The sequence below is a fragment of the Equus przewalskii genome, chromosome 6 (assembly GCF_037783145.1).
Source record: "Equus przewalskii isolate Varuska chromosome 6, EquPr2, whole genome shotgun sequence".
Classification (NCBI taxonomy): domain Eukaryota; kingdom Metazoa; phylum Chordata; class Mammalia; order Perissodactyla; family Equidae; genus Equus; species Equus przewalskii.
Genome location: NC_091836.1, coordinates 56,704,336 through 56,767,327, shown reverse-complemented (window position 1 = coordinate 56,767,327; position 62,992 = coordinate 56,704,336). Strand labels below are relative to the sequence as shown.

General features: G+C 40.2%; 3 protein-coding genes across 3 annotated transcripts; 2 read left to right on the top strand and 1 right to left on the bottom strand.

Annotated features, from left to right (window-relative positions):
• Positions 1-910: 910 nt before the first annotated feature.
• Positions 911-6,824, top strand: LOC103543905 (tripartite motif-containing protein 43-like). Its single transcript, XM_008510753.2, has 6 exons — positions 911-1,352; positions 2,014-2,109; positions 3,429-3,659; positions 4,381-4,403; positions 4,940-5,037; positions 6,179-6,824. Exons 1-6 carry the CDS (start codon positions 942-944, stop codon positions 6,670-6,672), a joined length of 1,353 nt encoding a protein of 450 aa, XP_008508975.2. The 5' UTR covers positions 911-941; the 3' UTR covers positions 6,673-6,824.
• A 21,288-nt stretch (positions 6,825-28,112) lies between these two features.
• On the top strand, positions 28,113-29,354 carry UBTFL1 (upstream binding transcription factor like 1). Its single transcript, XM_008515331.2, has one exon. The coding sequence runs from the start codon at positions 28,119-28,121 to the stop codon at positions 29,352-29,354; it is 1,236 nt and encodes a 411-aa protein (XP_008513553.2). The 5' UTR covers positions 28,113-28,118.
• A 21,831-nt stretch (positions 29,355-51,185) lies between these two features.
• LOC103558586 (tripartite motif-containing protein 43-like) lies at positions 51,186-62,789 on the bottom strand. The gene is made up of 7 exons (XM_070623926.1): positions 62,648-62,789; positions 59,151-59,556; positions 58,352-58,447; positions 54,648-54,878; positions 54,143-54,165; positions 53,190-53,287; positions 51,186-51,865 (listed from the first exon to the last, which is right to left on the bottom strand). Exons 1-7 carry the CDS (start codon positions 62,674-62,676, stop codon positions 51,372-51,374), a joined length of 1,377 nt encoding a protein of 458 aa, XP_070480027.1. The 5' UTR covers positions 62,677-62,789; the 3' UTR covers positions 51,186-51,371.
• Between the last annotated feature and the right edge of the window lie 203 nt (positions 62,790-62,992).

Below are 62,992 nucleotides of genomic sequence, written 5' to 3'. Positions count from 1 at the left end.
GAAACCTGAGTTTTCTGACATAAATGTTAAAGAAGCTAGGGGATGATTGAGCAGGCAGAAAAGTGACACTGGTGACCATGCAACAATATGGGAAACTTGAGGGACGTCTGTGTTTGAGTGGTATAGACATGAGGACCCCAATTTAAGCCAAGTAAATTTTTGAAAGCACGATTTGTTTCTTGTTGCTAATTATACGATTACATCCAAATTATATCTTACCACAATGTGAAGGGGCTGCCTAACAGTTTGAAAGACTTGGAGGACGTAGGCATTCTCCTCAATGCTGGGTTCCTATGACTAGAGTGGTATAGAATATAAAGACGGGAGGGCAAATTGAACAGTTGGGTAGATTCGTGTCAGTAGATCCTGGCCGGAATCAGATCCAGTTTGACCATGTTTAGTATCCTCTTCCTTAACTCTTAACACATTCAGAAAGTGTTTTGAAATAAGAAAAAGGGTTTTGGGATGTGGATTCTGAGTGAGATGAAAAAGGACATCTGAGGAGAAAGGCCTGACAATTACGTGAAAGAGCGAAAATGCAAGCTTAGTCTAACATCCTGTGCTCACTTGAGGGCTGGCGATGACCGATGTGATTGGGTTTTAGCACATTCAGGACCCACCACCTGGAGCTATAAATTAGGTCAAACTCTTGAAGCTCAAGCTACTTGGAGGAAACTAAGACCTCAGGAAAAACTGAGGTTCTTTTTTATGCCGGATAAAAATGGGGTGGAAGGAAGATAGTTAGGCAGCCTGGAAAGTTTCTACAGACCTGGAAAGCTCTCTTTGTGCGTCAGTTTTCCATTTGTGTCATGTGCAAAAACGAGCCTGCTCTGCTCCCGACACAGTGTATTACTGAGTCACAGCCTGAGTCTAAGTTTGCTCAGGGCTTTGTGTCTCAGGGACACAGGAATGAACTACTCTGAATTTATTCCCTCAGAAAAATGGACATGGACATCCCACAAGCCTTCCAGAAAGAACTCACCTGCCTCATCTGCCTGAATTGCCTTATGGACCCCGTCACCATAGACTGTGGGCACAGCTTCTGTTGGTCCTGTCTCCGTGTTTACTGGGAGAAAGCCGAAACCCCTGCCTGTTGTCCTGTGTGCAGGCAGCCATCCCAACAGACAGACTACAAAACCAATATTCTTCTGAAGAGTCTGGTGTCCGTTGCCAGAAAAGCCAGTCTCAGGCAATGCCTGAGCTCTGAGGAACACATGTGCGGGACCCACAAGGAGACAAAGAAGATCTTCTGTGAAGACAACAGGAGCCTGCTGTGTCTGCTCTGCTCTGAATCTCAGGAGCACGAGGCTCACAGTCACTGTTCAGTGGAGGAGGCTGCTGAGGAATATCGGGTAAGTGATGCTTCTGAGGGCACTGTGAAAACCAGGGGCGAGTAGGGCTAAGGGTTTCTTAGGGCGTGAGAGTCATAAGGGTGATGAAATCCTCTCTTTCCTGAGCGCCAGGTACCGATCCAGGTACCAAAGATGAAGCTGTGAAGGAAATACACCAGTACCTGCCTTCATGGAGCTCGCATCCAATGGGAGGGGGATTAAGTTAGCAGTCTGTATCATTTTGATGATGGCACTATCATGCTCAAGCCTCTGTAAAGCCCTCATTTTGAGTCACTGGCTATAACAACTATAAGTGCAAAAAGGCTTTTCTCTAGGATACATGTTTACCAACACTGGGAGTAAAGTCGTAGGATGAAGCACATTGCCATTAGCAGGGGACAAGCATCAGAAGATCCACATTCTGAGGCAGGACACCACACCATCTGAAGAGTATCCACGCTAAGTAAAACCCTGGGGAGTTTGCCAAGGCTAATGAATGACTACCTCCACAGTCTGAGATCTCCTGAAATGGATCATTCATGAGAGACAAAAGGGGAATTTGATGGTTCTTCCACTCTCCCTAAAGGCTTTATCCAACATCCCTTGAGTCTCTCCATCATTCAGGGTCTGAAAGCTAAGTCTACTTGCTTGTCTGGTGCTAAAATTCATGGTTCTGTTACAGGAGAAGCTCTGCAAGCAAATGAGATCCTTATGGGAAAAGAGCCAAGAAAACCAAAGAAATCTCGATAAAGATGGCAGATTGTCTTTCCATTGGATGGTAAGTATGCGACTGTATTTCCCTCTGAATCAGGTTGTGACAGACATGCTAGAAACTTCTCCATTAACAATTTGAGCTGGAATCATCATATGTCATGAAATTCGGAGACTGGGTCGAACAACAGGAAAAATAATCCATCCTCATTTTCAACCTAAGGTGGCATGCCTCTTAGGATTTTTAGACTCGAAGATAATCAGTAACTACAATCCAAGAGCCCTCAGAAGAATGTGTGACCGGGGCTAGGATGGAGGCACGTAGAGCGATTTGGGCAATTCAGTAAACATCACTCAGAATCTCAGGCCAAATTTCTCAGGTTTAAAAGCAATTGGAGTTCTGAAGGACAAGTAGGGGTTAACAATCCATGAGTGTTGCAGGCAGAGATTTCTGCATATCATATATCCTAGAAGTTACAGAGCATATCATTGAGAACTGAAGGGATTCCCATCCCGTTGTTCCAATGAGCCCCGGGAGACAAAGAGGAACGGTGAATGCCAATTCAAGAAGTGTGCCTGTGATGATGAAACTGATTGTGCAGGAGCTAGAGAATGATGTTGGCTCAGGTAGGGGAAAATGTAGCAAGTTTTTTTAAGAAAGTGAGGAAATGGAGCACAGAAAAAGACTGAGATGGCAAGTGAGAGTGTGGTTCCAAAAAATGCAAGAAGCGACCAAGCAATGGAATGAGGATTAACGTCCTTCACAACAACACAGAAGCCTGTAGCCTCTGATAGAGGACAGAAGCTCATGCCTAGAGAATAGGAGGGCAGGGAAAATGGCGGTGAGGATGGCCATCAGATGGAGGGCAGGTGGGGAGAAGTTTAGGAAGCTCTTTGCCGATGGCTTTTAATCCCAAAAGTAAAATGCAACATTGCTGCCAGGAGAGAGGGGAGGTCACATGGTGGAGTAGGGAGGTTTGAGACCAGAGACAAATTTACTAAAGAGTGGTCAGAGTATTGCACATAATGATTTACTAACCACTCATAGGTTGCAATTGCTTTGCGTGGAGTCTTTCAGATTTGAGAAGATTCGAATGAAAGAAATTATCAATGGAAAGCTTTGCTGACGTTGTTCCAGGAGCTCATGCAGTGGTGGAAGTGCTTTGAGGGGGGATGGGCTTGACTCTTGGCGCAGTTAAAAGGAATGGAAAATCAGTGAAAGAAAGAGGAATGAATGTGTGGTTTCTGAGAAGTGGGTGGACCTGACCTTAGGATGGATGTAGCTGGTTGGTAGAGCCCATGAATGAGAGCAAAGTAGATGCTGTTTAAGTGGAGGAGGAGAAGGTTGGCCTGAGCCTTTGATCTAGGAAATCCATCTCTCTGCAGTGTTATGTGTATAAACATGAAGACATCATCAGGGCTGTCTATCAGCCACTGCATCCTTCTCTACGGAAGGAAGAGAAGCAGCACTTAGAGAGTCTGAAAAAGCAAGGAAAATCCGTGTTTAAGCAACTCCAGAAAATTCGAGCGGAAATGGTGGAAAAGAGGATACAGCTAAGACTGATGTATGAGGAGCTGTTGGAAACGTGCCATAAATCAGATGTGGAGCTGCTCCTGGTAAGCACAGAGGATGGGTCTGCGGGTATTTTATATTATCTCAAGCCCACGCTTTTGACTTCTCTTATTTATTTGGTACTAAAGGTATACTTTTTCCTCTCCTGCATCTATGGTGGGGGTGGGGGGGGCGTCTCTCCCAACTCAAAATAACTTAAAATGATTGCAACTCATCTCCTAACCATGAACAAGCAAGCCTTCTGGAATTGTGATTGTGGAGATTTCCCCAGGGGAAATTCCCTCCTCACACCCTCCTTTTGTAGCTTCCTTTGCTAGAATCAGGAAATGAACAACTTATTCATGGACACTCAACACTGGGCAATGTGGAGAAATTTGGGGAAAGTTGTGTATATTTCTGCCTTCTGTTGGGATGTCCTAGGTTTGAAGTGGCCTTTGTTTGGTGCATGTTTCCCTCTGGAGACAAGGCCTGGGAAAGACCACTTTTCAGACAGTGGAGGGTGGCAGCAATGCACGGTCACTTCCCTTGTCCTTCTCTCTCTATATCCCTCCTCAGGGTTCTGAATACATCAAAAATTTGGATTTGGTCAATATGGGGTATGGAGATCGTCTTTAGGGAGGAAAAGGAAGATGAATCAACAAGGCGGTTTGTGCGGGTGGTGGTGCTGAGTACTTTTCTTGTGTACTGTCCCAAACCCAAAGGCTGCTTGGCAGAATGGCCTATTCCTGAAGAGTCTAAGCTTCTCTCTCTCTTTTTTCTTGACAGGAATTGGGAAACAAACTGCCAAGGTAAGTTTGGTCTTCCATGCTAAGTGGGGCGCGGTGAGGGCTCTGAAAAAGCTCAGGCTCCTTTGAATAAGATGAGGCATAATGGGGTAGGTTCTGCTCCACTGTTAGTGTGTGCATATGTTTGTGCACATTTTGCTGCATAGCATTTCCTGTTATTCCTCTGGATTAGAAGCGAGGCTTTCTTCCGCCTGTGACTGGAAGGGGCAAGTGCTGTCATCAAGCTCAGTGCAGAGGATTCTAGAAAACCAGTTATTTATGCTTTCAGGGTTCAAAAGAATCGACATACAGAAATGCAAGGATAGTTTTTCCCAGGTGTTAGGGGAGAGGAGCAAGTACCTGTGAGAAATGGGGGTGGAAGCATGGAAAGAAGAAAACTGAGAAAGATTCTGTGAGAATGGTGCAATCCTGTCCCAGGGTTGTGGAGGAAAGTGTTTTGAGGAAGAATGTTCAGAGGAATGATGCTGACTTTTATTGAACACAGTGTGTGTCAGAAGTCTCGGGCACCAGAGAGATTGATTGCGTTTTCTTCCTTACAGGATCGAGTTGGTGCAGCTGCACATGCCTCAGCGTCCTCAGCCAAAACTCAGTGCCCGACCCGTCACTGGACTGATGGACAGGCTCAACCGCTTCCGGGGTGAGTGGGGCCACCCTGCAGGCTCTGTCAATACTGGTTTTCCTTAGGCAATCCTTCCTTCTTTCTCAACCTTTTGTCTTGTCAGAGAGCACAGCCATGCAGACAGGCACGGACGTTCGTAGTTAGCCGTAGAGTCGCTATAACAGGGAAAGAATAAATGAAAGCTGACGTAAGCATCAATGTGCTTCAGGACTTGTGAATTACTTAGAGATTGGTTAAATTACTTCCATGAGGAGCAAAAGGACGTGCTCCAAAAGAGGGCTCCAGGAGTCCTAGAAATATTCTCACTCACAATGTCACTTGTTTCCTGAGTCTTAGAAAATCGCTGTGAGTTCAAGATATTCCCATTTCAAAGTAAGCGCAGTGAATTTAATTTAAAACAAGACTTTAGCTTAAAGGTCCTTGGGAACTGCACGTGTAATGTGTGTTTCAATTGATAGATTCAGAAAAAAATACATAAGCACAAAGAAAAACTAAATCCAGAAACCAGGACTTTATGAACCATAGCCAACAAGCAAATTGGTGGCTGACGAGTCCATCTATAGAACTCCATGATAAACCTGAACCCAGAAGGTTGATTTAGGAGAAAGAAGGCTAGGCCTCAGGTGGAACGAGGTATCAAAGGCAGAATAGTCTTAGAAGGAAGCCCCTTCTAAGAGGGCACCTTGAGGTTTTCTTCCTCACTGTCAGTTTACTTCCTTAAGTGGAATCGCGGAATCTCCTGGTACAGCGAAAGCCATCACCATTTATTCAGTGGTCTAGCTTGTAACTATTTTTTCCCAGAGGGAGGGCGGTGGAGGTAAGTTATGTTGCTCTGGACTTGGAGGCGGTGCACAGGTGTCCAGTTTGTCAGGTGTAATGAAAAGGAGCCAGCCGGAAGGAGACATGACCTCCTTCTGCTCTACAATCTCTCAATTTGATGAAAGTTTTTCCATTGGAAGTAGGTATTTGTTCCTTCAGTAGATAGGCTGGCTTCATTTGAATCCCATATTTTCCAGTTAGAACTGCCCTTCTAACCATGGCATGCTTTTTTGTTTTTTCTTCCCAGTGAGACTCTAGATAAGACCCTCTTCTCCCACACACAGCTTAATTTTATCATTGATTTTGACTGGAATATTCTCTTCTCTCTCTCTCTCGACAGTGGAAATTTCCTTCCATAATGAAGTAACCAATCACAACATCAGGCTGTTTGATGATGTGAGAAGTGTGCGGTACATCCGTGACAGTCGATATGTGTCTTTGAATCCTGGAACATCTAACTATTTTGCTAGCTGGGGAACCCAGGACTTCACCTCCGGCAAGCACTACTGGGAGGTGATTGTGGACAGATCTTGGGACTGGGCTGTAGGTGTCTGTAGGGATTCCTGGATAAGGAAGACCGGCACACTGGTTGAATCTAAGGACACATTCCTTCTGGTATGTGTGAAGGAGGATGATCGTTACAGTCTCTGGACCACCGCCCCCATAAGTCCTCAGTTCATAGCGAAACCTGTGGGCCGCGTTGGTGTGTTCCTTGATTTGGACAGTAGGAGCATGAGCTTTGTGGATGTTGCCAGGCGCTCCATCATTTGGAGGTACCCAGATGGCGTGTTCACTTTCCCTGTGAGGCCTTTCTTTTACACTGGCCACACATGATGAGGGCTGAGTCAGCAACCTGACTGTGTGCCTGTGTGCCCAGGAAATCCGTATGATGCTTGATTGTCTTTTCTGCTCTTTCTACTTGATTGTAACCTCCTTCTGTTATTCAATATGAAGATAGTGTGAAATACAAAATGTTGTTGGCTCCATTTTCTTGACATTAAAATCTTGTCTTGTGGTTCATCTCTCTAGAATATATGCTGTGGTGGCTCACCTGTTTTGTGAGCTTGATGGAGTTGCCAAAATGTCTGGGTGTGTGCTTGCCACTTCACGGTCGAGTGTGGGAACACAGGGTTTGCACATCATTGACAGACCTGGTTATCCAGAGTGACCGTGTCAGTCTGCAAGCTTCTTCTCCTTCCTCTTGATCTAGGCTCTCCTACACTTCAATTCACCCTTGGGGGGATAAAAAAAAAAAAAAAAACAACCAGATTTGACTGGGAAATCTCCACTGACCCTCAGGATCATGATAGGGCCTTGTTTTAGTGAAACCCCAGATTACTTCAGCTGTCAATGAAGTAGCATGCAAAAGCATCTACTGAGAATAAGGCAGATGCATTGGGGTAGTTTCTGACAGCAGTTCCTTCTTATTTTAACAGTATAACTGACAAGAGATGGAGAAAGGAAGCACCTCTTGTCTTCACTGCTGTAATTTTCAGCAGGTAAAGCCCTGGCTAGGACATCAGGGGCACTTAGCGCATCTTTGAATGAATAAATTGTTAAAAGGATGAGATATCATCTTATTTGGAAGGAATTTTGCTCTAAAAGTTAGAGGCATTAATTCAAAAGTTTAAATTTTCTGGATTTGCAGGTTCATATCAAAAACTGAGGAATAATTACACAAGCTGACTTAAAACCTCCTGGATTGTTCACTGTCTTCAGAAAAGTATATCTGTGTTAGGAGGCAGGAAGAATAGAGCCTCTAGTAGCATAGAGATGACGTGTGTGTGTGTGTGTATGTGTCTGTGTGCTTGTGTGCATTACAATCATGGTAGTCATACATTATCATTTCAATTAACTTGTTTCCATTTAATGTAAGATGATGGCTGAGGTCATGGAGGATGAGATGGGATGGGTCAGGATGGATTGGGAGGAGAGAACAAAATGGAGACATATACTCTCTACTGTCTTATTCCCATTTCGCCATCATGCTATATTGCATTCGTCTTTGTTTTCACTGTGCTTATCCCACACTGAATTGCATATTCGCCATTGTATTTCTACCACCAAATACACTTCTGGAATACATTGCTAGAAATTTATCCAAGGTGGGTCAGTAACGCAATGCGGTTTCGTGGACTAGAAAAGAGACATTGAGGTCCACCATACTTGGGAAGGAGCGCTGGCTGTGTGGCCTGGAACAGGTCACCTAAATTCACTTTGCCAGTCTCTTCATTTATCAATACTAGAAAGAAGAGCTTACATTTATTGAGCACTTACCATGTGGTTTGCATATAAATGTGTTCTTTCTCCATTATCTATAAAAACCTTAACAATCCCATATTTCTGAGGAAGAAACTGATCCATGAGAAACTTCAGTGATTTGAGCTAAGGTGGTCCATCTCCAGTGTCTGCACTCTTCACTTTGCGATGTCTTGCTTCTCAAAAATGCGTCTCCAAGATGAAATCATGTAGGATATGGGCCAGCCTTCCAATGACCCTGTTGGTGAGGGTCAGATTACCTAATGCAAAGTGACAGTTTACTCTAAGACCTAACACAGGGTAAATCCTAAATCTGGGACTGCCAATATTGGAATAAATTTTATGATTGCAGAAATTGTTACATTTCCTTTGATTCTCTAGGCATTTCCCTCACCCCATCCTATCACTGGCTCATCTACAACTTGCCTGCTGTCAGCAACCACCCCGATGCATCTGCCTTATTCTCAGTAGATGGCTTTGCATCCATCTTCATCGACAACATGGAGTTCAAGTCGTTCCCTACATTTCTGCTCGCATGCATGGATTCCAAACCATCTCAGCAACACCATCACCCCCTTTCAATTGTTTACACAAGAAAGCCACTAAAGTTAGTTTCCTGCATTGTGCTTGACAATGAATTATTATGCCCTAGATACATACAGTCCTTGATATTCCCTTTCTCACAAGATCTTAGGAGATAGGCATGAAACAGATAGTGACAGTGTATTAAGGTTTTGTTGCATTGGTGAATTCGCTACTGTGATTGGCAGCATAACTGACTGTCTGCTTATTACTCACCTCTTCATAGCTTTACGTATGGTCCTTATTATTCAAGATTAGAGCGTGGTGAATTAATAGTTTCCAGGAGGTTAAGGTCTAAAATTTTGTGTATGGGGAAATAGGGTGTCGCGCCAAGGACACTTGAAGTTACATTATCACTCCTTAAAAGAACCTGTGATGAATTCAATATGATCTGGGCGTGCGAAGCTATGCTGTAATTCTCAGACACATTGAAGTCAGATCATCACGGAGGTAGAGCCAAGGGAGAGCCCAATAAGTTCGATGTGCTGCTGTCCGATGATTCCACCCTTCTCCCTTGAAGATGAGTGGGGGTTGTGTGGAGAATTTTAAAGCACTGATTCTCAAACTTGCCTGAACATTGGGATCATCTGAAGAGTTGTGGGACATGGTGATGCCTGAGTCCCAGCAAAGGGAATTTCTCATGAACTGTTCTGGGGTAGAGCCTAAAACAGGATCTTCTGACTGCTCCCCAGGTGACTGTGATGTGCAGTCAAGTTTAAGAACCACTACTCTAAATCAGTAGTTTTCAAACTCGACCCTACTGAAACCACCCGGGGAACTTTAATAAACGCTGCCACCCGGGCAACACCCCAGAGATTTATAGTCTGGCCTGGTAATTCTAATGTGCAGTCGAGTTTGAGAACCACTGTCCAAATTTAAACCTGAAGGCTTCCTCCTCTCCTATATGTATAGTTCACCATTCCACCCTGTTTTTAAAATTAGAACACTCAGAACTTGATATAGATCTTACACGTTATTGGTGAGATTTAAACAGAAGTCAATACATGCCTATATACGACATAGGCTGGCACAATATTCTCTTTCATCCGGGGAACATACGCATTGTTCGATTTTGAGTTGAAGAAATGTGGCGGCATACTGCCTCTGTTTCTGACTTGGCAGTGACTGCAGTGTCTCTACTAAAGGACTCCAACTTTCCTGCACTGGAATCCCAACTCATTAAAAGCAATAAATGTCAAGTCTCTCAGAGAGAGGGCTAGGCAGCACTGGTGCAGAAATCTTCATCCTCGCCCCTGAGAAGAAGATTTATGCTGGGTCTGAAAGAAAGATAGAGCTCACTGTAAACTTACTAAATATCCATGACTTTTACTGAACCTTAATTTCAAAAACTTTTTTTGTTAAAAGGTGCTGAATAAAAAGAAGATCTCAATCAAAACTATCAGGCCACTGCTTCTAGATTTCACCCCATTCCTGCTGTGTCCCCTTACTGAATTTTTAACTCTGTTGCATTGTTCATACCTCCATTGTCTACTGGAGGCCAAGTTTGTGCCAAAGACACTCTCTGTTTCTCACCATTACTCTCATCATAGTGCACACTTATTCCTACTAGACTGAAAATCCCAAGAGGCCAGAACAGTATTCGTCTTGTTTACTACCGTATTCCCACCATCTGACACAGTGCTTAGAACACAGTGCATAATAAGTACACCATGAATGAATGGATAAACAAATAAATGAAGTGAATATCAACAAATATGATTCAAGCATTAACGGAGTTTCCAAAATGTAGCTAACATAATGGGACAGAAAATTCTCTTGGGTAATGTCAACAAAAGGCAAGACGTCAATTGATTTCCACAGTCACGTGCTAAGGAAATTTTTTGTTGTTGTTTTGAGGTTTGAACGATTTGAGGTTTGAAATAATTGTATTCTATACGGTTGATTGGAGATTTCCACAGGGTGCCAAATGTGTACCAGTGGAAGAGAAGGATCCCTAATGATAACGAAACAGAAGGAGAGACTTAGAATGATGGAGACGGTCAAGATCTAAATAGACTTCTATTAAAGCACTTCCTAAGGCATTAGGTGATATCAACCTCCGGCAGTGCCCAAGACAAAAGAGACTCACCTTTGAAAGAGTAATACAGATGGTAGAGAATTCGTATTTCTATAAAGAGAAAGAAAAAAGAGAAAGGAAGGAAGGAAGGAAGAAAAGTACCTTGGAGTAGAGTCATGGGATAATTGATGACTGAAATATGAAAAAAGAAATGTATAATATGTAATGTGCTCAATCCCATGAAACTGAGGCCTCATTTCTCACAGATACTCGGGCAAATGAAAAGCTCTCAAGGGACCAGTAGGGCACAGGCTAATCTGCTCTGGCAAAGCCCGCAAAAGCTAAAAGAGTCGGAGGAGGTGTTTCTCGCACATGTCTGTCCAAATATAGGAGATGTTCAAGAGGAAAATGGACACGAACAACTGGCTTTTATCTATGTGTGCAAAAAAGTGCCGATTCTTCCCATGTCCTACTCAGCAGGACAGCTGAAAAACTGTCCTGAGTAAGGGCACCTGACTATAAGAAAATGACTTGGTGTGTTTCACAGCAATTCTGTTTCCATCCTTTTGGTTCAAGCTTAGCCATATGGCCTGCCAAGCTTCGGGACCTGTCTGGAAATGCTGGATATACATTAAAAGCTTTTGTTGTTCATTTTGCTTTTGTGTAAAAGAAAAAAATTACATGGCAGGCGACGTATAAGAAATACTCAAGAGGTTATGTTCAATGAAAGTAAGGTGGTCTTCAACAAGTGGGCTGTGATGTTCTGGTTTAGAATCGGGAATGAGTACTGAAGGATGAGTAAACTCTGCTTTTCACCATTACTGAAGGATGAGTAAACTCTGCTTTTCACCATTGCTAAGATGCTGAGTGTTTACCTACTGAGCGTCTGGCTACTAAGGGTGGTTGACAAGGAGTATCCACTTGTCTTTTAGTCTTTTCAATGGATGACTAAGTCACAACTGAGTCTTCAACTTTTGAAAATACTAACCAGAAATGTGTCCTTATTCTTTCCGTCTATAATACCTAGATCCCATACAAAACTTTTCTCTCCTCTTTCTCTGTATTTCATGTAGCACTTTAGTAGCTGACAGACACTATTTTTTATCAGCTTCTTTTGACTAGCTGCGTCTCTCCAAGAGACGTCAGACTGTGTAATTTCACAATCTTAAGGGCAGCCCTTCAGCCCATAGCCGCTTTTCATTTGCACCTAAGATTCCTGAGGTTTCTCTGTTGACACTAAGATTTCACTACCAACAGGCATTACAATTTAAATTTTTCAAAGAAAATTTTATAGCTAACCTTCTTCTTCTTTAGCTTGGATTTATTTAACTATACTGGCAGGATGAGCTACTCTGCACACTGAGGATTTGCCGGATTTAGGAAGATGGGGAAAATGTACATCTATTTGATACATTTTCTCAGCCATCACACGAAGAATTTCTTATTCCAAAGATGTTTCTGGAGATGTTTACTACATTTACTTTCTACAGCCTTCTGTTTTGATGATCTTTATTAGAATTAATATCATCTGGGACACGCTTACAATTGAGAAATGAAATCAAGGTGAGGACCACTGGGAACCTTGCCAGTTACACCCCAAATCTGGGACTTCTCATCCCCAGAAGAAGCTACTTATTCATTTAGCTGGTCACATCTCTTTTTTGGCAGAAACTTCTTCATGAAATATTTTTCATAGAACAAGAATTCGTATGAGAATAAAAGTGAAAATTGATATGAGGAAGCTAGTGCACATGTAGTTACAATCAAGGAGATGAAATTGTAAAAGAGAGAGTATACAAAATGAGGAGTACACGGTCAATAATAGAATCCTGGGAGAGGGGCCACCCGGTGGCCAGTAGTTCAGTCTGCATGCTCCAGCCTGGGATTCGCAGGTTAGTATCCCTGGTGCCAGCTTACACACTTCTTATCAAGCCCCTCTGTGGCCGGCACCCCACATATAAAGTAGAGGAAGATGGGCACAAATGTTAAGCTCGGGATAATCTTCTTCGGCAAAAAGAGGAGGATTGGTGGCAGATGTTAGCTCAGGGCTAATCTTCCTCAAAAAAAAAAAAAAAAAGGAGAATCCTGGGAAAGCTATAATTTAAAGGACACATTCAGGAAACTGAGACCATAAAGGAAACCAGGATGAGTTAACAAGCGTAGTAGAAAAAGGAAAATTGTGTGTGACAAAATAAAGCAAATAAGTGATAACCACAGCATACACTGAGCGCTTCTCACATGACCTCAATTTCACAGCGTTGTCAGGTTTGTCTTTACAACTAACTATAGGTAAGGGCACTAAGACCTAGTGAGGCTCACCGCCCAAAGTCCGGTCCTGTCATCTTTCCTTTGATCCAAGCTAGTGACTAAGGACTCAGGACTATGTTCAATGGTCTTCCTGTTATCAGGTCATGGAAACTGCACTGCTTTTAAATCAGAAAATGTGATCTTTATTCCCAGCTCAGCTCCTGATAGATGTGTGTGATTTGGGTCAAATTTGCTCATATCTTCTTTAATTTCTCTATTAAATGCTTGAATAGAGTATTTTTTAACATTTTGTCTTAGATTTCTATGATTTCATAAGATTTAACTTCCAGTGACCTAATACATATTGACCTTTGAGACTTTTAAACCTCTCCAAATGTGCTTGGCTCTCAATTCTACAAGCATGCCCTCCTTACAAAGGGGGAGGCTAAATCCGTCATTTTCTTACTTGAGAAAATCAGAAATATCTTTGTGAAGATCTTGTGAAAGATCCATATTTGAAAAGAGAGGTTAGGAAAGGAAAGATCTTTGTCAAAAGTTAGGCAGAAAATCTAGAGAGAGCTGGAAGATGAGGGGCATGTCATCAGATGTTTCCTTCAATCCAATCTGAGGGAAAACATCATCTATTCCCTCTGTGTTTCTTTATCCTCCACCACATCGAATTCTTCCTTTGTGAGCCCCTCCCCTCACCCAGAGGCCATTTCCAAAGAGATCTGTGGAACACCCACAACTAACACGCATTGGCGCAATCCTATTAAGAAGAAAAATCACATTTATAGAGAGGAAGTAGCCTGCAAGCATCAAAAGAGGATGATCAAGAAAAAGCCATGTGGTTTCTGGAGCCTTGTGCTCGGAAGATGGACACAGTTTCTAGACAGCAAGCGCGCTCCACAGAGGCCTCCTACATGCCTGGTAGAGACACCGCCTCAGTAAAAGTTTACACTGATCTCATATTGTTTCTCGGTAACTTTGTAGCAGAATCATTCTTCTAACACCAGGTAAGAACGGATGGTAGAGGCTATTATTTCTCCCTATCATCCTACCCTAAACACCTACCTGTAATTTCATCTATAGCAAAAAGTGTAGCTTTTCCTAGGAAATGGACAGCTGGGCTATAACTAATTTGTTTGTGTTTTTCTTTCATGATATCACTTATTCGCTGGTGTGCTTATATTTTCATAAGCGAGTTTTCTACTGACTGTCTTATGTGTTACTGCCTTCTGTGTTCTAGATTTTAAGAACCGGTTAGCACATCTAAACTTCTTTAGGGATCTTAACAACGTCTCATGGTTATTTATTTATTTTCTCCTGTAACTGGTGCAGTGGTTTCAACTGGGGGTGATTTTTCCTTCCAGGGCACATTTGTGGATGTATGGAAACATTTTTGGTTGACAAAAGTGTATTTTACTACTGGCATTTAGTGGGTGGAGACCAAAGATTCTGCTAAACATCCTAAAAGACAAAAGACAGCCCCACACAAGAAAGAATTGTCCAGTCCCTAATGTCCACAGTTCTGATGTTCAAAACCCCTGACTAGAGAATCTGAACACAACTCGAGAGAAGAGACAATCGGTAAGTCACTCATGAATGGAAAGCCAAGGAGGAGAATAAAATGCTGTTGGTCTAAGGTTTCTATAGGGCTCCCTGAAGGCACTGCAGATGATTCATCTAAATTCATACCTACTAGAGAGCTACCGGTATTTTTACTTGGGATTACTGTCACTATGATTTGAGACTTTCTGCCTTTCAGTCTGTAAATATATTTTCAATACTTTGAATAATACACCTAAATGCATTCTTGGAATATTTCTTTTTTGTGTCTATGTGTGAGGAAGATTGGCCCTGAGCTAACATCTGTGCCAATCTTCCTCTATTTTGTGGGGTGCCGCCACTGCATGGCTTGAGGAACGGTGCTAGGTCCATGCCTGGGATCCGGGCCTATGAACTGTGGGCCAGCAAAGAGTAGCTCGTGAACTTAACCACTGCACCACCAGGCTGGCCCCAAATTCTTGGAATGTTTCATCACTCCTTTATTAACAGCTTGTGTTAGGCTCTGAGGAGCAACCACGATCAAGACAGACATTCCTACCCTCATGAAGGCGATAGTCAGAGACCAAGGCAATGAGCAAATAGCAGCTGGAATTTTCGTTACCGTTTGGGTTAGTGCTATGAAGGAACAAAAAGGGAGAGGACTAAGGGAATATATGGTTAAGTGTAAGTTTAGGTGAGTATAAGGAAGCGACATTTGAAGACAGACTGGAAAGGGAATTAGGGCGTGGTGGCTGGATATCCCGAGGTAGGAAGGAGTGTGGTGAATTCAAGTGACTGAAAAAAGCCAGTGAATCTGGAGGGAGCAAGAACCAAAGTGTAGTGAGGTGAGCATGGGCCGGAACGTTCAGGGTTTTGTAGGTCTCCAAAAGTATTTTCATCTTGAATACATTTTCCTACCTCTTTCCTATTTTTTCCAATGATTTGTGGGTACATGGTATTTTTTTTCTTTAAGATAACCATCCCCTACAGATATCCTCACATGAACAGTTTTCTTTTTTTCCAGTCCTACAATTTTGTTTCCTTTTCTCTTCACCCTCACCATTTTTTTTGACTTGTGCCCGCGAGGATCTTCCGAACAACACTGCAGAGAAGCAGCGATAGTGATCGTCCTTGTTCCTATTCCTGGTTTTCAAGAGAAAGCTTCTAAGTATTCCCCGTTTTCAATGGCATTCGTCACGTTTCTCTTAGAGTTATACTTTCTCAGATTTAAACATTGCCCTTTTATTCATAACTTTCTAAGTGTTTTTATTGTGACAAAAGGTTGCATCATTTGAAACTTTCTTTAGGTCCTAGAAAATGATCAACATATGTTTGCGAATAATGTGTTCTGTACCTATGGGATTTGGTCCGTTAATAAGCTGAATCGTATTGACTGAGTAGTTCAATTCCCTGATGTCTTTGCTAAAATTTTGGTGTGCTTGACTTATCCGTAATTGAGATGTATGTTCATTGCTTGATATAATTTTGGCTATGTCAATTTGCTCCAATTTTTCTATCCATTCTTTCTTTTAATCCTGAAGCTATCATTTGTCTACATGTTTATATCTGGTATATATTATTGAAACGAACGTTTCTTTACTGTATATTGTCCCTCCAAAGCACACTAGATTTTTCCGCTTCATATCTGGCTCCCTGAGAGGAAACCAGAAATGTTAGTGTTCTTTCCCTTAGCATTTTCTATTGTAACTTCCCCTGTAACAATGCAGTAGGCTCTCTTCTAAATAACAGTTTACCAAGTATTCTCTTTTTTTTCGATATGAGAATATATATTTCTTAACTGATAAATTTAATCTATTTAAGTGAATTCTAATTAACAGAAGTCTTTTGAGATTGGCTTCTTTCACTTACTGGTAAGCATTGAAGCTCCCTCCGTACCTGTGGGCAGGTATTTTTGTGGACAAAAGTTTTCAGTTCATTCCAATAAATATCAAGAAGCATAACTGCTGCATTGCATGTTAAGAGTGTGCTTAGTTTTGTAACCAAAGCATCCAGGGAGAAACTGCCAAACTCACTTCCAAAGTGGCTGCACCATTTCACATTCCCACCAGCAATCAATGAGACTTTCTGGGTTGCTTACATCCTTGCCAGCATTTGGTCTGGTCAGTGTCTGGCGTTTTCACCATTCTGAGAGGTGTGTAGTATTTCATCACTGTTTCAATTTGCAATTCCCTGATGACCTATGATGTTGAACATCTTTTCATATGCTAATTTCCATCTGGGTATCTTCTTTGGTGAGGTGTCTGTTTAGGTCTTTTGCCCTTTTTCAATAAGGCTATCCGTTTTCTTATTGTTATGTTTTTATATTGTGGATAATGTTGTTTTATCAGCTATGTCCCTTGCAAATATTTTCCCCCAGTTTGGCTTGTCTTCTCGTTCCCTTGACAGTGCCTTTTGCAAAGCCAGTTTTCAATGTTAATGCAATCCAATCTATCAATTCTCGCTTTCATGGATCACGCCATTGATGTTGTATCTAAAGAGGGATTGCCATAGCTAAGCCATCTGGATTTTTCTCCAGTGTTGTCTTCTAAGAGTTTTATCATTTTCCATTAAGGTTGGTGATCCATTTGGAGTTAATTTTTCTGAAGGGTACAAGATCTGTGTTTCAATTCTTTGTTTTCCCTTTTTGCATGTGAATATCTAATTTTCAGCTTTATTCGTTGAAACGACGATCTTTTCTCTATTGCATTGGCTTTATTCTGTTGTCAAAAATCAGTTGTCTATATATGTATACATAGGTGTGTGGGTCTACTTTTTGGCTCTCTACTCTCTAAGTACTTTAGGTAATCTATCTGCCTATCTTTTCAGCAATATCACATTATCTTGATTACTGTAGATGTATAGAAAGTCCTGAAGGCAGGTAGTGTCAGTTCTCTCAATTTGTTTCTCTCTTGCAATATGGTGTTGGCTACTCTGGGTCTTTTAGCTCTCTCCATAAACTTTAGAATCAGTTTGCCAATACCCACAAAGGAACTTGCTGGGATTTTGAATGGAATTGCGTTGAATCTATACATCAAGTTGGAAAGAAGTGTCGTCTTGGCCATACTGAGTGTTTCTACCCATGAACATGGAAAATCTCTCCACTTGCTTAGTTCTTCTTTGACTTCTCTCCTCAGAAATTTGTAGCTTTCCTCTTATTGATGGTTTTTCCATTTTGTTCGATTTCTTTGGTGTGATAATGTAAATCATATTGTGTTTTTAATTCCAAGTACCACTAGTTCATTGCTGGTATACAAAAAGCAAATGGCTTGTGTATATTAACCTTACATCTTGCAATCTTTGCTATAACTACTTATAAATTCCAGGAGGTTTTTGGTCGATTCTTTTAGATTTTCTGCCTAGAATGTCTTGTAATCTGTGGACAAAGGCAGTTTTATTTCTTCCCTTCCAATCTGTATACCTTTTATTTCCTTTCTTATATTATTGCCTTAGCTTGAACAACAAATACAATGTTGAAAAAAAGTCGTGAGAGGGACCACCTTACCATCTTCCTGATCATAGCAGAAAGGTTCTAGTTGCTCATTAGTAAGTATAATATCAGCTGTAGATTTTTGTAGATGTTTTTTATCAAGTTGAGGAAGTTCCCTTCAGTTTCTAGTTTGCACAGAGTTTTTATCGTAAGTGGGTGTTGGATTTTGTCAAAACTTTTGCTGCACCCATTGATATCATGGAGTGGTTTTTTTTCTCTGTTAGCCTGTTGATGTGATGTATAATAGTAATTGCTTGAATACTAATCCAGCCTTGCATATCTGGGTCATGACGTATAATTCCTTTTATGCATTGTTGGATTCAATTTTCTACAATTTTGTGGAGGTATTTTGCATGTATGTTCATGAGAGACATTGGTGTGTATTTTTCTTTTCTTGTGATATCTTTGTTGAGTTTTGGTGTTTGCATAATGCTGGCTTCATACAATGAGTTAGGAAGTATTTCCCCTGCGTCTACCTTCTGGAAGAGCTTGTGGGGAATAATTTCTTCCTTAAATAATTGGTAGAATTTACCAGTGAACCCATCTGGGCCTGGTGATTTCTATTTTGGAAGGTTATTAACTATTGATTCAGTTTCTTTAACAGACACACACCTATTCAAATGATCTATTCCTTCTTGTTTGCATTTTGATCAATGTGTCTTTGAAGGAATTGGTACTTCTCACCGAGGTCATCAAATATGTTCACAGATTCCTTTATTATCCTCTTAATGTCCATGGGATCTGTAGGGATGTCTCTCATTTCTGCTTTAGTAATTTGTGTCATCTCTCTTTTTCTCTTAGTTAACCTAGCTACAGGCTTATTTATTTTCTTGACTGTTCTCTACTTTTAAGAAAGGCAAAGTATGAGGAAACATGTTGTCGACGAAAATAATTCATAACCAATCTATAAATGAAAATTTGGGTGAGTTTATTCTGAGCTGAAATCTGAGGACCATGGCCCAGGGCCTTTCTTCCCGAAGGAAGAAAGGGCACCAAAGAAGTGGGGTGCACAGAGTGGTTATATACCCCCAGAGAGGATGTTTCACATAGGATTGAAATGTCCTTTTTACAATAGTGGCGAGACTGCTGTGTCAGCACAGGGATTGATGGAAATAGCAGGTAGGTCTTCTGTCTCAATGAACACAGCAGGGTGGCAGTCTGTTGTCTCCAGCTGAGCGGCCACAGGTGAGCTGGGTGGTCAAAGGTGAGTGCAGCAATCAGTTCCTAGCCTAAGGAAAGATGCTTATCCCTAAGGAAATGCCAGTGTGGGGGGAAGCTGCACCTTTATCTCAAGGGCCTTTGTTCTGGCCATAGGAAATGTCTAAGCAGATATACAATGTGTGCTCAATAGCCACAGGCAGGCCCTTTTGGAAAAAACAAAGTCAGGCCGAATTAGGTTTATACCAAACGGTTTCCTCATATACTCCAATATATCCTATTGCTTGCCATTTTTATTTGTCAATGTAAAACAGATTTCAACTAAAGCATTTTTATAATGTCAGTGACTGGAAACCATATAAAAATCAAAAATCTACCTTAAAAGGAATTCCAATGAGTTTATGTAGATCCCTGCCTCTCCAGAAGGTGGAGCTAATCCACCTCCCTTCTGAGGATAGGCAGGACTTGGTGACTCAATTCCACAGAATAGAGTAAGGCAAAGGGAGAAAATAGTAACTTTGCAGAGAAGAAACCTTCCAGATGCTACCTTAACCAAGTGATCCAGTTTCACATCCCCAGTTAGGTCATGTCACAAACTTCTGAAATGCGATAAGCAGAATGTTTCAACTCTGTGTTCTTCCTCTCCAAGCCCATAACTCCAACATAGTCACAAGAAACATACCACACAAACCAAAATTGGGGGTCATTTTACAAAAGACCTGACCAGTACCCCTCAAAATTGTGAGGGTTGTGAAAATATGACAAGAAACTGTCACACGCCAGAGGAGTCTTGAGAATGAGCACAATGTGCCATGCAGGATTGGATGCGGGAATAGGAAAAGGACGTTAATGTACAAAGTGGTGAAATCTCAATAAAGTTTGGAATTCAGTTAATAGTGACATACAAATATTGATTTCCTAGTTTTGACAAATGTACACAGAAATGTATTTTGATAATTTTAGGGGAAAAACAAACTGGATGAGGGGGTATATGCTAAGTCTCTGTATCATTTTTTCAACTCTGTCAACAAATCTAAAAATATTCTACTGTAAAATTTAAAAATGATTTAAAAAGATAAACATGTCAATAATTGAATAGCCATATGAATTGTTAAATCCACACAACATAATATCCAGTAGACGATGAAACGAATACATTCTCTACATGTACTGAGACGAAAGAGCTCCATGACATATTTCTATAAAGAGGCAAGTTCTAGAAGAGCTCATATAAAATAATCGAGTTTCCGAAAATCATCTGCATAAGCCAATGTTTTTGCCATAAGAGTTTTGTGTGTGTGATCTGTGGAAGCCTGAGTCGGTCCTGAGTCTCTGAATCTCCGTGGCTGGGACCGCTTTTCCTCTCAGTTCTGCTCCCTGTTCCTGCTTTTCTGTTGCGATACCAGTTGCAGATGTCGGGTGAGGAGCAGCCTTTCACGTTTTAATGATTGGCACCTGACCTAACATCTGTTGCCAATTTTCTTCTTCTTTCTTTTTCTTCTTCTCTCCAAAGCCCCCCAGTACATGGTTGTATATTCTAGTCATACGTGCCTCTGGTCCTGCTATGTGGGATGCCGCCTCAGTATAGTTTTATGATTGGTGCCACGTCCCGGCCCGGGATCCGAACTGGCAAAACCCTGGGCATCGAAGCAGGGTGCATGAACTTAACCACTTGGCCACGGGGCCGGCCCCTGTTTCGTGACTTTTTACTGTTGAAATAAAAAAAAAGAAATTATTTTGTGTCTGAATCTATGAGAATTCAAGCAGTTGCAGCTGACTAGAGTCTATGATAAGTTCCAGAACCTGTTCTGGAAGGAGGCCTTATGCGATCAAGAAAACATGAGTCCCTCAGAATTAGCAGAAATCTTAGGAAGTCACTGGACTTGGAACGTTGTCTGCTTGGATGATTTTGAGCCAAATATTTCTATTGCTTGAGGAACAGAGTGAGTCCACGTAACACCTGGTAATCGAAGGAGGAATTACGTATTTGCCTCGTGCACTGTCCCGTGGGAGCTGCTGTGGGGGGAGGGAACAAGCAGCAAAGAAAGAGTAGAACCTGGAGAGTTCTCGTGAGAGGCTGCCGTCCTGACATCAAATATCTCCTGTGTCCACTGTGCCAGGCTGGTCCTTACAAATGAAATCTAGCAATAATAACAACGGGTCTCTGATTTGCAAGAAGACCAACATCCCAAGGAAGAGTCAATATTTTTCACCATGAATTAGAGGTAATGACAGAAAGAAAATCGTTTTCTAGAAGGATAAGACAGAAACTCACTACAAAAATTGCTCAATCGGTGAATATTATGATTATGGTTATGGTTATGATGACCACGTAATGATTTTTCTCCGTGTTGCAGAATATCCTTTTCTCAATGTCAATGCCAAGGAAAAGCAAAAGCACCTGGAGGAGACTGCAGAAAAAGTTCTTCCTCCATAAAATTTTCTTTCCGTACATGAGTGTGTGTGTACATGACTGTGTTGTGTGTATGCATAACAGTAGATAAATGTGTGTGTGTGTGCACACATTTCTATGTTGTGTAAAGATGTATCTCAGAGAAAACAAGCTTTAGGCTAGTGATCCTCAAACTGTAGTGTGTCCGAATTACCCAGAGGGCTTGTTTAAACTCATATTCCTGGACCCCTTCTTCAGAGTTTCTAACTCAATAGCTCTGAGATGGGACTCCAGGATTTACATTTTCCAACACGTCCCCAGCTAATGATGATGCTGGTCTGGAGACCACAACTGAGAACGCCTGCTTTAAGCAAACATTGTGAAACAAGCCATAAGCGGTATTAATTTAGTTCAGGTGTGAAACCGCTAAGCTATTTAAAGGCATCTTCAGGGAAGATCTTTACTGGGTTAATCTATTCAGAGGGGCAGCCTTCTCTGGATACCAAAAAGAAATCCATTGTCTTTGTGCTTTCTGGAGAAAGAGCTGTGGGAACTTTTGTGAAAGAAAGATTGCACTCACCAGATTTATCAAAATAGTTATTCTCAGAAGGAATATTTTTCTTGCTCTAATGGCCTTTTCAGATTCTTTCCAGGACAGCAGTGGACTGTGAATCCCAGCTAGCTATTTCCCCCCAGGGGGTGACTGCCTAAAGTGGCAGGACATCCTGATGTGGACAAAGGTCCTTCTAAAACAAAGTTTGCTGAAATAATTTTCAGTCTGTCTGGTGAGAACCAAATTTAAATTAAAAAGATGACTACTCCAAACCATGTTTAAACGTTCAGTCTGCTAGAATGAATATCTGCTACATTTCTCAAGTGTGCCAGAAACTTGCCCAAATCCCTCTATTTAATTAGTGTTTTGAACTTAATTGTTTGCTAATGTGTTACTTATTCCAAGCATTGATCTTCATATCCCTTGCTTATTGTTTACCATAGGCTCCATTTGTGCTCTGGATTGTGAAGTTTTGGAGGGCAGAGCGTAGAGACTTTTTTTTGTTTAATTTTTTATAATCTTTGAAAAGCATCCTCCTCTCAATCTCAAAATGTCATTTATTGTGGCATATCTTGTCTTCTCCAATTTTCTACCTACAATGAGTTTTAAAATCCATCTGGAAACAATGGTAAGAGATCACATTTTCTACCAAAGGCCAAGCTCTGAAAAGAAACACAAGTGAGATTTCCTGAATGATTTTTTCACTCTGGATTATCATATTGTTTAACTTTATTTATTTTTAAGATAATTTGTTCAAAAGCGCTAATTGACAAAACAAGATTTTTTACACCTTCAAAACATGAGAAAAAAAATATGAAGGGATCTAACTACTGCGCATAGTGAATTTGATTTGACCAATAATGTTCTGTGATGTGAGTCTCAAAAAACTGGATACCTTTTACATAGTGATGAGGATTATTTTAGGCTGGTTACTTTTAAAAACTATAGACAGGAAGGAGGCTCTGAGGAGTGGAATTTGCTTGCCCTTTGATGAGAGACATTTGCATTTGTGAAGGAAGTTTCCACCTGTTGGGGGGGTGTCTCCCTCTCTGCACCAGGAGGAAGGGGGAAGACCTTATCTCTAGAAACTCTTAACGGGGATGGCAAGGACTTAAGTCTTGTTTATTGTGCTTGTCTGGTAACCTCATGTAGCTGACTTCCCCCACCACCAACATTCTCCTTCCTCTTTAGCTGAAGATAATATTTAAGGTGGTGGCTTCTGTATTTACTTAATCTGGTTTGATTCTTATCTAAAAGTTATAGGACCACCCAATAACCAGACCCCACCTGCACTGATACCATTTTAACAACTTTTTTAGATATTCTTTCCTTTGTCTTGTAAAGAGATAACTCACATACCTATGCCTTAAATTTAGCCCTACCTTCAACCCATGTTTGCAGCAGCAGTTCTTTACTACCCGTGGGTCCTGTCCCCATGCTATTCCACACTATTCTCTAAATAAAAGAGCACTACTGCCAGACCTTGAGAGTCCAAGAAATCTTTCTTTCCACTCTTTGGCTCGCTGACCCTGCATCACATACCATGGTCTACGATGGAGAAGTTAAAGTTGGAAGATCCTCTTCTATGGTTGTTATAATCCATTTATAAGATGTGTGATTGAATCCTGCTGATGAAATTATGGAAACATGAATCTAAGCGGGAACCTATTCTGTCTTTCAGAAGGGGATAGGTAGAGGTTTATTTCCCCATACCACAAAAACATCACAGGGAAAAATAGTTGTGCAAGTAGTCCACATCACCCTCAATTACTTCTTGAGTAATGTTCTTACACGTGGCGTTTCCAGAGAGCAACGAGAAAGGGAAAAGACCTAGAATTCAGTAACGTGTTCTCTATTTTCCACTCAAGGAGAAATGTGGAGATCCTTTAGAGTCAAGTTCTTACCACTTTAAATATATTTATTTATATTTTCTCTATTAGGCTATAAACCCCACGATACAGGGGGCAATGCATGAAAGAAGAAGTTAGCACTGCACAAAACGATTTTCAAATGTCAGTTGCTGTTTTTCTCATTGTTGTTAGAGGCAAGAGTCTCAGTCTTGCTGCCTCGTGCTTGGATGCTGAGCATCATCATCAGAGGCACAGACAACAGAGTGGAGGAAATTAAGGGCTGGCCACTGTCAATGTAGGTCACCATCCGTATTAGTTTCCTAGGGCTCCCATAACAAATCACCACAAACTGGGTGGCTTAAAACCAATTTATTGTCTGACAGTTCTGGAGGCTAGAAACCAAGATGTTGGCAGAGCCACACTCCCTCCAAGGCTCTCAGAGAATCCTTCCTTGGCTCTTCCAGTGTCTGGTGGCTGCTTGCATTCCTCAACTGTGGCAACATAACTCCCGTCTCTGCCTCATCACAGAAACTGTATTCCTGTGTCTAAAATATCCCTGTTCTTTCTCTTATCAAGACATCAGTCAGTGCATTTAGGACCCACCCTACTCCCAGGATGATCTCATCTTGACATCCCCAGCCCCATTTTATCCGCAAAGACCCAGTTCTAAACCAGGTCGCATTCAGAGATACCAGGTGTAGGGATTTGAACGTAACTTTTGGGGCCGACAGTTTAACCCATTACACACTCCAAGGAATGAAAGATGGTTGTCCTGAAATCCCAAAGATTCAGTTCCTGCTGGGAAGAAGCAAAGAAACTTTAAGGTTTTCCTCTGTTGCAAATGTGCACCCTATGTCGAAGAGGGAGTAATGGTTGAAGGAAGGTTTCCTATCTGCCAGGTGTTGTCCAATAAATTCCTTAGGATTCCTCTCTGGAACTAGAATTACTGGGTCAGAGGCAAACACATTTTTAAAGGTTTTAATGCATATTTACAAAATATCCTCCATTAAACTCATGCAAACATATCAGTGGTATGTGAGGGTACACATTTCATACTATCATTAAGATTGAAAATTATTTCTTAATATTTGCCCATTTAATAGTTTAGCAATGTTTATTAGTTCAAAAAAATAGTTTAACAGTTCCCTTATTAGCTTTCTAAAGGAATTAAAAAGCTCTTCTTGAATGGACTGGAAGTTCTTAATTTCAATAATAATGAATATGCTCAAATTTAACCAGAATTTGGTATTATTAGCATAAATATGCAAGGTTTATTGATTTCCTTAATTAGTTTTTATAGGTGAGTAAATAGCATGTATAAAAGGAACTATGACTACAGATATCTACATAATTATTTATGTGAATTCTAGGAGAGAAGTGTATGTGACAGTGTAATCTAATAACAATAGCTTTTCCTTCTCAGGAGCTGCTCGCTCTCACTATCAAAAGATCCAAAACTGTAAAGAGAGGAATGATATATTTATTAAAAAGAATCCCAACAAGTTACTACCATGGAAATCTCCTAGGAATTTAACTCCCTCTGATATTTTTCTGGACAGGTTCTTGGCTAGGTCTATATATATCCATAAATAAAAAGAATTATCCCAAATTAAGCCATGTTTATTTACTGTTCTGTAAAGCTAAATATTAAACATTTCACTGATTTAGTTTTTCCAAATAATATCCTATTGGTAGATATAGTCCCTTAATTACGAGTTGGAAACTATCTTTAGCTATAAAATTTTGAAATAGAGGAAGCCACTCTCCAAAAGAGGTATGAAGTCTGACATTGTCAAACATTCATTGCTCCAATAAGTAAACATTTAAAGCAAGATACTCTTTCAACCAATTTGAGTTTGATTAAATTGCTTTCACAAATCACCTAGATTTTTTTGACGTAATGCATACCTTTCATCTCCCTAAATTCAAAATTAGATCTGCCCAGGATGCCAGACGTTGGAGCCTCTATTTCTCATTTTTTTCAAACTACCCACAATAATCATTCACATTTTGATCTTCCATTCTAATTTGTGGTGAAATTGATCAGGGCTGAAGGGATTTAAACAGCCATTCTGAAGATGAGATGGTATTATTAGATCCTAGATCATAGTGAAGAAAGGGCAGGAATTATCAAGAAACAGAAGGCTATGTAGTCAAACACCATATTTGAGCATAATCACATATGGAGTGAACTGAAGTAGAAGGTGGGACCCTGAAAGTCAGACAAGAATTTGTCATGTAGCTGTTATAAAAAGCAATGACAGGGATAAACCAGCACTGGGGGGGGTGGGGGGGTGGGGGGGGTGGTGTTGTAGTGGTTTGTTTATGGAGATTAGGAAGGGTGTAATCTAATCACCATTGGATGGGTGTATCCTAGGGAAGTGCAGAAACCTCATCAGGGGTGGGTGGGGCTTCAAGGATCCTGAGATAAAGGCGTTCCAAAAGCTAGGTTTGTTCTGTCAGAGGCATTTGGAGGTAGCTGGACTCTCTGAGCTCAGAAAGTTACAGCTGCTGTCTCGTCAGGAGAACACCAAACCCCTGACCTGATTAGTTGGATTTTCCTACCAGTATCGATGAGACCAATTATAGAATCTTTAGGTGAGTCAGGAGTTCTGAGTACACCAATTCATATTTCCTTCTCTTAGAAATAAAAAGAGAACTTAATTGAACTATCAGCAGACTTCAGACTTTGCCAAACAGCTAAAACATGCTTGGTTAATAAAACCTGTGTAATTACTTTCCATGTACTCTAGAGCTATAGAATTTTAATATATGCGATTATTTGAAATTTATAAATGAACATGATGATTTCTGCTGTTGTATGACTTCTTTGTTGTAAAGTAGACTGTGAATCAGATGGGAAATCCTAAACATAGCGTAGTTTTTTTATTTGGAATGATACCTAAAACTTAATTGGAGAATCTTTTTGTAGAGTGTGAAGAGTAGTCTTTCTTCAGGAACTGAAGATTGCAGCCTTGGTCTTTAAAGTGCCCAATAACAATCGAGAAGATGATGATGGCTGGGAAAAGGTAACTCTGGTGGCACAGTGAGTACCAGAAAGCAGAGGAAATTCTGTACTCTCTCTCATCTGGAAGTGGGAATTTGGATGACCTCCAGTCATTTCTTTTAAAGCCTAATATACTAGATGCACTGGTTGTCATTTTAACTTGGGATTTACATATTGCCAAGTGTGAAAACACTCGGCATGGTATAGTAAGTCTGATATGAATGGTAATATATTAAATATATTGATCTCCTCTTCTAGCAGTGGATACTCTATGTATCAAGGTCAATTAAATGCAAAGGGGTTAATATTAAAGAGAAGAGAAAATTTAATTGTTAGAATTCTCAGAGCTGAAAGTTACAGTGAAGTAAAACTTAATCCAATGCTAATCAGTTATTTTGTATTAGGAGTAGATGGGAGTGGGTTTTTTTTCATAGAATAAAATAGAACATTGAAAATAACTAATTTTGATTAGGGTAGATAAACTGTGTGTAGATCATTTTTTTCTTAGATTCTTCCACCAACGAGTGGTAAAAAGATCATTTTCATGTTTTGTTGTAGAAGGGAAAATGCAGAGAAGTGCTTCCTCCTGTCAGCTCCTAGAGGACCTGCACATTTCTCCCTCATGGCAATTTTGTATCTTCTTAATATTCCATGCCATCACTGTTTTGGATTTTGGCCATTCTAAAAGATGTGTAGCGGGATCTCACTATGGTTTTAAAGTCCTTTCCTTTTTGGCCTTTCTCTTTTATTTTAATACTTTTCACTCTTATCCTTTCTGTTATCCTATGGACTCAGTTGCTGGTCATTTGTTTTGCTCATTTGTAGTTAAGACAAGCTGTGGTGAGATTGATGGGAAAGTACGCTGGGATGAGGATTGAGGATTTTTAATAGTGCAAACCAAGCATCTTAAGGCTCAACATTAACCTCACTTTATAACTTAGACTAGTTATCATTAAGGGTATTAAATCATGGAAGGGACATAGCCAAGTCAGGGGTGATTTTCTCATTTATTGCATAGGAGAGTAACTTTCCTTCTTTTTCTCCTTAGAAACATAGAATCACACACACTGCAGGACTTCCAGAAATAACTTGCCAGCTGAGTCTTGAGAGTGAAGAAGTTTGAGATCCTGCTGAGGTGTCTGAGCTGCCAGGACCATCTAAGTGGCCTAAAGACCTGGAAATGGCGTTGCGTGAAAGCCAAGACCACTGGTCCAAAGAAGACATTGTGAAGTTACTGGAACGCATGGAGAATAACCTCCCCTCCAACGAGAGACACACGTTCAAAACGACCCAGTCACAGATGGACTGGGGAAAGGTAGCTTTTAAAGACTTTTCTGGAGAAATGTGCAAACTCAAATGGTTAGAGATTTCTTATACATTGAGAAAATTTCGTACTTTGAAAGAATTAGTCCTGGAAGCTAAGGAACATGCTAAAAAACTCTCCAAAAGCAAAAAACACAGGAAACATCCTGACTTCCCCAAGAAGCCCCTGACTGCTTACCTCCGCTTCTTCAAGGAGAGGCGGCCCCAGTGCTCCCAAATGCATCCCACGCTGAGCAACCAGCAGCTGACCAAGCTCCTGTCTGAGGAATACAGGGAGCTCCCAGAGCAGGTGAAGCTGAAATATATCCAAGATTTCCAAAAGGAGAAACAGGAGTTTGAGGAGAAAGTGGCTCGATTCAGGGAAGCCCACCCTGCTCTAGTCCAGAACTCCAAGAAATCTAACGTTCCCAAGAGAAGCCCAACCAAAGCCCCAAAGAAGATGCAGGGAAGTGAGAAAGAAGTGAAGTCTTCCCCACAAACCTCTTTTTCCCAGAAGATGAAATTCCACGGAGAGCCCAAGAAGCCCCCCATGCACGAATACCAGAAATTCCACGAGGATTTGTGGTCCAGCAGGGAGCTGCAGGACCTGCCCCTGAGGGAGCGCATGGTGGAGATTGGCAGACGCTGGCAGCGCATCCCGCAGAGCCAGAAGGAGCACTGTAAGAAGCAGGCTGAGGAGCTGCAGAAACAGTACAAGGTGGACCTGGATCGCTGGCTCCAGAGTCTGTCTCCTGAAGAATATGCTGCATACAGAGAAGCCACCTATACTAAGCGTAAGAACCTGGGCATGAGGGGAGGCTCGAACCCCAAGATCAGACGGACAGATCTGCCGTCCCCATCTGCAAGGAGTCCTCAAGAAGGACTTGGAGAGGAGCAGGAGCTCCAGGCTTCAGAGACAGAATCATCAGAGTCTGTTGGGGTAACTTCTCTTTCCTCACTGGGATCAGAAGACAATAAGGAAGATGGGGAAGAGGAGGAAGGCAGGAACTCCTCGGACTCCAGCAGTGAGGAGGAAGATGGAGAGTGTGAGTCTGAGGGCAGTGACTCCAGCTCATATTCCTCAGAGGACTCCTCTGACTCAGACTCCAACTGAGTTTTGTTCACACTCTACAGGGTAGGACAGAGAGCTGCCCAGCATAAGTCCGGGGTGTTTACAGCAAACTGAAAGTCTGTTCTCCCTGTCCTGGCTTCATTTCCTTCCTTCTTTCCTTCCCTCCTCCATACAAAGTAGAATTGGTTGGCAAAAAGGAATCTCGTGCAGGACTTACTGGCTCCTCTCTAAACCCCACGTCCACCCCCAGAAAGACTCCACGCAATTAAGGCTCTTGGAATAAATAAGGAGGGTCTTGGGCTGTGAGGGACACACTGGATCAGACTGAGTTTCCTGACGTGAGAGGCTTTGCTCTCCTCATGTTCTGCCTGCCAGAGGTGGTAGGGGACACCCAGGAGCCCGTGACCTCTGCCTTCTCTGTGGAACTGTCCCTCAGGACTCATGCACTGGAGCTGGGGAGGGGAAGTTTTGATTGATTGCTTGTAGAAGAGTTGCCTTTAAAAATATTATCAATCTCCTGATATCTCTCCCTGGTCTCACCAGGAAGGAGCTGGCCATTTCCCATCTTAGGAGTGGGCGGGGCCATGTGCGCAGCAGCATTTCTAAACGTACATTTATTTTTCAGTTGCCAATGAGATTTTTCCAACGGATTTCAAAACTCAAAATTAAAGTTTTAAAAACTCACCTTTTTCGTTTGAATTAGCTGCTCGTTAGAATCAGTCTCCTTTGCCTCTAGGTACTAATTTTCCCTGTGATGTCTGAATTTATTTGTTTTTTTTGCCCTCCCACTTCTTAATGCTCCAGGTCCAAGAGAATCACATTTTTACCATACCTCCAATTTCTATGTATCACAGTACATGTGTGTATAAATAGAATTATTTTATTCCACTGATCACTGATCTGTCTGTGAATTCATGTACCGGGCCCACACTGCTTCAATTATTCTTGTTTACTTACATTTTTGAAAGTCTGTTTAAAGCCAGTACCACTTCATATTTTTCTTTTCTAAACGTTCTTGGCTATTTTCATTTTTTGTCCTCATGGACATTAGCATCACAGATAACTGTAATTGTATCCTCTATATATGAAAACAGTTGAATTTTGAGAGTTTATCTTATTCCTTGATGTCTTAGTGAAAGACTTCATTATTCATAAATGGTTTTATAAGCCTACAATTACATTATCAGAAAATAAAGACAATACTTATAATTTTCATACCTCTGCTTTTGAATTGTGCTTTAAATCATGTACTTTCAAATTTATTCAGCATCTACTGTTTTCTAAGCCTTGTCTTGGTGGCATAGGATACAGAGATGAAAGTTACAATTCCTGACTCTGTGACACTCACAGTCAGGCAGAGAAGAAAGTAAGTGTAATCAGTAAGAGGCAGAAAAGCACAAATACTAGATAAATAGAGGCTAAAATTCTGAATTTTCATTTACGAAAAGATGGCATTGGTTAAAATACAAATCACTTCACTTATCCATTTCCCCATCTACACATTTATGAACTGGGAACAAAATTACACTCGTACAGGATGTAAGTGAAGATTAGGTTTAGTGCTTAAATAAAATGCCTGGCTCACAGTTGGTTCAAAAGAAAATGGTCAGTCAATTTCTTTCTTCCCCCCAAATCTACTAATGTCAATTGATGAAAGAACTGACGAGCAAGAGTGGGCAGCACTGCCAAGTGATCGCCCCACAGCTTTCCGCTCCTTAACCATAGAAATGGAATTGAACCCAGGAACCTAGCAACTCAGCCCCAGAGGCATTTCTGGCTTTTTGGCTGAGACCCAGATGCTCCATTCAATCAGATCTGACTTTTCTGAAACTTCTCAGACTGAACTTTTGATCTTTTCACGTTGAGAAGGACCAGCGCTGGGCAAACACCACAAGAAATGCAGATGCCTCCATTTCCACCACAGACGGCTCCCATCCTCCCCTCTCCTTGCCTGCAGCTGCTCTTTCAGTCAAGCACAGAGGTTCCAGAGCTCTTCTGGGCAGCAATGTCACCAAGTCACTCTGCCCACTCAGTCCAGGAGCCAAGCCCAGCTGGGTCCCCTGGGACTGCAGGCGCTGAGGGAGAGGGCTGCAGACACTGAGTGTAAAACTGGGAAGGAGAGAAGCTTTAGGACCACCCTGCTGCTCCCTCCTGCCCGCTCTCCACCAGTGACCCCTGGGCTGTGCGGGGCCTCCCTCTGTGCGTTCCCCGAAGATGCACAGAGTAGAAGAGCCCACTGGGTCTTCATGCAGGAGCGGGAGCAGGCTCTGGAGAAAAGCACAAGGAGCTGTCAAAGTTGAGCACTGGCAGAGCCAGGGGTGCAGTCAGGGAGCTGCAGGATCCACGCAGCAATGATCCACAGGTCCCTGCCCATGGTCCCCTCAGGCTGCCTGCTCTTGAGTCCAGGGCTGAGCCTCCAGGGGCCTGGCACATGCCGTGGGCTGATCAGGCTTCTGTGTGGACACTAGGACCACCTTCCTTCTGTGTCCAGTCTCCTAAGGAGCCGCCGGGATGCTTTGGCACTGCCAGCCCCTTCTGCACGAACAGGACATTGTGCAAGCTCCTGGAGAACTGCTCTTTTTAGATCCTAAATTCCCTTATTGTCCCTGGGCTGGCTACTCGTGGGGACTTTCCAGGGCTAATGGAGCCTAAGGCCTTTCCTCAGACCCTCTTGAAACCTTGGGAGATAGGAGCTTTCTCTTCTACCACAAGCTCCCTGGTGTGTTGGAAGAGCTTGGTTCTCTGTCCCCTGGCCCGCCCATGTGTCACTTCTGCCTAGGCAGCCGCAGTGAAATGAGGATTTCTTGACTTTGCTCCAAGTGCTACAAGCTACAAACATAGGTTCTTTACCCACCACACAAGAGGGGCCAAATAAAAACTTAAACGCCAAGCTTCTGGCAAGGAAAGTGTTTTTGTTTCAGGTGACATCAGCCTGGGGAAGAGAGTGAGCCCTCAAATTCCTCTCATCTGGCCTCCAGGAAGGATGGGAGGCCAGGGGTTTTAAGGGTTTGTGAGGAATGTGGCTGCTTGTAGGGAGAAGGGGGAGTCTGTGCCCTTGCTGGTCAGCACTTTCCCACCAGCCTGCATTTGGCCTTATGAGGAAATCTGCAGGTGGGTGTCCTTGGTTGTTTGTCTCCCTAGAGGACAGTGGATTCTGGTGCCAGGAAGCCAGGGAGTAAGCAGGGAAAGGAGATGAGCGTTTTGGTTTTAACCCCATATATGCTGGCTTTAATTAATGTAGGGGACCAATATCAGGGCTGGGATCATGAGGAGACCAGAAGGTCTCCGTTACCCATCTAGTGCTTGAGCTGGGTTTGTAGGAGCCAGGCTCGCTCTGGTAGCTTGATGCTGAATCCAGGGGCAGTACCTGACCTCTCTCTTGAACTTGGCCTCCATCTACCCTGGACCTGCATGGCATGTACCCCTGAGCCAGATTTCAGAGGTGCTTGTTTGGTTGCATGGTACCTGCTGGATCCAGGGACCAACTCTACCCATATACTCGATAGTTTTCTGTAAACTTACACATTCAGTTAAATATTTTTCCAAAGAAAAAATCATAAACTAAATGGATTCAATATGATTTACATTTTTAAAAGGTAACAAAAACAATGAAACAGTAAAATCCATGTATCTAAATAAAAAATAAAATTAAAAAGAGACAACAAAATACAAATACATTTAATAGACTTTTTAACACTGCACACTGCACTAGAAATTCCTGAAAAAGATTGGAAGTGTTTTGACTCAGGCCACATAACCTTTCGAAGAAACAATAGCTATTTCTATTATTTCCTTTTCTTAGAAAAAAAAAACAAGTGGCTGGCCCCACGGCCGAGTGGTTAAGTTCCCAAGCTCCGTTTCAGCGGCCGAGGGTTTAGCTGGTTCAGATCCTGGGTGCGGACCTAGCACCTCTCATCAGGCCATGCAGAGGCAGCATCCCACATAGAAGAACTAGAAGGACCTACAACTAGAATATACAACCAGGTACTGGGGGCTTTGGGGAGAAGAAGAAAAAGAAGATGGCAACAGATGTTAGCTCAGGTGCCAATCTTTACAAAAAAAGAAAAAATGAGTGCAGAACTAAACTCTTGTTAAGGAACCAAGGCCAATTTTCTCACTGGTAAATTCTAATCCATCTTTTGAGGGGGTCAAGATTTTATGCCAAAGAAAAACAACCTCAAGTATTATCAGTCTCATTAGATTTCTAGAAAAAAATAGTTAACTTTATTCTACATACATAAATAACAATAATAGAATGATACAGATGAACGTCATTTTTAAACTGAAAGATAATTTACATACTATCTGCAAATGCTACTGACAGCCATTAAATCTCTCCCTGGCCACAGACAGTGCCAGCCCCCTAACACCTTTCAGTAACCTCCAGGTGCTCCGTCAGTCCTCAGGTTAGGGCTGCGGGACCCTAAGACACAGATGAGTAGCAGATGCCAGCGCTGAAAAGTGGGGGCCACAAAAATCACACGAATTTGCTGTGGCTCCTTTGTAGCCAAAAGCCAAGGCCCCCTGGATTGCTTACAGCCCAGCTCCTGGCTCCTGGCTCCTGGCTCCTGCAGCAACCAGGAAAGGAGTTTGGAGTTTCAGCCAGAGGAACTGTGTTCGAGTGTATGTGTGTGTGTGCACACATGCGGCTGTGCACACACTCTGCTTCCTTTTCTAACTCTGCTTCTAGTCTTCCCCACCCCACCCTGGTGCTTAGATTCTTCCTAATTGCTGAGTGCAACATGCTTTCCTCCCGCTAAACTCCTGATGCTGTAATCCTATTCTTCAGGCCCCTATTTACTAATCCTCTTTGTTAAGGACGTTGTTCTCAATTTTTTCCCAGAACATCAAAGAAGCAGATCGCCGCAGGCGGTGCAGTCCTGGTTCCCTGTGCCGGGGGCTGCAGGGAACTTGTAACCATGAATTCGCCTGGATCTGAGTTGTGTCCACCCACTGCATTCCTTCTCATGCAATGGATGGTTAGGATGCAAGCTCAGGGGACTCACTGACCACTCCAGCCAGAGCAGGACCATCACACGTAACAGCACAGTCCTGAGACACCTGTCCCAGGAGCAGATTCACAAATCCTTTAACCCAGAAATATCATATCACCTCCAGGGAATCTTTCATCCAGCATTTCTCACACACGAGGTCTACACAAAAGGGTATTCATTGTGGAATTATTTTCAATAGCTAAATAAATAAATAGGCTATAACTTGGATGTTCTACAATAGGGAGAATAATTTAATAAAAAATACTATATACTAGTGAACACATTATACAAATGAAGATACTTGAAACACTGATTTAGTCCATGAAGTCTTGTGTGTGTTCATGTTTTTAAAATGATTTATTAACATTTTAAAATCAGTGCCTCTACATGGCAACAACCACCACAAAACAATTTATACACTGAAGAATATAAAATTATAAATAAAAATGCACTGACATCAGTCAAGCTCACAGAGGGTGATTTAAGAATCCAAAATTTCTTGGGGCCAGTCTGGTGGCACAGTGGTTAGGTTCGCATGTTCTGATTGGCTGCCCGGGGTTCGCTGGTGCAGATCCTGGGTGTGGACATGGCACTGCTTGGCACGCCATGCTGTGGTAGGTGTCCCACATATAAAGTAGAGGAAGATGGGCATGGATGTTAGCTCAGGGCCAGTCTTCCTCAGCAAAAAGAGGAGAATTGGTGGCAGATGTTAGCTCAGAGCTAATCTTCCTCAAAAAAAAAAGAAAAAGAATACAAAATTTCAATTTATTAGCATTACCATATTAACATTATGATAACAAATGTTTACTAAAATGGTATATTTATTGAGTTGCAGATTTTATATTCAGGACATTCTCTCAGTAGGCGATTCTGTGTACTAAGCCTAGAATGAAAGAATTTTTATATTTTTATACTTAATGGCATATAGCCTTGTAATGGGTTTTTTTTTTTTTAAAGATTTTATTTTTTCCTTTTTCTCCCCAAAGCCCCCCGGTACATAGTTGTGTATTCTTCGTTGTGGGTTCTTCTAGTTGTGGCATGTGGGACGCTGCCTCAGCGTGGTCTGATGAGCAGTGCCATGTCCGCGCCCAGGATTCGAACTAACGAAACACTGGGCCGCCTGCAGCGGAGCGCGCGAACTTAACCACTCGGCCACGGGGCCAGCCCCATTGTAATGGTTTTTTGATGTGTAAACCTAGCAAGGTTAAACTCCAGGAATTTAAGGGCACTGGCCATTTTGTAGCATACTCACATCTCTTCAAGTTATTCAAGCAAATACTAACCTAGGTGCTGCTGTGAGGGGATTTGCAGGCGTTATTAAAGTCTCTAATATTCGCTCTAAACTAAAGAGATTGTCCAGCTGGGTCTGGTTTAATCAACAGGAGACCTTTAAAGGAAGGTTTAGGCATTCCATGAATAAAATGCCAAACAGCAAGTGGGTCTACATTGCTCCGGTTGCTCCTGACTGCCTGTGGACAACATCTCTGTCCTGTACCAGTTAGATTCCAGCCTGCTTGTGTGTTCCCTCCCTCGATGATCTCCCTACTGTTCTCAGACTTGCTTCGCCAGTCTCCAGAATTGTCATATGAGTGAATTCCTTGTGCATATATATTTTCTCTCTCTCTATTGGCTCTTCTTTTCCAGTTGACACCTAATATTAGCCTGCTGGATTTATCTTCATTATACGATAGCTTTGACCATGAATTTTATGGTCTATTGGCTAACAATTCCTCTCCTAGGAACTATTTGGATAGATACTCCCAAAATTTCCTTCTTCTTTTTGCATTTTCTTATAAAAGCACAAATCTCTGTTATACAAAGAAAAATAAATGTAATATGTATGAGTTTAAAAAGAAAGGAATTTGTATGCAGAATGCAATCAAGAACCTCTATAAATTAAAAAGAAATAGATCATCCAATAGAAAATTGACAATAATATGAAGAGCTAATTCTTGGAAGAGAAGATATTAACAGGAAAAGATGTTCAATCTAGACAGACATGAGGAGAAAGCAAGTAAAAGAATAACAGGAATTCATTTTTCACCCATTAAATTGGCAAAACTTTTGTAAATACAATGACAGCCCCCGGGTCTTGGTTAATCAGTGGTTCCTCCTAGAGGAGTGGAAAGGGGAAAGAATTGACATTTTAGGGGCTGCTCCTATGCGTCCACTCTAGGAGCATCCTGGAGATGTCAGTGTCAGAGGGGCAAGCGCATCATTTTATATTTGTTTCTTTATGTCTTACGTTCCTCAGTAGGCTGTAAACTTCAGACCACAGGGAATTTTGTTTTTGCATCTTGAGCCTGGAGGAAGGCGGAGAGGAGAACCAGCACTTCACATAATAAACATTACACTATCAATTGTTAATGCTGTTGTTAATAAACGTAGGAACTGGTGGTCACTGTAGCCTTGCTGAGTGTAAAGAACACAAACTTTAATAAATTTTTTTTTTAATGTACTGGGTTCAAAATAATTCATATTAGAAATAAAGTTTGAAAGAATCCGTTCTTCAACAAAGAGTTGCAAAAAAGAACTTACTTTCAATAAAAAAATTCAAATGAAGAATTTAGGGCTGGGGGCTGGCCCCGTGGCCCAGTGGCTAAGTTCTCGCACTCAGCTTTGGGGGGCGTCCAGGGTTTCACCGGTTCGGATCTTGAGTACCGACATGGCACCGCTCATTAGGCCCTGCTGAGGTGGCATCCCACATGCCACAACTAGAAGGATCCACAACTAAAATATGCAACTATATACTGGGGGGATTTGAGAAGAAAAAAAAGATTGCCAACAGTTATTAGCTCAGGTGCCAATCTTTAAAAAAAAAAAAAAAGAATTTAGGGTTTGGAAGAAGGTTAGAGATCAGTGAAAATAATGAGATACGGGACAGGAGACTTGAGATGTCTATGCGATATCTAATTGAATTTGACCTATAAGCAATTTAAAAATACCACCTGGAGATCGTTTTTAGTTAGAGCTTTATATTAGAGGATTGCAAGTATCTAGGTGATAGTTGAGGCCTCAAGATTAGTGGGATCATCTAAGGAGAAAGGAAGATCAAAAATAGAGAGCCACAACATACAAGGGATGGCAGAAAATAAACCGGAAAGGACTGAAAGCAGTAACTGCTGATGTCGAAGGAGAATCAGTGAGACAGAGAGATATACAACAGAAGATAAAGCGGACAGGATAGTGTTTAAATGCCCATGGCTTTTGAATCTGGCAGGCCTCCAGTACTAATCAGCTCTGATCTTGAAGTTATTTAACCTCCACAAGCCTCAATTTGCACTCCTGTAAAATTAGCATATGATAATACTGGTTCACACAGTTGTTAGGACTAAATAATTTATCAAAGTGAATCAGTGTCTTGTACATAAGAAGTGACCAATATATGTAAATTCTAAGTAAAAATCAAACAAACAAGAGGGTGAACCAAGCCTTCAGGTCCTTAAAAGCACTTACTGAACAAGAAGATAAGGGATTGGGGATGTTATTTGTGGAAGGCAGAAGGAATGGGTCAAGTGAGCGCTTTGGCTCAGATTTGAAATCATGCTATACCCGCTCTTCCCTCCCTTCAACAATTCCACTATTCTATTCAGTTTCCTGCCTGTCCCATCCCTAACCCGACCTGGGCAGGTTGTCCAGGAAGTTAGAGTTCTCTCGTGGAAAGATTTAAGAGGTTTTCTCTTGGTTTCAAAATTTTATTTCACCTAATATCTTCCCATCCTATCATGAACTCTTTAGAGTCAAAGCATTGTAGGTTAATAGAAGATATTGGGTTTTAAAAGCTTATTGCTTGGAAGAGTTTAGGAAATATTAGACTGCTTCTTAAAAACTTGGCTTATGGGACTGGCCCGGTGGCGCAGTGGTTAAGTTCGCATGTTCTTTCAGCAGCCGAGGGTTCACCAGTTGAGATCCCAGGTGCGGACATGGCACCACTTGGCAAGCCATGCTGTGGTAGGCATCCCACATATAAAGTAGAGGAAGATGGGCACAGATGTTAGCTCAGGGCCTGTCTTCCTCAGCAAAAAAAAAAAAAAAAAAAAAAAGAGGATTGGCAGCAGATGTTAGCTCAGGACTAATCTTCCTCAAAAAAATAAAAAATAAAAAAAACTTGGCTTACAGTTGGAGTAAAACAGTTACCCTTCCACAAGACAAAGTCCATTTAAAGAGAGTAGATCTTTTTGAACATTTGTGATCTTGCCCTGCTAAGCCTCGTCAAGATTTGAAAGGCCTGGAGCTGGTGGCGACATTAACTTCCTTCTTAATAGATGGAGAAGGATGTGGAACTCTTAGGGTCAATCTAAGAATTAGAGCAGGAAGAGATGAAATGGGAAGACTAGGCAGAGAGATGGCAAGAGGCTGTATTGATATCTGGGATGAGAAAGCCAGGAAAAATGACTGAGTTGAGCAAAGATAAGAACTTCCAGGGCAGCGATATTGACTAGGGAGTTAAAAAGAACTTTGCATTGATCAAACGTCGTTCCCCCGGTCAATGCTCTCAACCCTTCAGTAGAAGCAGATTCCTACAAAAATACCCATCCCCTTCATGCCTCAGTTCCCTCTTACTTTTGTCTATTTCCTCCTCTTCACAAAGGAAGCCCTTGAAAGACAAGTCACCCCACGTTCCATCGCTCAGCCTGCTGCAGTCAGGCATCTGCCTGGATCTTGCTTACTACCATCGACTGGGCAAAGATGGGCTTCGTTTCTAGAAAGGAATCCTGCCAGTTCTCAAACCTCGTGAACTTTCCAGACATTTGACACTCTACTGCTCTTTTTGTGAAAGTGACCTCTCTCTTAGTTTCTGTGGTAAACACAGGCTGGTTCTCCCTGCTGTACAGGAGATTGTATATTCAGTAGATTTTGCTGCGTCTTCAGTAGAGCCTTGTATAAATACCTAGTTGCTCTGCACACCCTTCCATGGCACACCGAGCTACTCTCATTAGTAAAATCAATACGCATGCATACTTGTCAAATGCTTGATACTTGAAAGATTTAGCTGTCGTAGAGTCAATATATACTACAGATTAAGAGAAAGTCATGAAGATTACGGTAAGAAAGACATTAGAAAATTTCCGACAAGTTCAAGCCAACACTACTGTAAGTTTGCCCATCTCAGATGAATTTGCATTTTATGAACCTCTTTCAAACATTCTCCACTTTAGTCAACAGATAATTACCAGAAAATAGTACCACAAAGAAAGTATATTCAATATACTTCAATTCAATATAATTCAATATGCACAAAGAAAGTATATATTCAATAAACGATAATAAAAGCAAGGTTTTTTCACTTCATTAAATATTCTGTTTTCATTCATCTTCTTTTCTGATATGCATCCAGATTTTCAGATGCAAATATATTATTAGGACTCTTAGATTCTTATTTCTTGTTCTATTTTCTTTTCTAAGTTGCAGATCCATAAAGCCATCTGGACATTAGTCAGGTTTTTCACATAAACTCAAAACACATTAAGTACCCCGTGTCCAAAAGAATCCACTAGGCTTCCTCCTTGCAGTGTTCTCACCTTAACTTCTTGCTCTCAGGCATTGGCACTGCTGCCCACCTCATTCTCCGTACTGGAAAACTGAGATTTAGTCCAGACATGTCTCTTCCTCAATTCCCACATCATACCAGTCCCTGTATCTCTCAGGTGCATCCTGTCCCTCACATTCCTAATCTCTGCTTCCTTAATTCAAGCCCCTATTATCTCTCAAGAATTCTTCCTAATTTTTATACTTATCATTGCCATTAGATTTAGCCTCACAAAGTGAATCTAAAAAGCACTCTGTGAATGAAACATCTAAAACATAAATACCACCGTAATAGACATTTCCTTGTTAATTGAGATTTAAGCATTCATCTGATAACATCTAATGAGTTTATCCTAAGTGTAACTACTCCTCCTACTGCTGGTGATCCAATAGGACCATCATCAAGCCTACATTTCAGTGGAAGATACAGCAATCAAATAAATAAAAATATATGATACGATATTATACATGACAAATCAAATGAGAGAAATAAGATGAGGAATAGAAAGGGATGGAATCAGCTACATCATGTGTATTTGTATTCATATTTTGTATACTCTAGTTAGTGGAAATATAGCAAGTAAACGGGACAAACAAAATCCACTTGCTGATGCAGCTTAAAATGTAATTCAAGGAAGAAATAGAGTCAACAAGTAAATAAGTGAAACATATGATGCCCTAGAGTATGATAGCACTTTGTAGAATAATAAAGCAGAGGAGGAGAACGGAGTATGGGGGAGGGGATGAAACCCTCAGAAATAGGGTTAAATAATAGATTCCAGTCCAGCCTATTTAAGTCCAATATCCATCTTTTTTTTTTTTTTCCCCAGATTAGCACCCGAGCTAACAACTGTGGCCAACCTTTTTTTTTTTTTGCTTTATCTCCCCAAATCCCCCCAGTACATAGTTGTATGTCTTAGTTGCAGGTCCTTCTTGTTGTGGCATATGGGATGCCACCTCAACGTGGCCTGACGAGCGGTACCATGTCCGCACCCAGGATCCAAACCAGCGAAACGCTGCGCCGCCGCAGTGGAGCATGCGAACTTAACTACTCGGCCATGGGGCCGGCCCCTCCAATATCCATCTTTTAAGCAACAGCTGGCTGCTTTCCTAACATCTGGGTTGGAAGAGAGGAGCCAGGAATTAATTTTTCTCGGTGACTTTCAACTCACACTTCATGGAGAATTTATCAAGTGGGTGGAACAGGTTGGATAAAAGAATTTTGATTCTAGTGTGGGAAAAAAAAGGAAAGAAAGAAAGTTTTGTGAGTTCTGAGAATTGGCAAGGCTAAGCCTTAAGTACAACAGATTGATGTGTCATGAAACAAAGAATCGGTGACATTCAACAGAAGATGTATACACGGGTTTATGTTCTGACTAACCCAATGTCACTGAAGGATTATGTGATTTTAAGGAGGGAAGCAATCAGGGTTGAGTATTAGAAGATGCTTCCATTTCTCCATGAAGAATAGCATCATTTACAGAGACTTGAAAGGGAGGGAAGGATATTCTTCACTAACTCTGGGAAAACACAGCAAGAATGGCTCATAAGAGGCAGATCTTAAGATGAAGAGGTACCAGATAGGGAGGTGTATAGTCCTCTGGACAGGCTCAACTACTTTCTACGTAAGGGGCAGCCCGTTAGCCATGTGCCCAGGATCTATTATTTTTTGTTGGGATCATGTGGGTACTCTTTCCCCTTTTATTAATTACTGTATTTATTTTCAGAAATAAGGGCATCATTTGACCATACAAATTTTTCATAGCTGAATATATCCTTTTAATCATATTTGCAAGCTGAAGAATGAATTACAGTGGAAAACATAAATATGACCTAGGCTCACAATTAGTGAAGTTACATAATAGGCAAAAAGAATGACATAGGAAAGGGAAAATTGAATGAGTGAAGCAACGCTCAGATTTAAGGTAAATTATTCAGTGTTACATACAAAAATGTACATTTATTCAGTATATTTAATTTTTAATTGCTAAGAATAGATTTTGAGGAGTGCATATTTTACTAGTGCTTTTCTTGTTCTTTATATTATTATTTTTTTTTCTGTTTTATCTCCCCAAACCCCCCAAACGTAGTTGCATATCTTAGTTGCAGGTCCTTCTAGTTGTGGGGTATATTATTTTTTTTTTACCAAGGGCGTATATTATTCGTATAATGTAAAATGGGAATAAATCTGTAAATATTACAAACAGAATCACTTTTAGGAAAATAAACCTAGCCAAAATCACAAAAACAAAAAAAAATTTCAGCCAATTCACATTATGAAGAACTAACGTTACATCTGAAAATTCAGGGCAGCCACCATGAGGAGCAGAGGCACTAAAGCAGGTTTTCGAGAAAATACTTTGCAAGTAATACTTGTCAAATGTCCATATATGTCCAATTTAGAAAAGGACATATATGGACTTTCCTTCAGTTTTCTAGAAAATGGCTTGAATAAATGGCGAATCCTCACATTTATGGCAAAGGACAACATTGTTGTTTAGAACTAAGAAATGTTTTTCTGATACTGCTGATAACTGAAAAAAGTTAAGAGCAGGTAATTTACAAGCAACTTTGCTAGGAAAATTGAATTCAAAGAAATTAGTCTTATATCTGACTTTTATTATTTGAAGTTTCAGAAAATTTCCATGGTCTGTGGTTAGGGATTTGTTTGTTCTGCAGAGATGTCAGTAATCCTCTAGTTTATTAAACATTACAAACAATTGGCCTTGCTTTCCGGACCTCATATAACTCAGTAATGCAATGTTGTGGGTGTAACTACATTTCCTTACCTTAAAGATCCCATTATTTCTATGTGTATATATGTATGTTTCTCTCTTTTATTTTTGTAGTGACTATTACCCTATTCATATTGGATCCTAAAAGACCCAATAATCATGTCACCCTACGTGGAGATTTGAGAAGCATGAGGGTTACATGTAATCTCAAGATGTTGTGTACAACTCCAAGATCTGAGTGTTTTCCTGAGTGGGGTACTCAGACCCTCACCTCTGGACAACATTACTTGGAGGTGGATGTGGAGAATCGGGCTTTGCAAGTCTGTGGTTATTACTGGAATGAGAAAATAGGAATTACTAGGTAGATAATGGGGAGAGATTCTCTTCTTGGATGTATTAAGGATATTCACCATAATCTATTTACTTCTTCACTTTTGTTTCGGTATGTGCCAATGTCTTTTGGTTAGATAGGAGTGTTCCCAGATTATGAAAATGGAACAGTGAACTTTGTTAATATTGCTCACTTTCCTGCTATATGGTAGCCCTTCTTGCTCCTTCTCTCCTTTTCTCAGGCCTGTCATTTGCTGTACTCAGTTACCACCATGGACAAATCAGAAATCTGTCCATATGCTGGGGGAGCTCCAGTATCTGAGGGAACTCTTTTCTTTGTGTCATCTCAAATAAGATGTGTATGTTATATCTGATTGTCTTTAGGTTCCTTCTAATATAATGAAAACACATTTACTATACTATTATTGAACATGGTGACAATTAAAAAATATGTATATATATTGTTCATTTATTCATTTTGTAAAAATCACCACCCATGATGTATAGCATAAAATACAGTCTGTAGTTTTGTCCGATTTCTGAACTACCAGGAAGTAAAAGGATAGATGCTATGGTGACTGGATAAAGTTAAAATTCAATACAAGAGAGCAGGCATCATACCTATGTTTCACTTTCCTTTGTAATTCTCATCACTTATATAAAAATTTATGAATTATCAGTGTTCCCCACTAGATTGAAATTGTGAGAAGATAAGAACACTGCTAGAACAATTCAATACACTAATGGACAAATCATCATTATACCTCATACTACACACAATCATTTTCAGATGGATTGAAGTTCTAAACATGAAAGGGAAAACAATAGGATAAAATTTTCAAACAAAAACAATTTCTAAATAGATCTTAAAAATAGTAACCGTTAAGGAAAGAATTAACTGGGCTAAATTCAAAGTAACGATTTCTGTGCTTCAAAAAATGCCATCACAAGCAGGGAAAATGCAAGTCAAGAATAGGAGAAGATATTTGCCATATATATACCCAACAAGATAGAACAGAATATGTACAAAGAATGTTTAAAATTCAATATGAAAATGTTGATAAATCTGATATAAAATAAAAAATATTTGAAAAAGTGTCTCACAATAAAAAGGTAAGTAAATGACCTGTTGACAGGTGAAAAGGTCCTTGCCTTTATTAGTCATTAAATTATTGCAAATTAAAACCACAAGTTGAGAAACAAAAGAAAAAATACACAAGTGGGACTTCATCAGACTAAAGAGCTTCTACAAGGAAAAAGAAACTACGATCAAAACAAAAAGACAACCCACCAATTGGGAGAAAATATTTGCAAATCATATATCTGACAAGGGGTTAATCTCCGTAATATATAGGGAAGTCACACAACTGAACAACACAAAAACAAACAGCCTGATCAAAGAATGGGCAGAGGATATGAACAGACATTTTTTCCAAAGAAGATACACAGATGGCTAATAAACACATGAAAAGATGTTCAACATCACTAATCATTAGAGAAATGCAAATCAAAACTACACTAAGATACCACCTTAACCTGTTAAAATGGCTATAATCACTAAGGTTAAAAATAACAAATGTTGGAGAGGGTGTGGAGAAAAGAGAACCCTCAGACACTGCTGGTGGGAATGCAAACTGGTACAGCCACTATGGAAAAGAGTATGGGATTCCTCAAAAAACTAAAAATAGAAATGTCGTATGACCCAGCTATCCCAGTACTTGTTATCTATCCAAACAACTTGAAATCAATAATCCAAAGTAACATGTGCACCCCTATGTTCATTGAAACACTATTCACAATAGCCAAGACATGGAAACGATCCAAGTGCCCACCCACCCATGATTGGATAAAGATGTGGTATATATATACAATGGAATACTACTCAGCCATAAAAAAGACAAAATCATCCCATTTGCAACAACATGGATGGACCTGGAGGGAACTATGCTAAGCGAAATAAGCCAGACTGAGAAAGACAAACACCAGATGATTTCGCTCATATGTGGAATATAAACAAACATAAGGACAAAGAAAACAGTTCAGTGATTACTAGGAGAAGGTGGGGCACAGGGGGTGAAGGGGAGCACTTATGTCGTGACAGACAAGAAATAATGCACAAGTGAAATTTCACAATGATGTAAACTATTATGAACTCAATAAAAAAATTTATATATAGAAAAAAATCAATGTCTCTCTCTGTCCCCCTCCTTTTCTCCTCCCATCCCTCCGTCTTCAACTCTCCTTCTCTTCAAAGAGAATGTTGAGTATGGGATATTGTGAGCATTAAATTCACTTCTGTGAAGCTGTACTGGAAAAGAAACTACACCTAGATTTTCAGATAGTTGCTGAGGGATTATTTAAAGAAGTCTGCTAATGCCCTCATCTTTTGGAAGGTTCTAAGAATTGTGGCATACTTCAAAGTTTTGTATTAACTTCTGGCACTAGCCAAAATGAATAGATCCTCCATAGTCTTATCTCACCCACAGATTACAAGTGCAAACTGAGAACAGACCACCAAAAGTAACTATGTGAGGAATCTGAAAAGTTAAAAATAGAAAGTGAAATGAGGAGGAAAGGTAAGACTTGAATCGTTACCCATAATGGTGGTGAATTTTGTAGAGTTATTTCTCCTTTCTCTTTCCTAGCGCTGACTGGCTGGAAGGAAGACTCAGTTCTCTGAACTGCACAGCAGGAGCACACAGCAAAAGCTCCAACAGAAACACTCACTTTCTAGCCAAAGGATCAGCAAAAGAGGTCCCTGCAAACAGAAAAATAGGGAGGAAATCCTTGTTGTTTTTTCTTTTTTTCTCTCTCACCCTACTCCCAGGTCAGCCCCAGTCACGAGCTGCAATGAGTGGAACATAAAATGGCAGAGGTGGCAGCAGGGCTGTGGGCACCTTTGTCCCAAGAGACAGCCCTATTTTCTGGTCAGAGAAGCTGGGGAAAGAGGTCCCTGTTATCCTTTCTTTTCCTCCTTTCTGTTGCTGCTTTGACTTCAGGACTTCCGCAGCCCCAGTCTGGGAAGCAGGGGTAACTCAGGAGAATCACTGGCTTTCAAGGCTTGCTTCTAAGTTCCTTAAGGAGGAACCAGAGAAATCTTTCATCTGGGCTGGATTTTCCCCACCACTGGGGCAATACCCTCCTGAACGTTCTGCCAGATACCCCCTGCACGTGAGGATTTTCCACTCTGGGTGGTGGGAACTCTTCCTAGCCCTGTGTACTGCTCCGTCTGTTCCTTTGGGGTGGTTCTGTCCTTAACCTCAGGCATTTTCCTCACAAGCATTCCCTGACCTGTGCTCAGCTGTAGATTCCAGCTGTGGGGCCCGCTGCAGATCTCTGGAGCGCTCTCTCGGCGCAGCTCTACCCTCAGCCAGTACTCAGTCCTGGGCACTCCAGCACCTTGACTTTCCCGAACTTCTGACCCGGTCTCCTCAACTCAGGGAGACCGCTGGGCTCCATCTGGGTTTCCCCTCCCTGTGCTAAGTCTGGAAATCTCCAAGGAGTAAAATAGGACTATCATGGGGGCTCCCCTCATTTGTTACCTCTCTCTCAGTTTGCTCTCCTGGGCTGCTTATTGTCAAATGTCTGAAAACTTGTTTTATGTCACATTTCCAGGTTTTCCTTGTTTAAGATAGAAGAGCACATCCCAGCGCTTCTACTCCATCCTTGCTCACGACAGACGTCTGAGTGGAATTTATTAAACTACAGATTCAATTTCTTCAATAGATACAGAGCTATTCATTTTACTTACTTTTATCTTTGTAAGCGCCAGTGGTGCGGATCTTTCGGTGAATTTGCTTATTTCATCTAGGCTGTCAAATTTATCAACAACTGATGTTTGCTAGATATTTGTTTTGCTCAGTAAATTATGTAAGCTAGGTGTTGGGGGTGTGGGTGGGGCTTCTATCTGAGTTCCTGGAGGCTAGGCTGTAAGCCCTCATTGCACTGTAAGGAGTGGGCCCCACTTAAGGGTGGTGTGGGATGAGGGCCCCCTCCAGCACACCCCCGTGTCAGGAAGTACCCAGCAGAAAGAGAAGCTATTCCAGATGGTTACTAAGTGCAGATCTGACCCAGAAGAGGAGAAAGCCCATGGTCTTTGGGGCAAATGGGTCAGTTGTGGGCCAAGAAGGAAGAGGGGGTCCAGGGAGTTCATGGTCACTATGGCCCAGCGTGACCCTGCCTTGCCTGGTAACTCCTGGTTTAGAGCTTCCCCCTCAGGGGCTGAGGACACCTGGCATTGGGTCCCCCTTCCCCTGTGGGTTTACTATTTTAGAAGCTTCCAACTAGGACTGCTAGGCACTGACCAATGCCTTTGGATAAGTTTTTCTGATTCCTTTGAGACCTGCCTCTCCTCTTTCCCATTCTGGTAAGAGCAGTAACCGTCGGGCAGTTTGTTCTGTATCACCTACTTACTTTTATCATTTACTGTCTGCATTTCTAACCCTCAATTATATATTGTACAGTTTTGCAGGTTTTGAAATGTATAGAAATAGTGTACACTGTGTATTCTTCTGTGATTTCCTTTTTTACTTTTTTACTTCTCATTGTGTTTCTGAGATTTATCCAATTTGTAGCACATAGCAGTTTAGTAATTTTCTTAACACTGTATATCCTTTTTTTTTTTTTTTTTTAAAGATTGACACCTGGGCTAACAACTGTTGCCAATCTTTTGTTTTTTTTTTCCTGCTTTATCTCCCCAAACCCCCCCGTACGCCATTGTATATCTTAGTTGCACGTCCTTCCAGTTGTGGGATGTGGGACACCGCCTCAATGTGGCCTGACCAGCGGTGCCATGTCCGCGTCCAGGATCCGAACCCTGGGCAGCCGCAGCAGAGCGCGCGAACTTAACCACTCGACCACGGAGCCGGCCCCTCTCTTTTCTTTTTATTATGCTTTTTTCTTTTTTTCCAGTTTTATTGAGGTATAATTGACAAATGACATTGGATCATATGGTAACTCACTTTGTAACATTTGGGGTAACCTCCATACTGTTTTCCATAACGGCTATACCTATTTACACTATGTGTACTAATTTACTACATTATGGTTCCTGCCAACCACACACAAGGGTTCTCTTTTCTCTACATCCTCACTAACACTTATTAGCTCTTGTCTTTTTGGTGATAGCCATTCTAATAGTTGTATGGCATTATCTCATTGTGGGTTTGATTTGCATAACACTGATGATTAGTGATATTGAGCACCTTTTCATGAAACTGTGGGCCATCATACTTTACTGAATTTGTTTATTCTAACAGGTTTTTTTTGGTGGAGTCTTTAGGGTTTTCTATATATAACATCATGTTATCTGCAAATGGTGACAATTTAACTTCTTCCTTTCCAACTTGTATGCCTTTTATTTCTTTTTCTTTCCTAATTGTTCTGGCTAAGACTTCCAGTACTACATTGAATAAAAGCAGGGAGAGTGGGCATCCTTGTCTTATTCCTGAACTTAAAGGAAAAGCTTTCAGCTTTTCACCATTGAGTGTGATTTAGTTATGCGCTTCTCATATATGGCCTTTATTGTATTGAGGTAAATTCCCTCTATACCCACTTTGTTGGGTATAGAGTTTTTATCATAAATGGATGTTGAATTTTGTCAAATGCTTTTTCTGTATCTATTGAGATGACCATCTGATTTGTTATCTTTTATTATGTTAATATGGAGTATCACATTAACTGATTTGCAGATGTTGAACCGTCTGTGCATCCCTGGAATAAATCCCACCTGATTATGGTGTGTGATCCTTTTAATGGATTGTTGAATTGGTTTGTTAAACTTTGTTAAGGATGTTTGAATATATGTTCATCAGTGATATTCACCTGTAATATATTTTCTTGTGGCATCCTTGTCTGGTTTTGGTATCAGGGTAATGCTGGCCTAGTAAAATGAGTTTAGAAGAGTTCCCTCCTTTCTCTTTTTTGGAAGAGTTTGAGGAGGATGGGTATTAATTCTTCTTTAAATGTTTTGTAGAATTCACCAGTAAAGCCATCTGGCCCTGGACTTTTGTTTGCTGGAAGGTTTTGGATTATTAATTCAATCTCATTTATAATCTAGTAAGGATTAATCTAGTGTTCAGATTTTGTATTTCTTCATGATTCAGTCCTGGTAGGTTGTATGTTTCTAAGAATTTCTATTTCTTATAGGTTGTCAAATTTGTTGCCATATAATTCTTCATAGTAGTGAATTGAGCTGATTTCTTAACTCTTCTTGCCTCATTACCCTCATCTTAAAACCAGAAATTATTGTTTCTATTTCTATTCTACTTATAATTGTAGTGAGGACTAAAAGAAGTAATATATTTAAATTTCTGCCATCCACTGCCTACACCTAGGATTCTTTCTAGAAATGTTAGTCATTTCTTTTTATTTTTTTAAAGATTGGCCCTGAGCTAACATCTGTTGCCAATCTTTTTTTTCTTTCTTCTTCTCCCCAAAGCCCCCCAGTACATAGTTGTATATTCTAATTGTAGGTCCTTCTAGTTCGACTATGTGGGACACCACCTCAGCATGGCTTGATGAGTGGGGCTAGGTCTGCGCCCAGGATCTGAACTGGTGAAACCCTGGGTCGCCAAAGAGGGGCATGCAAACTTAACCACTCGGTCATGGGGCTGGCCCTGCTGGTTATTTCTTATGATGTATTCTCATAAATATTTTCATGGGTTATTCTTGAATATAAAAAATTAATGTCACTTCTGCTTATAAGGGCACTGCCATGAAATAATTCACGTTCAAGAACATGTTCTAAGATACTGATTATTCTTACAATGGAAGGGAATGAGACACAAATTATTTAAAGTTTACTTCAATTTAACTAGCTTTATATATCTCTCCACAATAAATGTTTGCTTGTTCTCCCTTACTGTTGTATTTCTTCGTCTTACTATTTTTATTCTAATGTAAAATAAAATTTAAAAATAGGTAAGGATTATTATTAAAAGATTATGATGTTATTAAAATATATAGTACTATAAAATTGTATGTTCTGGGGGGCTGGCCTGGTGGTGCAGCAGTTAAGTTCACATGTTCAGCTTTAGCAGCCTGGGGTTTGCTGATTCGGATCCCAGGTGCGGACATGGCACTGGTTGGTAAGCCAAGCTGTGGTAGGTGTCCCATTTATAAACTAGAGGAAGATGGGCACAGATGTTAGCTCAGGGCCAGTTTTCCTCAGCAAAAAGAAGATTGGCAGCAGATGTTAGCTCAGGGCTAATTTTCCTCAAAAAAAAATTGTGTGTTCATATTGCTTCTGTCATCAAATAATCCATCATGCAACTCATCTGTCATTAGACCCCTGGATTTTAGAACCACTTCAAATGCAATTTATCTCTTGAGTACTTTTTAATTTCCATAGCAAAAAGCTTTCCTGTATAATCTGATAAATATAAATTCAAGATATCTGTGACTATAGCTATCATGATTAAAATTACTGAAACCTCCCAGATATGCAGTCTTAGTATCTCTATCAATGTCATTCTTTTAAGATATGTATCCATCAATAGTTTGTGTCTCTGTTATAATTTGCTGATCCTACGAATTGGAAAGTCAGCCTAATTCACATCTTTATTAACTAATATTCCTCAGTATTCTAATTTGATTTTGGTTACATTTGGAAGGCTTTTTAAAAGTGATATAGCAAGTTTTTACTTATTACATTGTATATCTATTAACTAACTCACACATTTATTGCAAGTCAATTATATCTTTTTTTTTTTTTTAAGATTGGCACCTGGGCTAACAATTGTTGCCAACCTGTTTTTTTTTTTAAGGATTGGCACCTGAGCTAACAACTGATGCCAATGTTTTTTTCTTTTTTTCTGCTTTATCTCCCCCAAACCCGCCCTGTACACAGTTGTATATCTTAGTTGCAGGTGCATGTCAATTATATCTTAAGCTTTGTGTTACCTACTCAGAATATATATGTACATAAAGCAGACATAACCTTTGCTTATAACAGGTGAACTAGAAGGGAGGCCAACATTAGGTTGTGAGCTTTACAAAGAAAAGTACAAGGTGTTCTGAGTCCATACAATCAGGCAACCTCATTTAGTCCAGAAGCGTTAAAAATAGTTCCATGAAAAAGAGATTTTAAAACTGAGACTTGAGGCAGAAACTTGATTTAGTGGATACAGAGCAGGGAGAAGAGAATTCCAAGTCTTTGAGAAGAAACCTGTGCTCTTGCATTAAGCCATTAAGCTGAGTAAGCACACCCAGGTATTGTCTTACCTCCAGCTACCTTAGAAATCAAGTGAAAAGACAAGACACAAAATAAAGATCGCACAGTATTCTAAGAGAAATTATTTTTATTTAAAGAGAACTGAAACAAATTCATACACTTAACATTATCAGCCCCTCTAAAAATAGGCAATACATTTTATGAAGGGAGAGGAAGTTAAAATCAAATAGGCACTAAGTTAGTTCTCTTGGCTGTTACAACCTTGACCCACATGGTCAGGTTTCTGACTGGTCCCTCATTATGGGAGTCCAGAGCAAAGAAAAGGTTTGAGAGGAGAAGAGAAAGAGCATGAGAGGAAACTACAAATGAGGGAACTATTGGCCACATTAACAAAGCTCACTACACCACATTCATAATCCAGGAACACCCCGACATAGCCTAGAGGCCTTTCTACATACTGAGGTAATAGTGGAGAGGAGGTAAAAAGACTGCACCCATTGTCCTCTTTGACACAAAAAAGTAGAAAAATTCCCTCTGAGTCAACAACCATGTCATTCCTCATTGTCCAAGAATCATTACAAAATCCAATGACCCAGTTCCAACAGTTCCCCACATACACCTCCCAATAGTGTTGACCAGAAGTGAATGACTGGGTTCCCCATGCAAAAAAATATTTAGATCTTGTTGGATTATTGGCAACCTCAGGATGATCAGCACCAAAGAGAAGACATCGCAGATTTTCAAACAGGGGGATATGACCAGTGACTATTTCATTATCCAAGGAAATATACACTGCAAGAAGAAGGATACAGTCACGTTAATGAATAGTGTTACAAATCCCTGATGGACGTGGGCTTTATATAGCATCTTGGTTTCCTAGCTTCACTGGAAATGGGCCAGGACAGTGAGCGAGAGAAGAGGTAGCTGCTGTAGTCCAAGTTATACTGGTCTGTCTCCCGAACGGGCAAGTCTTTTCTTTTTAAAGATTGGCACCTGAGCTAACAACTGTTGCCAATCCTTTTTTTTTTCTGCTTTTTCTCCCCAAATCCCCCCAGTACATAGTTGTATATTTTAGTTGTGGGTCCTTCTAGTTGTGGCATGTGGGACGTCGCCTCAGCATGGCCTGATGAGCCGTGCCACGTCCGTGCCCAGGATCCGAACCAGTGAAACCCTGGGCTGCAGAAGCAGAGTGCATTAACTTAACCACTTGGCCACGGGGCCGGCCCCACAAGCAAGTCTTTAACTGGGTAAAATGGGAGAAAATCATGAATTTTCTTGAAGTTATAAACAAGAGAGATATCGTTAAACTCTGGGTATTTTCTCTGGAACATTTGAAATTGGGAAGTCATTAATAACTCACAGTCAATTACAGAAGTAGCCTGCCCATCTCCTCAGAAAATGTGAAATGATGATAATAATTTATAATATAATAATAATAAATACAATATAATAAATATTATTATTATTATTCCTAAAGAGTGATCACTTTGCCTCAGACTGAGGGTTTTTAACTAAAGCATGTAAAAGTAAAATAAATTGAAAGAAAAATCGGTATTTTTTTAGAAGTGGTTTCTTTGTGAGAAGTTACTGCCAGAGTATCTTTGGAGAAGGAAAGGATAAATCTAGTGAAATAAATTGTCAGCTTACTTTGTGGATGTTGTATATGAACATTCATTTTATGTTTTTAATAAAATTGATTATACAAACCATTTTTGCATAATGTGAATAAAATATGCTCTTAGTAAAGTGCATTTATTACAAAAAGTTTTAAAAACAAAAGTTAGAACAACCCAAGCATCTCGCTACCAATGATAACCACACCTACCTAAAACTTGGAGGGCACTGAATGTACCTGCAGATTTACATGCTTCGTGTGAACAGTTCACACTAAAGCTCAACATGCTTCAGGCACCAAATATCTTGGCCTACTGTTTACTTTCAGATAGGTTTTACAATCTATCATATTTGGCTTTTCTCTAGATATCAGTTAGTTTTTTTTCATAAAGATGAATTTGGTAATAAATGATCCCAGAAAAGAAACCACAGATTGAGCACTGGTGAAAGATTACTAAGAGAGGAGAATTTGCAGCTGTACCACCAAAAAGTTGCCTGTTACCTTGGGATCGGTTGAGCCTGTCTATCAGTCCAGTGATGGGCCATGAACTGAGCTGTGAGTCCACAGGTTGGGGCATGTGCAGCTGCACTGACTCACTCCTGCAAAGAAGGACACGTAGTTATTCTTTCTTAGCTCAAACATTTCATCACAATGATTCTATCTACGTCCTAAGGAAGATACTTCCTTAAAATCTGCATAAGTAGGATCAAGGGTTATGAATGTAACTCCACAAACTAGGGAATGAAGCAAATGTCGATTAATTTTATGAATTAAAATAAATCCAATCTCACCTCCTCACAGTTCAATCCTAGCATGCAATTCAAATCAATCATGATTGTATCTGGTTCCTCTTAGCCAATCACAGAGCTATGCAAAATGGCCGCAAATTGAGAACATTCAAGAAGGACATTTTGATTTCTAATCCACACTAGTCACCTCTGAAATGCTCATTGTCTATTTAACCACAGCGAGAGGTTGAGGAGTTTAGCTTGGACAGGGATGCTGCTTCCTAGGACCCAGCTTCACTTTGTGCACCAGACAAACTTTCCATTTGAAGTCAGAGACTGCCACGTGCTACATATGGAAGCCCCAAACCTTTGATGAGCCTGCCTATGCCTCCCGGCTCCCACTTGAAGCTTCTGTGAAACACTTAATCTCCCACACAATCTTGTCATGACTTTGGGCCACATCCTCAATGTCTTTTTACATTTCTAAAAATTAAAATAAGGAATGGTAGTTGTCTTCATGCAATTTTTGCACAAACCCTGCAAAGAACACCTCTGCCCAACTTCACCTTAAAGAAAACAACAAAACCGTTTCCACCTTTTGAGAAAGGAAAAATAAATATATTATGAAAGAGGTTATATTATCATAATAAATTATGCTCCCATTTCAGCAGCAGCAGTTGGATCACTATTACAAATCTCAAACCTTTAATATAGGGGCAAACTTACCTTTTCAATATGTTTTCAAAATGCTGTAAAGAGAAAAACGAAAAGATAAAGTCTTAGTATACATCACAAGATTGATAGTGGAGACTTATTTCTTATTCCCAAGGGTGAGAGAACTCAAATTTCAGGAAATCATATCATGTACATGGAAACAGAAAGGGAAAATGAATTGTGTAGACTCAAATTTCTCATTGTTGTCAGCTCCAGATACATATCCATATATCTTCAAACAAGCTTCTCTGTTGCAGTAGTTCAGTCGTTGAATGTGTATTAGCAGAATTTTAGAAGGAATTATTCTCTAGGATTTTTGTTACCTACTTTTTCACAAACCCTTGTTATTGTTGTGTATGGCAAGAATGACCCTTGGTCATTAGCGTTACCCAGATATGTAAAACCCTTATCAAAGCATCAGAAAATATCATTCCAAACAGGTGATGGAAGCCAAAGAGAACATGGACTAATATGGACTATCCAAGCAGCCCGTGACTTTCCATTCCTCAGTCCTTACCCGCAGCAGTTCCATGTCTGGTTTATGGCACATTTCCTTGAGCTCCTCATACATTCCTCTTAGGAGTTTCCCCTTTAGGTCCATACTGTCTTCACTTTCCTTGAGTTGTTGCAAAATCTCTCTGCTTTCCTTTTCTATTCTCTCCAAGTGATGTTTCTCTTCCTTGTAGAGCAATTGACACACCTTCTGATATTCAGTCTGGATCATCTTCCTCCGTAGAGTCACATAACCCTGAAGTGACAATGGATTAATTAGATCACATATTCAGGCTGATTTTATCCATGTCTTATTATCTACTGTTTGTCTTCTGACATTTAGCAATTTGGTACATTCATTGAAAACAGAAATTTAGGGAATCTTTTATTTCCCCTACTCATTTCATTGTTTATCTAATTGCACCAGAAGTCAAAATCTTGACTCTAACTACTTTCCCTCAAAAATCCACATTTTTGGGGCCGGCCTCGTGGCCGAGGGGTTAAGTTTGCAGTCTCCACTTCGGCGGCCCAGGACTTCACCCGTTTGGATCCTGGGCGCGGACATGGCACCGCTCACCAGGCCACGTTGAGGTGGCGTCCCACATGCCACAACTAGAAGGACCTGCAACTAAGATATAAATCTATGCACGGGAGAGCATTTGGGGAGATAAAGCAGAAAAAAAAAGAACATTGACAACAGCTGTTACCTCAGGTGCCAATCTTTAAAAAAAAAAAAAAAAAACCACATTTTCTTAAAAACAGGTACTTGTGATTTAATAATTGTCTTATGTAGTATATCTAAATCCATTTAGTCTCTTTTATCTTCAGATACATTACCTACAGAGTGACTCTTTGTTTTCAGGAAATTATAGGAAATATTACTTCATAGAATAAGATAAGGCATTTCTAAAACTGTTACTTCCAGGGCAGCGAACTGCATGCAAACCACAACCTTCTATGTCCAAGTACGGCTTGATGCTTCCTCTCCAAGACTATGCCCTCCACTTAGCTGACTTCTACGCTATCCTTGGAGACTCGGTCAACAGACAACTACCTCCCAGTATGAATTCCCTCCTTCTCACTCTTTTTTCATTTTCTCTTTCCCTTCATTCCTCTCAACTTTTAAATATGGTTTATTTTCTCACATTGTTTTGAAAACAAAATAAAACATCAGGAGCCAGCCCTGTGGCCGAGTGGTTCAATTTGCGCGCTCCGCTTCAGCATCCCAGGGTTTCGTCGGTTTGGATCCTGGGTGCGGACTTGGTACCACTCATCAGACCATGCTGAGGTGGTGGCGTCTCACATGCCACAACTAAAAGGACCCACAACTAAAAATATACAACCATGTACTGGGGGGCTTTGGGGAGAAAAAGGAAGAATAAAATCTTCAAAAAATAAAATAAAATGTCTCTTCCATTCCCAACATTTTAATGAAACCACACTCTTCATCTCACCAAAACCTCTTTTGCTGAATCCACATATTTTTATATGCATGTTGCTAAGAAGTTTTCATATTTCACCAGTTCTTCTTTCTATAAAACCCACATACTGTGGGCTTCAAACAAATCCCTCTCTGTTTACCTTCCATCATTTTACTTTTACCAGCTCTTCTTTCCTAGTTAACTGGACCCATTAGTACAGGGACTCCCCAAGTTATCTTTCCATGTGAAAACTTTATTCTTTTCTTTCTAAAAAATCTCATGTGGTATCCATCTATTACAACACCTAGAATATGCTGACAATTGTGAAATGTCCCTGTCCAGGCCAATCTTTCACATAAGCTCTGAACTCATTCATCCAATTGCCTACTGCATATTTCTGGTAGGATATCTCACAGAAACTTAAAGTGCAACGCTTCTCAGAGTAAGTTTATCTTAATCCAAACCACCTATACCTCCTCCATCTCCAATCTTAGTTATGCTCCAATTTCAAAGCAGAACCTATCTCAGTTTTTCAATTTCACCCTTTTAACATTCTACATCAAACAAATCGCATTTTCTGACATTTCCTTCCATAAAAAATATCCCTAGAATCCTTTCACTTCCCGTTATCTGTGATCAATCCACTCCTGATCTTTCCTTGAAGGATTTCTCAACTGTCTCCTACTTGAGTCCTTGGCTCTCATTTTGAAGTCTTCCAATCAATATTCTCTCTAAACTGCAATCTGAATGAAGTTTCCAAAAAAGTATGGTGATCATATTTCTTCTTTGCTTAAACTCCTTCTGAGTCTTTCACTTGTATTCTGTTTAGTTGAACTTCTTAGCATATATTAGATGAATCTTCAGTAATATCATACCTAATTATCTGTCTCCTTGATCTATGCTCCACTTGGATCCTTCTGTTCACCACACTAGTCACATGAAACCTCAGTATTCCAAATAAAGCTTTGGTTCATCTTACATACGGTTCCAGCACTTAACGTGCTTAACTGTACTACTCATAAATACATCACATTCAACTTTTAGGTCTGACTTCAAATTTCTGTGCTTTCACTCATTCTCCTTCATATAAGGGTCTTCACAATGGAGAAAGAAAGGCAAGTGTAGTGTGGAGAAATAATGTTTAGGCTGAGATGTGTTATCTCTTCCTAAAAAGCTATTTCCCCAAATAACCACATGCCTCAATTTCTGACCTCATGCAGCTATCTGCCCAAATGTGATCTTCCATAGTACATTTATTCTGATAACTATATTTAAAATTCAATTTTTTCAAAGCTACTTTATTTATTTACCTTTCTCAAAAGCAATGATCACAATGGATCATACTATAAATTTTATATTTTGACTTGTGGTCTCCCGCCACTACCTCACAAGATCCTTGAGTGCAAGATAATCTGTTCCTTTTGTCTATTTCTACATTGGCTTAGAACAATTACTAAGACACAGTAGGCACTGGATATCTCAAAGGAAAAATATTGTAAGTTATATCTGTAAGGATATCGCCATTAAATAATCAAGAGAATTTTGTTATAGCTCCTTGTCATTCACACAGCCCCATTCTGATCCCTTCATTAGCGGGGAGAAGTGTCTTTAACATTGTTTGTTCATGTATTTCCGTCAGGAAATCTTCACCTCTATGAGAAGAACATAGATGTACTTTTATTTCACCTCTCCTACTAGTAGCGTTCAATTCATCTTTTTGAATCAACAAATGATAGACTTAAAGTCATCAGCCATGCATTTTGGTCACATTTTGAACTGACCTGTGCTCCACTTCCAGCCATATGTCAGCACTGCCTCTCTTATAACACGTGTTAACCAGGATGAGCTTTGTAGAACCCCAGCTTCCTCATGATTCCTCTAGTTTCTAGTCTCCAACTCTCACATTTACGTGCCTGATATCCCCATGAATTTCCAATTTCAAATTGTCCTTTACCATCAAAATAATCAATAAATATCTTTCTGAATATTCAAAGACTTTTTTTTACTTCTAGGAAACCCTGTGTTTATCGTATCCACTGATTATTATATCCCGTGATGATAGTGATTTTTCTATACCTTTTGGTGTGTTATAGTGTTACCCAGGAAATAAAGCCTTTTAGCTTGATATTTTTTAGTCAAAATCCTAACAAAGGGACATACTTCTCGTACACGATTAGGTGGAACTCTTTTTGCTAATGGTTAGTCACACATAGAAGTCCACAAACATTACGATTTTAGCTCAAGTTCTTATTGTATAATCACTATGCATCCCAAGCCGGTGCTGAAGGAAACAGAGTCCCTTGCTTACCTCCCATGTTCTGATTTTCCTGATTTCTCTGTTTCGATTTCTCTGATTTTCTTGTGTCTTTTCCCACACAAACCTCATTTGTTTCAGGAGCTCTTGCTGCAAAAGAACCAGAAATGTGAGCATCAGAGAAGCTGATACTAAAAATGTCAGATCCTAACAGATGTAGAGGAGCAGGCACTGTAGAAAGATACATGGTCACTAAAGAGGGCGAAGAGCCAATGCATTTTCATTGTCAAGTATGGGAGACTTTTATAACCATGGAATAAACCTATGTTGAAAAGGGTGTTCCACCATGGTGGAAACTGGCCCTCAAACTTTATCACCTAACCAACTTTTGTTAAGTGAATCCTGTCTCTGATTTTAGTTGTTGTGATGCTAGTTCTTATCTCCCACTATCCTACATTTAGCTAAGACAGTGTTTCCAAATAGAGTCCATTAGAGTAGGGTTTTGCAATCACAGTTATAGTGGCCAATAATCGTTACTGAAATTAACAGATTTCTCTACCTTGATCTTACAGCTTCAATCACTATTGAACTACCACTTTGGTTTGAATTACCAGTTTCAATCACGATCAGCATCAGCACTACCATCAACTCAAGTTGTAAGATTTTAAATGTAAGTGCTCTAAGATTGAGGACATTTTCTTCAGAAGTTTATCCTAGTGCTTGACACATAATACTAGTCAATATCTGCTTTCTATGTCACATACATGAATAATAATCATCTTCACTTCCTTTTTCATAATCTCTCAGATAGTGGTTAGCCCAGATTCAAACTCCTCTCCCAGACATTGCTTACCCGGTATTCCTCAGCAATCCAATCAATGGAACAATGTCTATGAGCCACATGCTCCTTAGATTTACAGCAGAGCAGACAGAGAAAGTCCTTGATAACCTCACAGAAGAAGTTCTTTGTTTTCAGGTGTATCTCACACATCTGTTCTGCAGAGCTCAGGAACTGGTATGGTCTTGCCCGTCTGGCAAGGAATACCTGTGTCCTCAAAATAATATTGGTTTTAAAATTCGTTTGATGTGATATTTCCCTGCACACGGGGCAGCGAGGAGGATGTTGGGCTCCCTCCCAGCAGATACAGAGACAAGGCATACAAAAGCTGTGGCCACAGCCTATAGTGACTGGGTCTATGAAATAATTCATGCACATGGAGCAAGTAAATTGATTCTGGAAGACGTTGGAATCCATGTTTCTGAGGAGAGAAAAGAAAAGAAAGAGAAAATTATTTTGTCATGGGCCTTGAAAGAAGTGCATTTTCAAAATCATTAAAAATACTAAGGAGCATGAGAATTATCTACTTGCTGTTCGTACAAATACGCTAGTGTATTGTATATAGCAGGACAGGCTATGTGTTTCATATTACAGATAAAGGATGCTGAGGAACAGAGAGTGCTCATGAGTCAGCATATTGATATGTCAAACAAGGCCTTCCTATCAGGGTTCCAGCTCCCTAGCGCAATTCCAATTTTGTTTATCTATGTCCTCTCTTCTAAATGGACCTGGGAATCAGTAGTTCAGATCCAATCCCCAGCCACAGAATGTGGGTCATATTTCACCTAAAATAATCATCCTTATCCCTTTGCCAGTGACTGATTACATGGCCATTTGACCCTATTTGGCCAATGAGGTTTAAGGAAATCTTAGTAGGAGGATCTTTAAAAGCTTTATTTGCTCCTGAAAAGAAACATAAAGAAGAGTCAACTGTTTTATGTTCCTCTGGACAGTGTTTGAATGATGCATGAGACTGTCATTTTGTGACCGCAATGTGTACTTGTCCAGAAACCAGAGCATACACCCTGAGCATAACATAGAAGTGGAAGACATGGGTCTTTGACAATGTCATTGAGGCATAACCAACTCTGGGACTGGCAATCAATAAACGGAAGAGGAATTAAGGAAATAGAAAATTCATTTTACAACCGTCATAATTAATAATATATTCAGGCAAGAATCATGAATGGATGTGAAAAACCCTGGTAAAACAGTATCAGCCCAAAGATTACTTGTTAATAAGTTCCTCACTTTGTTACCATCAAGTAATATGTTAAATTATTCAATTAAAAAATACATACTTTCAGTCACCATAGATTGTGTGTAAATGTTTTCTACAATTATATGCTAGCTGTTATCTTCTCTGCCTATGAGAACTTGAATGAGAGGTGTTGCATATTTCCAAGGCTGAACATTTATTTTTGGTCCACAATACATGAAGTAAACAATTGCTTTATTGAACAAGTATAAAATTAGCTTTAAGATACCTCTTTAAAAAAATGCATAGCAATGAGGCTATGATGCCTGCAGATATATTTCTAAATAAAAGCTTATGAGGGGGATTTATGGACTTCTGAGTGCTGACCACAAAATCTTTAATGATATAGAAAGCCCTTCACTCAAACATGGCCAAAATGAGGGGGTAGTTTGAGGACAGGGAGAAAGTTTGGATTAGCCCTGTGTAGGATGGGTTGTAAGGTGGCCAAGAATTCATCATTGAATATAATCATTTCTAGATTGATAACATTGCTGATGGTAATACTAAAATCCTAATAGTATAAGGTAATACTTATCCTTTGCTAATTCTCAGCATTGGATTGGCTCCTCTTATCAGGATTACCTATCTTAATCTCCTCAACAATACCATTAACATTTCCTATTTTTACCAACACTTAATGATGAGGAAACTTGACATAGTTTAAGTAAAATAAGTCACCTGTCTAAAAATCACACATTGAAAACATGATTGATTCAGTACTCAAATATAGATCTTACTGATAGAAAAAAACACTAAACTTCAGTGTCCAAGATTAACGTTAAATCAAGCCACGTTTACTGATCTCTAAACTCTACTGACAGTAGTCTACTATAAGAAGTCATAGTAAAGAAGACAACATTCTGGTAATCATTCACGCAGAGTTTGACAGGTGATATAAAACAAGTTTTAAAAAAGGAAATTGTTGGGCCTGGCCCAGTGGCTAGCAGTTAAATTCGCACACTTGCTTAGCAGCCTGGGGTTGGCCAGTTTGGACCCTGGGTGTGGACTATGCACCGCTTATTAAGCCATGCTGTGGCAGGCATCCCACATATAAAATAGAGGAAGATGGGCACAGATGTTGGCTCAGGGGTAATCTTACTAAAAAAGAATAAAATAAAATAAAAAGGAAATTGTTATAATGAAGAAACGTGTAATGTGCTGTGGAAACAGAAGAAAGAACCCCCTACTGTTTTACCATTGCTTACACAACCATGCTAGACATACACTCACTCAATTCATACAATCAAATTTACTTGTTTTAATGGCCTAGAATATTTTGTTAGGAACATCCTCTCCTCATATTCTATCTTATTTTTAATACAGAAAGTTGATTCACTTGAAGCTAAGTGTTATATAGTTTGTTCAGATCCTACCTATTACCTTCATTGCGAAAATTTCAAAGCAATTGAACTTATCTCCTATATCAACCCTGATACATTCAAGAAATTAATGATAAAAAGAAGAGGTTAGTAACACACTCATAAGCCAATCAGACTCATTATCTAGAATTCTCACTCTCTATGAAATGATGTATACCTCAAGTCAAAATGACTATCAGCAGCAAATGACTATTGGGTTTTAAAATAAATGGATTTGGCTCATTACAGAGTTCTTATTTTCATCCTAGGTGAATTCAGAGAGGCGTCCCACATCTATAACTTCCTCATATTAAAGAGTGTCAGTTTTCTGTAGGTCTCTCCGGTTCACAAACAGTCTAAAATCTAACTCTGAAAACTGAAATCCAAGTCTGAAACTGAAAACTGAAGACACATCATTTTAAACTCTCAACCTAACATGAGTTTTTTTTGAGTAATACAGCACATTGAATAGACCAGTATTCTATGTAGACCTGTTATACAAACATGTACATATATATACATATAGATAGCATAATATGAATCACTCAGTAGACATGGATACATGAATTACTACCTATGGCAACATAATACAATTAGCGTATATTTATTGCACCACCTAAAAAACTGCCAGCTGCCTGGTGCCAATTATCTTCTGTACCCTCAGTTATACATGAACCATCAAATTACACAAAAAATAAGAGGAAAAATAATCATATTAATCATATTAACTCATAAAATATGTAGAAAGAAGAGAGATTGCAACTATATAATGGAGTAAATTTAAATGCAACCATTTCTACTACTAAATTCTTTGGGAACTACCTAAACAAACAGATATATGGATTAAAGTTCCTATTTTTAAGGGAAAATTACTTTTATGTATATGGAGTACTCACCTTTGGGTACTGTGAATGGATTTTTCCATTCTTGTTAAATAGGTAATTCTCTTAAATTCAGTTCAAGGATTAGATGCTCACTTCCTGGTAGTGGTAAATTTCAGAAGTCTCCGCAGCCCAGCCAACTCCAAAGACCATGGTTCTGGAGAAGAGTGAACTTGGCTCTTTGCATGATGTTATATAGATTCTCTGAAAACCACACCCATTTCCTCAAAGAGATTAAGTTACCAAATCTTTGAAAAGGTGTTGGTATACATGATTAGATTTTTGTAGAGTGGGAAACACACCCTGATGCCAGTGATTGAATTAAAACTTTCTTAAATCTACTTAATCAACCTGCCACAT

Excerpts from the sequence above, each read along its gene's own strand:
- LOC103543905 (XM_008510753.2), top strand. The coding sequence starts at position 942 with ATGGACATGGACATCCCACAAGCCTTCCAGAAAGAACTCACCTGCCTC. Across the intron at positions 1,353-2,013 it reads AGGCTGCTGAGGAATATCGG|GAGAAGCTCTGCAAGCAAAT; the intron begins GTAAGTGATGCT and ends GTTCTGTTACAG. Across the intron at positions 2,110-3,428 it reads GATTGTCTTTCCATTGGATG|TGTTATGTGTATAAACATGA; the intron begins GTAAGTATGCGA and ends ATCTCTCTGCAG.
- LOC103558586 (XM_070623926.1), bottom strand. The coding sequence starts at position 62,676 with ATGGAAAAATCCATTCACAGTACCCAAAG. Across the intron at positions 58,448-59,150 it reads GGATTGCTGAGGAATACCGG|CAAGAGCTCCTGAAACAAAT; the intron begins GTAAGCAATGTC and ends GTTCTTTTGCAG. Across the intron at positions 54,166-54,647 it reads CAGACATGGAACTGCTGCGG|CATTTTGAAAACATATTGAA; the intron begins GTAAGGACTGAG and ends TTCTCTTTACAG.
- UBTFL1 (XM_008515331.2), top strand. The coding sequence starts at position 28,119 with ATGGCGTTGCGTGAAAGCCAAGACCACTGGTCCAAAGAAGACATTGTG.